The sequence below is a fragment of the Hevea brasiliensis genome, chromosome 1 (genome assembly GCF_030052815.1).
Source record: "Hevea brasiliensis isolate MT/VB/25A 57/8 chromosome 1, ASM3005281v1, whole genome shotgun sequence".
Taxonomy (NCBI): domain Eukaryota; kingdom Viridiplantae; phylum Streptophyta; class Magnoliopsida; order Malpighiales; family Euphorbiaceae; genus Hevea; species Hevea brasiliensis.
Window position 1 is genome coordinate 120,978,385 of NC_079493.1, and position 72,040 is coordinate 121,050,424.

A 72,040-nucleotide genomic window follows, 5' to 3' on the forward strand; every position below is an offset into this window, starting at 1 on the left:
CTTTTTCCTGAGATGCTTATCATGCCAAACTTTAGTTCTTTCTTTATAAATACGAGCATTTTCATAGGCATCCACTCTCAATTCTTCAAGCTCATTAAGTTGTAATAGCCTCTTCTCACCAGCTTGCTTGAGATGAAAATTCAAGGTTTGAATGGCCCAATATGCTCTATGCTCTAGCTCCACAGGTCAATGATAAGACTTACCATACACCAACCTAAAGGGAGTAGTTCCTATAGGGATTTTGTAAGCAGTCCTATATGCCCATAAAGCATCATCTAGTTTGACAGACCAATCTTTCCAAGAATTGCTCACTATTTTCTCCAAGATATGTTTGAGTTCCCTATTAGAAATTTCAACTTGTCCTGAAGTTTGAGGATGGTATGGGTTAGCTATCTTGTGCATTACACCATACTTCCTCATTAAGCTCTCAAATTGCTTATTACAAAAATGTGAACCCCTATTACTAATTACAGCCCTGGAGCTCCAAATCTACTCAAGATAAATTTCTTCAAGAATTTCACTATCACCTTAGCATCATTAGTTGGAGTTACAACAGCTTCTACCCACTTTGACACATAGTCGATTCCAACTAGAATGTATTTATTACCATATGAAGGAGGAAATGGGCCCATAAAATCTATTCCCCATACATCGAATAATTCCACCTCAAGAATATCATTTAGGGGCATTTCGTCTTTTTTTGATAGATTTCCACTCCTTTGACATTTATCACATTTTAACACAAATTTCCTCACATCCTTGAAAGGGTTTGGCCAAAAGAAACTAGCTTGAAGAATTTTACTAGCTGTTTTAGAGATTCCAAAGTGTCCTCCATAATCAGAAGCATGGCAATGATGTATAACACTCTCTATCTTCTCATCAGAAATACATTTTCTTATTAAACCATCACAACATCTCCTAAAGAGTAAAGGATCATTCCATCTATAAAATTTTTCCTCATGCAAAAACCTTTTCTTTTGTTGCCATGTCATTCCTAGAGGTAAAACTCCACAAGATAGATAATTCACCAAGTCTGCATACCAAGGTAGTTTAGCAACAAGAGAGAAAAGTTGTTCATCCAAGAAAAACTCATTAATAGGGACTGCATCCATTTCTTCATCATCCAATTTCAACCTACTAAGATTATCAGCAACTATATTTTCAACCCCCTCCTTATCTTTAATTTCCAAATCAAACTCTTATAGCATCAAAATCCACCTAATGAGCCTAGGTTTAGCCTCCTTTTTACAGAGTAAATACCTAATAGCAGCATGATCAGAAAATACAACCACCTTTGAGTCAATAATGTAAGGTCTGAACTTTTCCAATGCAAAGACAATTGCTAAGAATTCCTTTTCAGTTGTTGCATAATTTGTTTGAGCCTCATCCAGTGTTCTACTAGCATAATAAATAGCATAAGCCCTTTTGTCTTTTCTTTGACCAAGAACAGCTCCAATTGCATAATTGCTAGCATCATACATAATTTCAAAAGGTAGACTCCAATCAGGCGGTTGCATGATTGGTGCAGTGATAAGAGCTTGCTTCAACCTACAAAAGGCATCCAAACACTTTTGGTCAAATACAAATGGTGTGTCATGACTTAACAAATTAGACAAAGGTTTAGCTATTTTAAAAAAATCCTTGATAAAGCGTCTGTAGAACCCAACATGCCCTAAAAAACTTCGAATTCCTTTGACATTGGTAGGAGGAGCCATCTTCTCTATCACTTCAACCTTAGCTTTATCAACCTTTATTCCTCTATTAGACACCAAATGTCCAAGCACTATCCCTTCCTGAACTATGAAATGACACTTTTCCGAGTTTAACACAAGGTCAGTATCTGCACATCGCTGCAAAACTTTAAAAAGGTTAACCAAGCATATGTCAAATGAAGATCCATAAACAAAAAAGTCATCCATAAAAACCTCCATTATATCTTCAATGAAATCTGAGAAGATTGTCTTCATGCACCTTTGAAAAGTGGCCGGTGCATTACACAACCCAAATGGCATCCTCCTATAAGCAAAGGTTCTATATGGACAAGTAAAAGTGGTTTTCTCTTAATCATTTGGATGGATAGAGATTTGGAAAAATCCCGAATACCCATCTAAATAGCAAAATTAAGAATGTCTAGCCACTCTTTCTAACATTTGATCAATGAAGGGAAGTGGAAAATGATCTTTTCTAGTGGCAATATTCAATTTTCTGTAATCTATGCACATTCGCCAACTAGTCACTATTCTGATGGGAATTAATTCATTATTTTCATTTTTGACCACTATCATTCCACCTTTTTTAGGGACAACATGTACTAGACTCACCCAAGTATTGTCTGAGATAGGATATGTGATCCCTGCATCAAGCAACTTCAAATTTTCATTTTTAACAACTTATTTCATATTTGGGTTCACCCTCCTCTGATGTTCAATAGATGGCTTGTAATTTTCTTCCAAAATAATCCTGTGCATGTAAAAGTGTAGACTTATTCCTTTAATGTCATCTATGGTGTATCCTAAAACTTTCCTAAATTGCCTCAATACTCTTAACAACTTATCAACCTCTAAAGTGCTCAAGTTTGCATTTACAATTACTGGATAAGTGTTATTGGGGCCAAAAAATTCATACCTGAGCTGAGAAGGAAGTTGCTTAAGTTCTACCTTTGGTGTATCTTCTTCCTAGAATGATGGTTGCTTAAATTCGACTTTTTCCTTCTATGTGAGTTGAAAAACTGGAGCAAAAATGAATGGTGGACTACTCTCTAAATGTTGAGCATATGCAGCCACATGAGGGTTGTTATTGTCTATGCTTCCTCCATGAACCAAGCAATTTTCAAGTGGATCTTTCGGATATCTCTTTCGGATATCTCTTTCTGAAGTGTTCTTCAACCAACTCATCAATGATATCAATTCTCAAACAAGTATCAGCTTCAGAATGATGCTTCTTCATGGTGTTATTAATATTGAAAATCAATTGATCTTCACCAACTCTAAGAGTCAATTTTTCTCCCTTAACATCAATCAATGCTCTTGCTGTAGCTAGAAAGGGCCTTCCCAAGATAATTGGGATATTAGAATCCTCTTCCATGTCCAATATGACAAAGTCAACAGGTATATAGAACTTCCCAACTTTCAGAGGCACATTTTCTAAAATCCCTTCAGGATATTTAATTGATCTGTCAACTAACTGAAGATAAATGTGGGTTGGATTAAGATCTCCCATATTGAGCTTCTCATAAATGGAGAGGGGTATAAGGCTAACACTAGCCCCTAGATCACATAAAGTTTTTTATAACACGACTCTCCAATATGACATGGAATTGAAAACCTTCTGGGGTCTTTGAGCTTAGGAGGAAGTTTCTTTTGGAGTATGGCACTACATTCTTCTGTCAAAGCTACAGTTTCATGGTCTTCAAGTCTCCTCTTATTTGAGAGAATTTCTTTTAAGAATTTTGCATAAGAGGGCATTTGTGAAAGAGCATCAATTAAAGACACATTTATGTATAGCTTCTTCAAAACCTCTAAGAACTTCCCAAATTGCTTATCAAGCTTAGCTTTTTGAAATCTTTGTGGAAAGGGAAGTTGTGGTTTGTAAGGCTCTGGAGGTATATACTTCTTTTCCTTCTCTTCAATTTTCTCTTTACCTTTTTCTGCACTTTCTTTCTCACTTTCTTGTTTTTTACTCTCATCAATTTCTTTCTCATTTTCTTTCTTCTCACTTTTTTTCATTTTTCTCATTGTTTTTACTCTTTTTATTGTTTACAACCTTCCCACTTCTTAAAGTAATAGCTTGACACTGCTCTCTTGGGTTTTCTAGTTGACTTGGAAGTTTTCCAAAAGATTTGGTACCTGAGGAAGATGCTTGTTGTGCAATCTGATTTTCAACATTCTGTTATGTGTTTGCATCTGTTCTAGCCTTGCTTTCATCTCTCTCATCTCTTCATCATGCTTAGTTTGGTTAGCAAGAATCTGTTGCAATAAAGCTTCTATGGTGGAACTTTGCTCTTGCTATTTTGGTGGAGGATTCATGTTTCTCTGCTGAAAATTAGGCAATGGTTGCCTATTTTGCTAATATGGAATTCCTTGTTGCTGTTGTGGTTGAAGATTCTGATTTGGGACTTGATTTTGCTGATTTCCCCATGAAAAGTTGGGATGATTCCTCCAAGCTAGATTATAAGTTTGAGAGTAAGGATTCCCCATTTGTTTGTTTCCATAATTACCAATATATGCAGCTTGCTCTCCATAGTCTATTCCACAACTGATAGTTTCTTTTGCATAAACAACTTGTTGTGAACTTCCAGATGATGATGATGAACTAATCAACATACTTAAATCTTCCATCTTCTTAGCCAAAACATTTATAAGTGCATCAAACTTTGCATTAATCATGTTGAATGGATCCAGGTCATACATTCCAGCAGCTTGCCTCTTTTGAGTTGGAGCTGGTCCTCTTAGACTACTCCAAAGATGAGTATTCTTTGCAATCTTCTCCAATAGCTCATAAGCTTCATCTTCATGCTTCATAATAAATTCTCCTCCTGTTTGAGCATCAATAATCCCTCTAATTGCAAGAGTAACATTAGTGTAAAAATTCTAATTTATCATCCATTTTGGAATGGCATGATGTGGATATTGTCTCTCTAATTCCTTCCATCTCATCCATGATTCATAGAGACTTTCATCTTCTCTTGTTCTGAAAACTGTCATTTGATTCCTCAATTCTTGAGTTTTTCCAGGTGGAAAATATTATGCAAGAAATGCATCAGTGAGTTGCTCCCAATTTGTAATGGAGTTGTGAGGTAAAGAATCAAGCCAATCCAATGCTCTATCCTTCAAAGAGAATGGGGATAGCTTCAATCTTGCTGCATCATCGGATACTCCAGGTTGTTTTTGCATATCACAAATCATAGCAAACTTCTTTAGATATGTGTGTGGATTTTTGGAAGGATGTCCACCAAATTGGGAATTTTGAATCATTTGAAGAACTCCAAAATCTATCTTGTAGCTATTTGCATCAATTATTGATCTTGCTATACTCTCTCTCAAGTCATCAAAAACAAGGAAATGCATGATCCATCATACTTCTCCTAGGCACATTAGCATTTACAACCTCTTCACCTTGGGCTGCATTTTCATTGTTTCTATCATTTCCAACATTACCACCAAAAATTCTAATTCTTTCATCAGCCATGTCTGCTTCAATTTCAGTTGCTCTCAAGGCTTCTTTCCTTTTTCTAGTTTCTTTCTTGTTGGCTTTACAAAATTTCTCAATTTCAGGATTAAACAATAAGGATGTGTCACTTGTGCTTCTTGCTCTTCTCATAAAAGATTAAGAGTACCTTAAAAGAACAAACAAACACAAAAAATGAAAAGATAACAAAAGTAAAAAACTATAAACAACTAAAATAATCAAGAATTCAATCTTAAACAAATAACTCCCCAGCAATGGCACTAAAAACTTGATGTGGCCTAACCGCAAGTGCACGGGTCGTACAAGTAATATAGAAAAGAAATCGTTCCCATGAGGAGTTGTGTTAATGATCGAATTTTTCATATAAAAATTGACTAATTTGAACTATTTTTGAAATTAAAGCAATAAATTGATAGATATTGAAGTGTAAAACCTATATGTGCAAAATTAATAATCTATTCAACAATATAATGATTTAACTAAATTTGAGTCAAATTAAAATAAACAAATTGAAATATGGCAAGATTTAAAAGGGTAAACAATTAAATTCAATTAGAAATTAACAATAATAAAAGGGTGATTCTGGAGTTTGGGAGTTCATATTCAAGCTACTTTAGGATTTTTGAATTGATTATCCAATCTTATGGAATTTACAAGTTTTAAGCAGATTAATTCTTAAATCCTTTGAATAATCTTTCGAGTGGGACAAAGAGTGCCTTAATCAATCTAATCCTACTTTCGTGGAGTTAAAATTAATCAAGACCCATTAAGTTCCTTAATTAATCTGTAAATCCTCTTAATCCTTAGTCTATTTCTAGATCTAAGTTAATTAAGTCCAATTTTTTGATTATCTATCACAAGGTTTTCTCCTTTTGGTGCTTCAATCATAGATTAAGAACAATACTTAATGGGATCCTACACTAAGCATGTCATTGAGCACACAAAAAATGAATAAAACTGCATTAAAATCACAAAATATGGATTACCCAATCAAAATTCAAAAAAATATCTCAAATATTACATCCCAACTCCAAAATCTAATGAAAACTACTCACTATCCATAATATTTACAATAAATTCTAAGTAAACATGGAAATAAATATTAAATCTAAGCTAAGAACTAAAAAAACCCAATACAAGAAAGGTAGAAAATGGGGAAGAAAAGAAGAAAACTCCAAATCTGATTTAGAAATGGAGAGGTGACGTTTTTGCTCTGTTTTCTTACTCTTCCCCTGCTGCTGCTCTTTTTGTCTCCTCCTCCCTTTTTTCTAAAATGAGATAAGGACATATTTATATCTTTTTCTGACAAGTAGCCCTAAAATGGTGTGTTTGAGGTGTAGTTTACATGAGGGAATCTTCTGCCAGCTCACTATGAAGACTCTATGAAACTGCATAAGTGGACTGCATAAGTTATATAGGCCCTTATGCAGTTTTCGACAGGTTTTGGGCCCTCTGTGTGAAGCTGCATAAGTCATGCAGTGACTTAATGCAGATTTTGGTAAGAATGAAAAAAATTGCTTCTTCTCCCTGTGCAGAACTGCACAACTTATGCGACAAGTTATGCACAATTTGGCCACTGCATACTTCAACTTTCAAACTTGTTTTTGATATCTTTGGCTGTAGAAATCACTCCTCATTAGCAAAATTTCTTTTTTAGTCCCTCAAAAACACAATTTTTCCTACAAAATAAAGTAAAATTACAAATTAATCCAAAAATTGACAATCATGAAAACTATCTAAATAACTAATAAAATTAGCTAAAAGTGACTAACAAATAAATAAAATGACCATGAAATTAAACCTAAATGACTATGCAAAATGCATGTATCAGTTATATTTTTAAATAATTATAAGTACAATTATACTAGATCATTTAATTAATAAAAAAATATCTTACAGGTTAGTTCCCCTCAATATGCTAGTGATATGGTTAACATTACCGGAATTCGGCAAAAAATTTGCAAGTGAAAAATCCGCCACCTGAATCAATTATTTATATAAATTAACTTATATCCAAATATCAACTCAACTCAACTCAACTAAGCCTTTATCCAAAAGAATTTGGGGTCGGATATATGGATTCGCTTTCTCCACTCTAAACGATTTTGGGTTAAATTCTCAGAAATGTATAATGCTTCTAGGTTATGTTGTACTACTCTCCTCCAAGTCAATTTAGGTCTACCCCATTTTTTCTTTCTATCCTCTAACCTAATGTGCTCTACTTGTCTAACTGGAGTCTCCGTATGTCTACGCTTCACATGACCAAACCACCTCAATCTCCCTTCTCTCAACTTATCTTCAATTGGCACAACTCCTACCTTTTCTCTAATACTCTCATTACGGACTTTATCTAGTCTAGTATGGCCACTCATCCACCTTAACATTCACATCTCTGCAACTCTTATCTTAGACGCATACGACTCTTTTAGTACCCAATACTCACTACCATATAACATAGCTAGTCGTATGGCTGTACGGTAAAATTTTTCTTTCAACTTATTGGGAATCTTACGATCACATAAAACTCCCGTGGCACGTCTCCACTTCAACGATTCGGTTTTAAATATCTAGGCTCAGTCCTTCAAGTAGATGGGGGATGTGAGGAACTTATATCCAAATATCAAATTAATGAAATTACAAAAGGTTTTTCAATATATTATAAAATATTTTGACATTTAAATGTTAAAATTGTATTTCTTACAAAAATATTTCACCTTTGGTTCAAAGTCATCATCAAGAAGAATATTATCTGCTTTGATATCTCGATGTATAATTTTAGTTCTACCTGAATATATATATATATATAAAGAGAAGTAAAAACTTTAATGGAAGATAAATTAATAAAACTAAAACAAAAAATAAAAATAAATCAAGCCTTAATAAAGTTGATGTAGATATAACAACCTTTTTGCAGAGTGTATGGCGATTTTCATTCTTTTCGGCCATTCCAAAATTTTATTTTTTTTCTGTTAGACATAAATAAAACAAACACAATGAATATTAAAATGTATATTTTAAATTAAATTATTAATTATGATTTGATTTTGTAATTCATTAATTTAGGATTTATACTATTTTCTTCTATAAAATGCATTTAAAGAACTGCTCAGATAAATGTGCATGAACGCCTCAGTGTAAACTATTAAAGATAAAAGAAAAGGAGAGAAGAATGACTGAGTGTGTTAGGAAAAAAGAACTCACCATGTAAATGATCTGTCAAGGTATTATTGGGGACAAACTCTAAAACAAGTAATCTATCGGCTCCTTAAGTGCAGTGCCCAATCATCTTAACAATATTTGGGTGATTCACACAGCTAAGGTACTCACCCTCCTCCAATTTATCTTCCAACTTTATTTTTTAAAGTTTCTTGATAGCAACATCTTCACCATCTAAGGTTGCCTTGAAGACTTGACCAAAACCACCCTCACCAAGTAGGCAGTTTTTGGAGAAATAATCAGTTGCCTCTGCTAGTTCTTTAAAGCCATATTCCTTCTTCTTCTGTCTTTCAATATTCTCAGAGGCTGGTGCATGACTTTCATTCTCCTCCTCATCAGAAGATAAGCTAGATTTAATTAGATCTACGACCGGTGACTGGTGAGATAGCTGTGCAGGTGCATCAATTTGATTCTCCTCATCAGAAGATAACCTAGATTCAATCGGATCTATTGACTGGTGTGGTAGTGGTGCATGTGAGTTACATCTATCATCTGACCAAATTACAACAGGCCACAATCGGTTAGGGGAGAAAGAAAACTCAAAAGCCTCTACATTTAAACACCTTCTAATAAGAAATGGAATAATGATTCCTTCGTGGAAGATAAATAAAAGTGTAACTCAAAAGCCTCTACGGCTTTATTACTTTAGACTCATCATAAAGTGTCAGCTAAAACAAATACCTTTAGCGTCAGTGCTGGTCTTGCTCGAGAAGCAACCCATCAAAAGTGGCAGAGTCGCTCGCTGCAGTTTTGCTAACATGACCACTACAACAAAAGTCGGTAATAATATGGTGGCCGGCGGCTGGAGCCTGAAGAGGTTTCTTGTATATCCTATTACATATTCTAGTGGAGTGGGATACAAGGGAGGGAGGGAAGAGGGTGAGTGCGAACTGCAAAGGTATATATATATTTTCCAAAAGGTTGTAAGCAATATAATAATAATTATTATTTTTCTTTTACGGCAAAGCTTACTTTTTCTCTGAATTTTGGTGTATGTCGAAATAACCTCAGATACTTATCCAATTAAGTTTGTTTTTTTTTTTCCTTCAAGAGAATGCAAATGAGAAATTCTTTTTTTTTTTTTTTAAGGGACAACACTTGCTTAGTAATTAATATTTTTTAGGTTGGGGTCCCGGTGAGAGTCTTGGTCAACTCGTGGAAAATTATTCCGGGCTATGAAATGCTAATTTTATTATGACTCTAATCCATTAGAATATTCAAGGATTTCGATACTTATTTTTGTTTTAATGACAATATTTAGTGTTTTCTCTATTCAATAATGCAACTCTTCGGAAAAAAAAATCCCTTTAAACTTTTGATAATTACTCTGATAATCAAATAAGTTTAGTTAACTTAGTTGATCCTTTTAAATTCATATAATTATTTTTAAAGTTAAATAAGTAATTTTTAATTTAATTTATTCTTTTAAATTTTTTATAATTATTTATAAAGTTAAATAAATTTTTATTAATTTAATTAATTCATTTAAACCCCCCATAAATCAAAAATCACTTTTATAAGTCCCCACTTAATGTATTGTGCGTTTTGTTAAATATAAGTCCAACATGTCCAGTGTTATTGAATTATGTAGGACCTAAAACTTTTCTTGTGCATCCAACACGAGCATGCTAAAAAACACTAAATTTAGTACTAGACATGTTAAATGTTAATAACAGTGAATAACACCCATATTTTCGATCATTTATTTCTATTGATAGAATTGAGTTGTAGAAAGAAAGAATGAGAGAGCAGTAAAGAGTTTGGCTCTTAAGCTATATAATAAAAAGAGACATCAACTAAATGTCTATTCATCACATATAAGTCATAAGATAGAGATTAAACTTTTTTGATCTAAAACATTTTGACTCCAAAAGTAGCTATCAGGAGCTTAAATAGATTAATTAAATTGATAAAAATTTATTTGACTCTAAAAGTAATTTTTAAAGGGTTTAAACGAGTCAACTAAATTAACAAATAGTTTATTAAACTTTAATAATAATTGTCACGTACTTAAAAGGTATTTTTGCCAAAAAAAAAAAATTAGGCTCTTCAACTGCAGCTTTTATTAGCTTTTTCTACTCAAGAATCGTGGAGTTACTCATATCTACAGAAAGGTCAATTTTTGTGCAGATTAATTAGCTTTTTCTACTCAAAATTATCTGTTGGTGTTCATGGGTTAGAGAGCCTCCACCCTCTAATTTGGTCATATTTAAAACTGCTAATTACTAAAATCCCTTTAAACTCTTGATAATTGCTCTGATAATCAAATAAGTTTAGTTAATTTAGTTGATTCTTTTAAATTCAAATAATTATTTTTAAAGTTAAATAAGTAATTTTTAATTTAATTTAATCTTTTAAATTTTTTATAATTATTTATAAAGTTAAATAAATTTTTATTAATTTAATTAATCCATTTAAATCCCTATAAATCAAAAATCACTTTTATAAGTCCCCACTTGATGTAACATGTGCAATGTCATTAGGTTATGTAGGGCCTAAAACTTATCTTCTGCATCCAATACGGAGCATGCTAAAAAGCATTAAATTATGTTAAATGTCGATAACAGTGGTAACACGTATATTTTGAATCATTTGTTTCTATTGATGGAATTGAATTGTAGAAAGAAAGAATAAGAGAGTAGTAAAAAGTTTCGCTCTTATGCTATACAATAAAAAGAGACGTCAACTAAATATCTATCCATCACATATAAGTCATACGGCAGAGATTAAACTTTTTGGATCTAAAACATTTTTAACTCCAAAAGTAACTATCAAGAGTTTAAATAGATAAATTAAATTGATAAAAATTTATTTGACATCAACTAAATTAAGAAATAATTTATTAAACTTCAATAATAATGGTCACGTACTTAAAAGGTATTTTTACCAAAAAAAAAAATTAAGGCTCTTCATCTTTTCTACTCAAGAATCGTGGAGGTTACTCGTATCTATAGAAAGGTCAATTTTTGTGCAGATTAATTAGCTTTTTCTACTCAAAATTATCTGTTGGCGTTCATGGGTTAGAGAGCGTCCACCCTCTAATTTGGTTATATTTAAAACTGCTATAGGGAGGAGAAGAGAAAAGCTTTGAGGGGAGCCAAAAAGAAGACAGCAAGGGAGAGTGGCACTAAAGAAGTTCCACAATAAAGAAAATTTGTGGTGATTAATTTTGTTAGACTGTAATTGAAAGGAGTTCACCTTCATCTGATCCCCAGAAAATTTTGTCTGCCGTCTCTAACGTGGTTACCATAAATAGAATAGATGGGTCTCAGTGCCAATTCTTTTCTTTTTTATCCAGATTTTTAATTTGCAAGTACTAGTGATTGAAACGATCATTAACAAAACAAAATCATCGGATTTATCACATTTGTATTTCTGCTGTATCTTCATCAGCATCATCGTTCTTAATTTCTTAATTTCTGATGTAAAGAGGGGTGAGCGTCGGCGGGGCTTTCTCTCTTACCAAAACAAGCCGACTCCACAGCCAAACAATCCAAAACCACAGCCAAGCCACATTGTAAACAGAAAATCAAACCATATAGGCAGAGCTACGAAGAATAGACTCAAAATTCGTTAACACAAAAAAAAATAATAATAAAATAAAAAAACACACGGACACACAAATCGGAGGGTAAGAGAGTTCTAAGCATAACTCAGATCTACAAAATCACAAACCATACCTATAAAAACCAGTTTGAATCAAAGGAGGCTATGAAGGGCAATTTGAACCAAAGGAGGGATGACTATGTCAATGTATGAAAAGGGAATGGAGTAGAGAGTTGCATAAATTAATTGCAGCTGAGGCTTCTCTTAGTCCAGACCTTGTGTATCGTTGTATTGGTTATATTTCTAAATCTATGATTCCCATGGCTAATGTAGTTAACACTCATCCTTAAGGAAAGTGTTGTCACTGCTTAGCCATATACTTTCCGATGCCAAATTTCCTTGTAAGACTTCAACAATCTGCATCAAATATTAATGCTTAAATGTATCAGTATTAATTAATTAATAATAATTAACTTGTAAATAATTTTTTTTACTTCATGAATATGCTTAAACATACCTGACTCATTTTTGGCCGATATTTTGCAGGTTTATATATACAGGCTGCGGCACAATAAATCATTCGAATCATTTCTATTTTGCTATAATTATTCTTTAATTTGACATCAACAATATTACTATAATTGTCTGTGTCCAAAGCTTCTTTGAGTTGAACTGCTACCTGAAATTTGGAAAACAGAAATTTTAGTTGACTATATCATCATAACTCCCCCATTCATTGGATGATAGTTGATTTTTTTTTTATTTTAGTTTAAGATGTTGACTTATTATGTCTTTTAGTAAAGAAATATAAAGATAAAATAAATGGAAATTCAATCTCTACGACTGTATAACTTTCTCAATTATGAAAGTAACTTACTAAGAAAAGTCAGTAAGTTGAGAATGGATTAGCAATTAAATTGGACTTCCTTAATAGAAGTAAATCAAAAAGAAATTATCAAGATCTACAATGCTACCGCATTTGTGACACTAGCTTTTATCGATAAACAAAGGTGAATAAAATATTAAAAAATCAAAGTTCATGACAAGTAACTTTCTAATAAGCATTTATTTGCAGGGAAATTACTTTAATAAAAGAAATTAAAAATAAAAAAGCAAAGCATGTTTAAACCAAATGAAACCTGATTAAGTGAAGGATATAATGATGCATAGATTTGTAAGAATAGAAAATTTTTATCTAGATCCAATTTATAATGGACTCAAGACATAAATATATGAAATTCAAGTATTTAATAGGTGAATCCTATCATACATTTTATATTTTAGGTTTATAATAGACCAAATTTAAATAAAAAAATCCAGTGTTGACTGTTATGGAGTAATACAATATGGAAGAAAAAAAAATTACACACACACACATGTGCGTACCCAAGAAGTCAAGGCTTGAAAATTGCCTTCCCTTGAAATAGGCTTTTTACCAGTGATTAACTCTAAAAGCACCACACCAAAGGAATATACATCAGTCTTATCACTGATCTGTTGGGTTCTGAAATATTCAGGGCAAAGATAACTGCAAATGGAGAAAATGTGCGTGAGAAGAACCTATTCTATAAATTTTCCTAAATAATGAAAATCTAGGTAGATGTAAACATGCTTAGCTAACAAATACAGAACATATATATCTTACCCAAAGGTTCCCTTTACCACAGTGGACATATGGGTAACAGAATTTGAAAATTGCTTGGCAAGTCCAAAATCTGAAATCTGAAAAGAAAGAATTGATATGGGTACATCTATTCTGTTAAATAGCAAAAAAATCAATGACAACCGAAATTAATTTAAACAATTTTATATTTCAAACTGAAATTAATGAAAAAATTCAGTATTATTAATCCAATTAATAAGAATGTAAGTTTCCTCATCTTAATAACTAGGGTTTAATTCTTGATAGCATGTGAAAATTTTACTTATTTTTTTCAATGTGGTATTCCCAACCCCTTAAGTAAAACTACAAAGTTGTCGCTCGACAATATTATAGTATGTTAAATTCGCATCAAAATGACTTAAATTTGAAGAAAATATTGGTTAAAATTTCAATATATAAATGATTACATTGCTTTACGCATCAAAATGACTAGCCAATTTAATATTATGACTCAACCACTTATATATTGCTCTTTTACTTTATATTCTTTTAATACAGGATTCCCAACTCAATGGTCATAATACAACCGTTGTACAAACAGCCCCTCAACTTAGACTCAAAACGTTTGTTTCTCTGATCCCGGCAAATTATATTGAACACATATTCTCTATCTAGAGTCAGGTATAAGTTTGGTGAAGAAAAAGATGTCTGATCCTAAGCTTTCACTTAATGCGGTTTCAATTCGAATTTTGCAGCTAAAAAAAAAAAATTGGGTTTCAAATCGGCCCAGTTCAGTTCATTCAATTATGAAATAGTCTCCAATGATGACTACCTTAATCCCTTTCCTATTTTGTGACTCTAGTTCGAACTTTCAAGGCAAATCATTAAAATTCTCGGAAAAAAATTGTGCAAAATGTAGATAGGAAGATTAGCAAAAATTGTGGGAGCATGCATAAAGCTTTATCTCACATAAATCTTACCTTTGGTTCAAAGTTTTGATCAAGAAGGATATTGCTAGCAGTGATATTCCTGTGTATGATCTTTGGATTACCTAAACATATATATATCATAAAAATAAAGTGTAATTAGATGACCATGCCAATACCTTAAACATGAAAAAAGAATCTGGCTTATTAGCTAAATACTCACAGATTTCATGCAAATATGCCAATCCTTTTGCAGAACCTATGGCAATTTTTATTCTGGCTAGCCAATTGATGACCACTCTGTTGTCCTGTTCTGCAATTATAGAAACTTTGTACATGATTTTCATTTTCCATTTGGATACATAAAAAGGGAAGAAGGTGTGGGATTTTTTTTTTAATTTTTTTTTTATGAACTAGGCATGGAGAATGTTTTGACCTTCCTCCATATGATTATCTATCAATTTATGTCATACATTTTTTGTTGCAGACTAGGCGAAGGTAAGGACTCACCATGTAAATGATCTCGCAAGGAATTGTTGGGAATAAACTCATAAATAAGCAATCTATTGGCTTTCTCACTGCAGTATCCGATCAGATTCACGAGATTTCGGTGATGGATGCAGTTAAGCGTCCCAATCTCTGCCATAAATTCATTTTCCCCTTGTCTAGACATATGTTTAAGCTTCTTAATTGCAACAACCATACCATTTGGAAGCGTTCCCTTAAAAACCTGACCAAAACCACCCTCGCCAAGGAGATTGAAATTGGAAAAGCCACCAGTTGTTTTTGCTAATTCTTGATAAGTAAATACTCTTAATGTAGTAATTTGTATCCTCTCAACGCTAAGTACAGATTCTAGATTAGTAGTAGGCCTTCCTGTAATTGAAGGAGAAGTGATACATAAAATACAATTTACAGAAAATTCAGTAACCAAACATAATTCATGTACAAAGAAAATAAATAAAAATGGCATTGCATAGTTGTGATAAGAAAAAGAATATACCTTGAAGAGTTTCGATGTCTTTCCAATTCATTATCTTCACATGAGGTATAGTTCCTTCAAGAACTCTAATTATCTACACGACATAACAATCTTAAAACATTATATATATATATATATATATATATATACATATACATATCATTTTATACGTTTGAATCCATTAATGAGAATGTTGCAGTTCTTTTTAGTTCCTCTTTTATCCTGCAAATATTTATTTTCACTTTATTTTATTTTTGAAGAAACATGATTTTTTTTTAATTTAATTAGTTTAACATCTTCTCTAACTCAAAAACCTTTTTCATCAATACAACTCTATAGTTTTCTCTCATAATCTCGTTACAGTCCATCATTAAAAAAAAAGAAAAAAAATTAAACAACACTACTCATGCAGCCATATGATTGCTTAATCATAATGTAAATGAAAAAATAAATCTTAATCGACGTCCAAATCAACTTATAAATAAATTAATTGTAAAATCATAGTTTTTTGGTATTTTTTTTAATTTGTAAGATTGATTTTAGAAATGTAAATCGCAAAAACAAAATCACTATGCTCATAAACAAAAAATAAAATAAATACTTGCGGAGATTTAATCTACTTTTAAGATATAGGAACTCAAATTTTTTGGCATAGAACAATATGAAAAAGTAATTTATCGAATATAACTTAACAAAATAAACTAAAATATGAGTTTAGTTTTAACATTAACATTATATATATATATATATATATATATATATATATATATATATATATATATATATATACACTAAATTTTTATCAAAATATGAATTTATAAATTTAAAAATAATTTTAATAATATTAATTAAAAATTCATTATTATTATTATTATTATTATTATTATTATTATTACACTAAGGAATTAATCACAAATAAAATTAGAGCTAAAAGGTAAAATAATGTCGTAAATACATATTCACCTGTTTCATTATTGGTCGAGAGCGAGAAGGTTTATATACTGAAGCTGCAGCGCAACAAATCATTCTTATCATTTCCTCCTCATTGTACTCTTGTAATCTAGAATCAACAAGATCAGTATATTCATTATTTTCCAATGCTTGTCCAATCCGATCCTTAGCCTGAATGTTGATAAAGTGAAGTATTTGTTAATATTTTTTTTTTCAAAATAAAACTTTAATTTTTCACCATAATTACAATTATTTCTTTTCCTGCATATGCTAGTTTAATGGTATAGGCTATGTATGATTTAAGAGATCTAAACCCATAAATTACGTATAATATATAAAAATATAAATAAAGGAAATATATTAAATTAATAATAAAATAATATCAGGGTCGGCACTTGGAATGTTGGATCACTTACAGGAAAATTAATGGAGCTTGTAGATACCTTAGAAAGGAGAACGGTAAATATTGCTTGCATTCAGGAGACTAAATGGGTAGGAGAGAAAAGTGATGAAGTGGGTAATTCAAGATACAAACTGTAGTTTACCGGAAAGGAGAGAAACAAAAACGGAGTGGGCATAATCATAGACAGGATATTGAAAGATGCAGTAATAGCTGTGAAAAGAGTAGGAGATAGAATTATACTAGTAAAGCTAGTACTAGAAGGAGAAACAATAAATATAGTTATTGCTTATGCCCCACAAATAGGACTAGACAGTGAAAGTAACAAAAGTTTTGGCAAGATATGGATGATTTAATGCAAAGTATACCGAATGAAGAGAATGTTTTCATTAGTGGAGATTTGAATGGACATGTAGAAAGTGATAGACAAGGTTATAAGAATGTTCATGGAGGTTTTGGTTTTGGCAGTCAAAATAAGGAAGAAAAAAGCATCCTGGATTTTGCTATGACATATGACCTAATACTAGCAAATACCTACTTTATAAAAAGAGAGTCACATTTAGTGACTTTCAAAAGTGAGCAACATAGAAGCCAAATCGACTTCCTCTTAACCAGGAAGACAAATAGAGCTCTACGCAAGGATTGCAAGGTCATTCCAGGAGAGGCTTTAACAAGTCAACATCGGTTGGTGGTCTTGGATTTTAAGTTTAGGAACAATTCAAGTAAGGTCAGAAGAAATAGTGTAGCTCGAACAAAGTGGTAGGAGTTCAAACGAGTAATGCAAGTGAAGTTCAAAAATGAGTTTCTCGAGTCCGAAGTATGGAAGCTGGGTATGGAGGTCAGTGATATGTGAATACAGATGGCATCAAAAATTAGAGAAGTAGCTAGAAAAGTACTTGAAGAGTCTAAAGAACATGGACCATGAGTTTCTCGAGTCCGAAGTATGGAAGCTGGGTATGGAGGTCAGTGATATGTGAATACAGATGGCATCAAAAATTAGAGAAGTAGCTAGAAAAGTACTTGAAGAGTCTAAAGAACATGGACCATGAGTTTCTCGAGTCCGAAGTATGGAAGCTGGGTATGGAGGTCAGTGATATGTGAATACAGATGGCATCAAAAATTAGAGAAGTAGCTAGAAAAGTACTTGAAGAGTCTAAAGAACATGGACCACCCTCAAAAGAGAGATGGTGGTGAAATGAGGAAGTACAAAAGACAGTGAAGAGAAAAAGGGAATGGTATAAGAAATTACCTAAATGTAATAATAATGAGGCATATGAACAGTACAAGATAGCAAAGAAAGAGGCAAAAAAAGCAGTTAGTCAAGCAAGAGCACAGGCCTTTGAAAAGTTATATGAGAAACTTGAAACTAAAAAATGGGAGAAAGATATTTATAGATTAGCAAGGAGGAGAGAAAGGAAATGTCAAGATCTTAATCAAGTTATATGCATTAAGGATAAAAAAGGAAAAGTGTTGGTGAAAGATGAGAACATTAAATAAAGATGGAGAAATTATTTTAATAATCTCTTTAATAATAGTCAAAATGGTAATAGCGTAAATATAAACTATAGAACAATAGAAAAGAATGTGAATTATACTAGAAGGATTAAATCTTTAGAAGTAAAGGAAGCACTTAAGAGAATGAAAGTGAGTAAAGCCTGTGGACCCGATGAAATACGAATTGAAGTGTGAAAGTGTTTGGGAGATATGGGAGTAGCATGGTTAACTAAATTATTTAATAAGATTCTAAACTCAAAGAAAATTCCTGATAAATGGAGGAGGAGTATTTTAGTACCTATTTTTAAAAATAAGGGAGACATACAGAGTTGCTCAAACTATAGAGGAATTAAACTCATAAGTCATACAATGAAGTTGTGGAAGAGAGTTGTGGAGCATCAACTACGTCATGATACTTCTATCTCTCTCAATCAATTTGGTTTCAACTGTGGAAGCGATCTTTCTCATTAGAAGCTTAATGGAGAATTATAGAGATGTGAAGAAAGATCTACACATGGTTTTTATTGATTTGGAGAAGACTTATGATAGTATTCCAAGAGATGTCTTATGGAATGTGTTAGAACAAAAGAGGATATCTATTAGGTACATACAAGTGTTGAAAGATATGTATGAAGGAGCAACTACTATTGTGCGTATAGTGGGAGGGGACACGAGATTTTCCGATCTCAATTGGATTACACCAAGGATCAGCCATAAGCCCTTATCTTTTTACATTAGTTTTAGATGAATTGACGAAATATATACAAGAGAGTATTCCTTGGTGCATGATGTTTGCGGATGATATTGTTCTGATAGATGAGACACGAGAAGGAGTCAATAGAAAGCTAGAGCTTTGGAGAATTACTCTAGAGTCAAAGAGTTTTAAGTTAAGCAGAACGAACACGGAATACATGCATTGCAAGTTCAGTGAAGGCCAAACGGATGATAGGGAAGTAGTTTGAATGGAGTTGTACTGTCCCAAAGTAATCACTTTAAATATCTAGGCTCAGTCCTTCAAGTAGATGAGGGATGTAACGAGGATTTTAGTCATAGGATTAAAACCGGATGGTTGAAGTGGAGACGTGCCACGGGAGTTCTATGTGATCGTAAGATTCCCAATAAGTTGAAAGGAAAATTTTACCGTACAGCCATACGACCGGCTATGTTATATGGTAGTGAGTGTTGGACACTGAAAGAGTCGTATGCGTCTAAGATAAGAGTTGCAGAGATGATAATGTTAAGGTGGATGAATGGCCATACTAGACTAGATAAAGTCCGTAATGAGAGTATTAGAGAAAAGGTAGGAGTGGTGCCAATTGAAGATAAGTTGAGAAAAGGAAGATTGAGGTGGTTTGGTCATGTGAAGCGTAGACATACGGAGGCTCCAGTTAGACAAGTAGAGCACATTAGGTTAGAGGATAGAAAGAAAAAAAGGGATAGACCTAAATTGACTTGGAGGAGAGTAGTACAACATAACCTAGAAGCATTACATATTTCTGAGGATTTAATCCAAAATCGTTAGAGTGGAGAAAGCGAATCCATATAGACGACCCCAAATTTTTGGGATGAAGGCTTAGTTGAGTTGAGTATAGCATTTTTTTATAAATGATTAAATATTAAAAATTTCTATTTAAATAAAATTATATATATATATATATATATATATATATATATATATATATATATATATATATATATATAAGTTAGTGTCTTACCCAATTAATAATAGTGTCCCCTCGATTATCTAAAGGTTTTCTTCCAGTAATTAATTCTAAAAGTACAACACCAAAAGAATATACATCTGATTTCTCAGACACTCTTTGAATATCACCATATTCTGGATCTGCATAACTGCAATGAAAAGCTGAATTAAGATATTTTTAACTAGAAAATGAAAATCTTCAGTAATATGGGATCTTAAAATTAGTATTTTCTCTGTTATATTTTATTTCGCATTTTAAATAATTATAAAATATTTGATTATTCAAATAATAAGGGAAAAAAAATCTTACACATTTGTTCCCCTCAATATACTGGTGATGTGATTAACATTACGGTATTTGTAGAAAATTATAGCGAAAAATCTGCAACCTGAATCAATGATTTAAGTAAATTAATAGATTTTTTTACCATAAAATTTAATATAAAAATAATCAAACATAACAAAAATTAACTTATATCCTAAAAAAATTTATCTTATCAAATATAACAAAATTAACTTATCAAATTAATGAAATTACAAAATTTTTTTTTTCAATATCTTCTAAAAAATTTAGGCATTTTACTGTAGATTTAAATGCTGAAAATATCTTACCTTTGGTTCAAAGTCATTATCAAGAAGAATATTATCTGCTTTAATATCTCGATGAATAATTTTAGGTCTACCTGAAAATATATAAAAGAAACCTTAATGGAAAATAAATTAAAAACGCTAAAAAAGTAAAAATACATTAAGCCTCACAATAATTAACTATAGCCTAGAAAGAGTAGAATTACTCACAACCTTGATGTAGATATAATAACCCTTTTGCAGAGTGTATGGCGATTCTCATTCTTTTCGGCCATTCCAAAATCCCATTTTCTCCTATTAAAAATATAAAAACCAAACTCAATTAAGATTAAAATGTAGATTTTAAATTAATTTTTTATTATGATTTGATTTTATAGCTAATTAACTTAGGATTTATATATATTATAATCTTCTTGGTTCAGGATTTTTTGTGTGCCTATGTGTAAAGTTAGGGAAATGGTATAAGTTGTACAGAAGTGTAACGAAATGCCTAGATATCATATGTATATGAATACCTCAGTGCAGGCAAAAGGACTCACCATGTAAATGATCTGTCAAGGTATTATTGGGAACAAACTCTAAAACAAGTAATCTGTCGGCCCCCTGAGTGCAGTGCCCAATCATCTTAACAATATTTGGGTGTTTCACACAGCTAAGGTACTCACCCTCCTCCAATTTATCTTCCAACTTTATTTTTTTAAGTTTCTTGATAGCAACCACTTCACCATCTAAGATTGCCTTAAAGACTTGACCAAAACCACCCTCACCCAGTAGGCAGTTGTTGGAGAAATAATCAGTTGCCTCTGCCAGTTCTTTAAAACCATATTCCTTCATCTTATGTATTTCAGCATTCTCATAGGCTGGTGCATGACTTTGATTCTCCTCCTCATCAGAAGATGAGCTAGATTCAATTGGATCTATAACCAAGGACTGTGCAGGTGCATGAATTTGATTCTCCTCATAAGAAGATAAGCTAGATTCAATCGGATCTAGAAACGGTGAGTGGTGAGATAGATGTGCAGGTGCATGACTTCGATTCTCCTTATCAGAAGATGAGCTAGATTCAATCGGATCTATCGACTGGTGAGGTAGCGGTGCATGTAAGTAAGATCTATCATCTGACCAAATTATAACAGGCCACAATTGGTTAGGGAAGAAAGAAAACTCAAAAGTCCAATAATAATAAAAATAAAAATAAAAACCTCAAAAGTACAACTAAAAAAAAAAAAAAAGAAAAACTCTAAAGCCTCTACATTTAATCACTTTTTTGTTATAACCAGAATGGGCAGATGTCATTGATGGAAGCAAATTACATGGTCCTAATACGAGTCCAGCAAACTCTAAAAACCCAATCGTCAAAAAAAAAAAAAAAAAAGAAAAAACCCAACTCTCACTTGGAACCCTAGCCAACTTGGGCAGACAGACCCCAACTAAACCAGGCAAAAACAGAGAAGGATCGCCGCTGCACTAGGATCATCAGACGTCGCAGAACGTCATCCACAACACAAAGAGGAAACTCCACCAAACACAAGGGGGATGGAGGTGTTTAACCGACATGCGGGCTAAACAACCCCATCCCTGATTGAAGTAGAGATCTCCAACACAAATCAACTTAGGCAGCTAGAAAAATCAGTCTCATAAACGAACCCGATGAACTAGGACCATAGATGCCGACGAACCAGGAGAGGCTTGGCAGTGCTCAGGCCTTTCATCTCATATAGCCCTTAGGGTCAAAGATCAGTACTCGAATGGCACTAGATCTATCCTTGAGATGCCAACCCGTCAGCAGGGATAGCCCCTGGAAACCAACCTTAATTTACACCAAAAAGCCCCTCAACCGACTGCATTACTTAGATACCCGGTATGCAGATCAGCAATAGAGACACAACCAAAACCCCATCCAAGATGGTTACCAATAACTCCAAACTGGAGACTAAGGAAACTAGGAAAGCAAGAGGGAAAATTAATAAAACTAAAGGAAAAGCTAACTGAGGTAGGGAGAGGGTCGACGGCCAACGGCCGGACCTCCCCTGGGTTAATCTGCGTTGACGACTTCAGAAAAAGAGAGGAGAGAAAGCAAAAACACCTTCTGATAAGAAATGAAATCATTCCTTTATGGAAGATAAATAGAAGTATAACTCAAAAGCCTCTACGGCTTTATTACCAAAGACTCATCATGAAGTGTCGGCCAAAGCAAATACCTCTAGCGTCAGTACTGGTCTTGCTCAAGAAGCAACCCATCAAAGTCGCAGAGTCCCCGCTACAGTTTTGCTAACATGACCACTACAACAAAAGTCGGTAATAATATGGTGGCCGGTGACTGGAGCCTGCGGAGTGAGATACAAGGGAGGGGGGGTGGGTGCGAACTGCGAAGGTATAGACTTTTTTTTTTTTTTTTTAATAATGTAAGCAACAGAATTATTGTTGTTATTACTTTACTACTGTCAATTTAAAGAGTGAGTGACAGGAAGGTTTTTTTTTTTTTTTTTTAAGGAAAGATTTATTTTAATTAATTTCCACCTATGTGTTTAAGTTTAAATAGTTCTAATTTTATCTAAAAAATTAAAATAATAATTATTTAAATTTTTAATTATAAAAATATTAATTTTTTTTATTAAAAGTAGTATTATTAATATAAAATTATAAAACTAATCAAAAAAACTTTTGTTTTATTTTTTATAAAAATTTAAACTCAAACAAAAATTTATTATAAAAATAATAATTGTTCTAATTTTTAAATAGATTTAAACTAAATTAAGTTTTTTTTTATTTTTCCTTCGAAAGAATGCGAATGTGAAAGTTTTTTTTTTTTAAGGGACAATATTAACTCAGTAATTAATATATTTTAAGTGGGACAACTTTATTAGGACTCTAATCCATTAGAATATTCAAGGATTTCGATAATTATTTGTCTATTCAATAATGCAACTCTTCTATTCAATAATGCAACTCCCCGAAAAATAATTGAGGCTCTCCTGTGGCAGCTGGCTGGCGCAATAAAAAAGGACAAAAAAGTGTCAAGTGGCAGCTGGTGTGCGCAGAAGCTGTCTGGATAGCGTCCGCGACGCGCAGGCCATCTGGGTGTCTGCTACGCGTTAGTCACCTGTCTAGACTTTCTGAAATTATGTTTCGGCGCATTGCCTCTTTGTTTTATTACGTGTGTACACACTATTCACGAATTTAGAAAAAAAATTTTAGAGTTAACACATAAAAAATAAATTATAAAAATAATTTTACAAATATAAAAAATATTATATTAATATTTTATAATTAAATTAATCCTAAAAAATATTAAAATTTATAATATTATTAAATATATCTCTCTTTATATGTGATTGAACAGTCTTTTGACAAATAATTACACGTATAATTATTATAATTTTATTTAGATAAAATATTATTATACTTTTATTTAATTTTAAATTTTATAAAAAAAATTAATAATAAAATAAAATAATATATGTAAGAATTTTTAGTGAAATGAAAGGTGAGTTGACTCCTCATTTGATCATTTTGTTAGATGCATCCACCACTAATTTTTCTAATGTAGTAAAGTATAATTTAATAGTAATAAAATTTATGCAAAAAAATTTTCATAAATTTAAATAAATAATTAATTTAAATATATTTAATAAATACATGAACATGGTAAGATATAGCATTGTAGATATTTTATATATATATTCAATATCAACTCACAAACTTAATAATTCAAAAACTCACTTGTTTAATTAATGAATAAAAATATCTATAAAAAAATTTAATAATGACATAAAAAAAAACTAATAAAGAATATAAAATCAAAAGAATGCCCTTAAGATACAAAGGAATTCAGTTGAGTTTTCCCAAAATTAAGACTTTACCTTTAAAAAGAAATGCAATTTAGCACAAATAAAGCACATAAGGCCTATAACATATAAAATCCAACATTCTTCCAATAGTCTATCTGGTACTCCTTATTTACTTCAAATGAACCATTTTTTGCAAATTACACCTTAAAATAATAAATATCAGCATATTTAACATTAAATTTTGAAGATTAAAATTATTTTTTTAAATAAAAATATTATTTTAAATATTATTAAAAAAATAATTTATATTTATAATTAAAATTAATTAAATTTAATTTTTAATTATTTTTTATATTTTTTAATTAATATATTTAAAAAAATAATTTTCACAATTACAATTTTAACAGTAATGCGAAACTCAATTTGAAGTTAAACTATTTCAATTAAATATTGATTTAAAAATTAAATAAATAATTTTTTTTTTTAAGCAAAGTTTGTTTATATAGTGACCCAATAAATAAAACGAATCAAACTCGCAATAACTCAATTTAAACACATTTGAAAAAAAAAATTTGAAATTCAAGATAACCCACAATTTAGAATAACTCATATTATCATAACCCATCCACCCCTACCCATTTTCTACATCTGCTCAAACACTCAATTTCTTTATTTATCAAAGAAAGTAACGAACAAAGCAACCATATTCACAGTTCAAGTCTTAATTAAAATAACAACAAAAGCTTTTATAGGATTTACTTAAAAAAGGTAGCCTCAAAAATGGATTGTGAAAAGACTTGACCCCTAAAGAGCTGATCCAACAAGTAAGGTCGTTTCGGCAGTTGAGGAGTTTCCAAAGCTGTTGAACAAAAACGAACTATCACTCAATTTCTTTAACCCGAAGTTGGCATTGTATCGGGTAGAGTAGTTGAGTTAGAATCTGGGTAATACGGAGCTCCATCGTATATTAATTTAACGTCCTCGCTCACCCACATACGCTCCACTGCCATATTTCCTTGTAGGACTTCAACTATCAGTAACAAAATGTTTACATTTTAACACCCATTTTATTATACTTGAAAACAAAAAACCATTAATCTAGTTAGACGCCCTAATGATATCTTTTTCTTGAATGATTTGCCCCAAAATCATATTATAGAGGAAATGAATGAGATCTGTAAAAGAAAGAAGTCAAAAATAGAGCATAGTATATATCTAGCTCCTGTGGACATACCCGGCTCATTTTTTTGCGTTATTTTTCAGGTTTATAGACACAAGCTATGGCACAATAAATCATGCTGAGTAATTTCATTTTTGTCATAGTCTTGCAATTTGGAATCAACAAGAGGCATATAATTGTCTATGTTCAAAACTTATTTGAGTATATTGAAAGATTCAGATTAATATAGTGATTGAGAAATTGAATTGCACGCATAGAGGTTACATAGAAATTTTATTAGGCTAAAAAAATGATTTCTATTTTATTTTCCAAATGTTGACAATAAATTTTTTCTTTTTCTAAACAAATTCATATTTTTATTTATCAATTCACTAAAAACTGAAGTGAAAAATGGCTGGCCAATTTAGACGGTTATATGAGTTTTATGAAGGAGCAGTAGCCTGAGCTTGAGGGGTTTGCTGAGGCCGGACACTTAAACAGGCAATGAAAATGAATTTAGCTGATCTATATGGTCTAGATCAATTATAACACATATTAAAAAAAAAAAAAAAACAGATAAAATTCCATGGAGGTCTATATCGATTCATTTTCTAATATACCTTTAGTAGGGCGGCGATCATCTTTCGCCTTCCCATTGAACAAGCCACACAGCCCCATAGCCGCCGGCGAGGTTAATTTCTTGGTGATGTGCTGTTACACCTCGCAGTTAGACAGAGAGAGAAAGTCAAGGCGTTCAGCAACCTTAGTAGATGGTGTGGGATGGAAGAAGGGACAAAGGCGTTACAGATGGTATTTTTGACCCTGTAATGCTCATTAGCAAATTAAAAAAAAAAAAAAAAAAGGCATTACCGGTCAGATTTATATTTGTTTTTGTATATATCTTTTTTTAAGAGAAAGTACACAGCAATCGATAAGAAGATGCTGATTAGAGTAGCACGGCCGGGCCGGAAATTTTTTGCATAGCTATCAATAAGGGGCTGGCTGTATATACCCAATTGGCTGAGTATATAGGTCTAACTATAGACAATAATTACTCTAATTAGGTCTAATAAATATATTTTATTAAAATTCTTCTATTAATAAAATTTATAAATAAATGAATCTTAAATGCTCGATGATCGAAAAATTGTGTTAATCAGAACTGTGAATCCAGCTCACATTAGATCATTATACAAAAAAAGTGAGGGACAGCTTTTCTTTGTCTTTTTATTTTATTTTATTTTATTATTTTTAAAGAATTATTAAGACACGAAACTCAAATGAAGTACACCAATCAAAACCCAAAAAAAAGTCAATCAAAAACAAAGTCAACGAAAATATTATTATCAGAAAAAAGTTTAATTTGATTAATATTCAATTACATAAAAATAAAAAATTTTAATTAATTTAATTTTATAATTGATGTATTGAATAAATTTACATAAATTTCAAATATATAAAGCATGCTTCAATAGAGGGATTAAAAAGGAATTTGATATTTTATAATTTATTTCTCAAACTGTATAAAAAGTTTTAATTTTATCATTCCCTCTAAATTCTTTATCTCATCTATTTCTCTTAAAAATCTAATTATATATTTTAATATTTGTTTTAAATTCAAAATGCAAAGGTATGTCTAATTCATCTAAACTTGTAAAATTAAACTTTTAAATATAGTGCTCCATTCATTTTTATTATAACTCGACTTAAAATTTTTGTATGATTTAGGAAATAATTCTTTTTAATTTGAGTAAAAAAAATATTCATCAATTAAATGAAAATTTATTTATTATGTAGTTTAAAACTTTTTATTTAGTATTTTTCTTAATTAAAAGAGATCGTTAATATAATTAGCATTAAATGGATTAAACCTATAAATAATAACATTGCAGGGGAGATTACTCAACTTTAACCTACATTTAAAAAAAAAGACATAAAGTACAAGATGAAGAATGGTTGTGCATGGCAGTCTATGAATGGAGAAAGGGTTGTTGTCCGTAGAGAAAGAAAACCTATTAGTTATGCCTATGGGAAATTAAAAAGGATAAATCATCTCTTGGTAATAATGGGATTAATGGGCAGCCGAGATGAATGATAACATGTTAACGAATAACATGTTCTGTAGTCGTAAATAAATTTGGCAAATCATAGGGTACATCCGGTATATTAAAAAGTAGTATACTCGTTACTTATAAAGAAATAATTGCTCGTTAAATTTAGAAGTGCAAGACCCATTATTTTATGAATAAGAATACACATACATTAAGAATATTCATAAATTTACTAATAAATGTAGTCATATGAATTTCTTAATTGATTAAGTAGAAAACATGTAATATTTTGCTATATATAATTTATATGCTGCAGAAAACAGAGTGAACGAACAGAACTTTAAAAAACAGAATATGAAAAAAAAAAATTGTAAGAAATCAATTTAAGTTTTTGCAATAGTCTCTCACAAATTTATTGGTTTCTCTTTTTCAAAGCCTAACAAATTCCAACAATGGAAACCTCTTAAAACAAAATCAAATGTAGATGAATTTTTGCAAAGTTCTCAGCATGCAGGGGAGAACTAGACATATGCTAAATTCATAATGCTAAAACTCCCAGATGCCATTCGCTTGTTCATCCACTTAATAACTATATTGAAAACAATCTTAAGTCAAAAAGATTAAGGGACATGATAAGTTGTTTGGCAAGAAAAGATGTTCGGTTCGTGAACTTAAGACCGCTCATCTAGTAGACGGAGTTCCTAAAAAGTTGATGCAGAAACTGTTAATTTAAAATTTCACACTTTATCTTCAAAAACCTCCTCCTAAACATTGTGTTAACAAAAATAAGAAATGAAAATTTAAATTGTGCAGGAAATTGTTATCATTACCAGCCTCATCCTTTGGAGGATTATATCCTTCAAGAGTTCGAACTATCTGCATGGCATATACTTACACATCAACTGTGGTGTCTCTCAATTTTTGAATGCCTTTGGCATAAAAATAATATAGTTTCATTTGAATAGGCATAGGTGTGTATTTTAAATTATTGAGAATTTAGATTTATAAATTATTGATTTTCAACACAATATTAAATTTAAATATTTTATCATTTGAAATATACATAGAACCAAATGAAATTATAGAAAAAAAAAGTTTATAAAATGTGCTAATTTCATTTGCGGGTGATACTCAAAAGGATTATAAACACAATTACAGCACAAGAAATCATCCATTCCATTCCATTTCACTTTTATCATAGCTTTGCAAATTTGAATCAACAAAGTCTGTATATTGTCCATTCAAAGCTTGTGTAATTCGAGTTTTGCCTAAATATTGATAAAAAAAAATTCCATCAAAACTAAGGTACAATTTTCTACCATATTTGCAAATGCATGCTAATCTTAAGAATTTTGTTTAGCACGTAGGATTTTTTTTTTTTTTTTGACAATGACTAAAATGTGCAACTTTCAATATTTATGCATAAGTGTGTTAGTATTATTATAATTTTTTATTATTCTGTATGATAAATAAAAAATTCAATTATAAATAAATATCATTTAAAAAGTTGGAACGATCAAAATATATAAATAATTTGTAATTTTAACATTTTAATATCTAATTTTTTCTATTTTCCATTTAAATAACTACATAAAACTCATACAATTATGATTTTCATTCTATTTTAACTTTAAACCCAAAAAATAAAATACATGACTATTAGTGACAGATTGCAGTAGTCGCTAACAACTCGTCGTGAAAACTCTTTAGTGACGAATGCATTATAAGCCCGTCGCTAATCTATGTTATTAGCTATGAAACTATTTGTTCGTCGCAAAAGCTTTTGGTTTCTTACTGTAATTATTACATGCTGTTATTACATTTTTAGTAAAAAACAGAAGTTTGAATTTAACCCCTCAATAAAATGATTCTAAATTCGTTTCTAAAGAAAATATATATTACCTTATAAATCAAATTTAATATGGAATGAGGTAAAAAAAAAAAAAAAACACATGTATCGATGAAACTTCAAAGAACTTTAAAATTTAATATGCTTTGGCTCTGCCTCTAAATACAAGACCAAAATCTAAAAATATAAAAGCTTATTTGCCAAATAAATCCAAATATTTACGTTAGTTGCTGATTATATCTAAATGAGAGAGAGAGAGAGATATGAATCAAATAAAAAAAGTTAGAAAGAATATAAAAAATATTCAATTATGGTTTGGCTTGTGCACAAGAATATAAATTTAATATTACTTTAATATTATATAGAGGATAGACTGTTATCATATATGTCAATGTCTTGATATTTTCTAGTGATAAGTTCTAGAAGCACCACGCTAAAAGAATAAATATCTGACTTGTTAGATACCCTTCTGGAATGCTCTGAATCTATAGAACTACAAGTAAAAGATTTGGGTTGAGAAATGTTTCAAGAAAATGAAAACCCTTGCTTAGAGAAGCTTGAATTAATGAGTTTTTCTTGGTTATAATTGTATTTTATTTTATTTTTTTTATACTACCAGAAAAATAAAAATTAAAGATGAAAAGAAAATGTCCTATAATGCCACATATAGATCATAATGACAACTAATTTCTTCTCTAATATGGACGGAAAAATATAATCATTTTATCTCTAATTTCTAATTTTCTTATAGTGTTATTTGTTGCACTCATTTCATATAGGCATTTTAGGGTAGTTTTGCATCCATTTTGCCCTTATATTTTAATATATTTTATATTTTTAGCTTTATTTTAGCTTATTTATTAACTTTAGTTACTTTATATTTGATTTTTGTAATTTTATTATTTTTAATAGGTTTTTGTGGCAAATTGAGGGTCAATGAGTGCATTAGAAAGTGATTTGAAGAAATTTGGAGCTCCTTGAGCATGGAGGAAAATTAAAAAAATCAAGCATTGAAAGATCAAGTTAGCAGAAATTTGCTTGAGACTTTACTTATGATGTTGCTTAGAGTATATCATATTGCTTAACCTTAAGCCTAGTCAAGCCGCAAGTCAAGCATAACTTAAATCCTACACATTCAAGCTTTCATCCCAAAACCTGCTGAGAATTGCTTAAGATCCTGCTTAGGATAAGCAGCAGTGCTTAAGGTGCATCACAGGTCAAGCTAGAAGTCAAGCATGAGCAGAAAAATCCATTTTATTTCAAGCCTGCCAAGATTTGCTGAGGGTCTGCTTAACCTTAAGCAGATAGTGCAACAAGAGGCTGAAATTTGCTGAAGAAGCTACTTAGGGTTAAGCAGTACCTTAAGCAGACTGCCCAGAACGTGAATAATGCTGCAGACTTGGATAATTTTACACCTCATTTCCCACTCCTTGGCTCTTATCTATTTTTAGGGCAACCTTTGAGACCATATAAAAGTATCATTTTCTAGCTTTTGCCACAAGAGGAAACGGGAAAAAACAAAGAAAAGAAAAAATTATAAATAGAGAGAGGAGGAGGATGCCATTTTTCTGAGGGAGGAGCTACTACAACCATCTTTGGGAGCTCCAGAAATCAGAGTTTTAGATTCTTCTACCTGGGTTTTTCTATTTTTAGTCCTCTTATCATGTTTTTCTTTACTTTTCCATCAAATCTTTCTTGTAAATACCAACATGAGTGAGTAAACTCTTTGGATTTCAGAGTTGAAAAATATGTTTTAGATTAATTTATGGATTTGGACTGAGTATTTCCATATTCTATAAAAATATAAGTTTTGATTCCTTCCTTGTGTGCTTGTTTTACTTGCCTAATGTTGGTACCCATTGGGTATTGTGTTAATCTTTGATTGAAGGACCGAAAGGTGAAAGTCATTGATAGATAATCAAGGATTAGAACTTAAAATTACTTAAATTTAGAAATAAACTAGGGTTTTAAGAGGAATTAATGATTAATTACAAAACTTAATGGGTTTTAAATTAATCAAATATCGCACGAAAGTAGGTTTGATTATTTTAGAACACACTTTAGTTTGCTTGAAAAAGTTATCAAAGGAATTTAGAATCAATCACCTTCAAACTCTATTTTTTCTTAAAATTTGAATACCCAAGACAAATCCCAATTAATTTATGCATAAACTTCCAACTCTGGAATCACTTTAAATATAATTAGACTTTGATTTAAATTACCCATTATTAATTTAGTTCAATTGCATCTAGATTTAGAATTTATTTGCTTGCTCTTTACCAATTCCAATTAGATTAATCAATTTATTTTGCTCATTTACATTTACCATTTATTTATTAATTATTAGCCCAAATAATCGTTTCATTCATCGTTTGGTACTCAAACGACAAATCCTCGTGGGAATGATACTTGATTCATCACTCTATTATTTGAGACGATCCATATACTTGTGGATACGCCCATTAAGTTTTTAGCGCCGTTGCCGGGGATTTGATTTTGTTTGATATTGAACGATTGTTTGTTTGGTTAATTTGGGCATTTTATTTTATTTTCTTTTACCATTTTACTTTGAGAATTTATTTATATTGTTTTTCAGGTACTTTATTTTTTGAGAAGGACAAAAAGTGAAGAAATCAATTTATTCTTTGATCCAGAAATAGAAAAGACAGCAAGAGCTTTAAGAGCAGAATCTAAGAGGATAAAAGTTGAATATAAAGCTCAACAACAACAAGAAAGAGCACAAGAACAAGAGCAATTACAAGAAGAAATGGCCAACAACAATAACAACCGCTCCGTGAAGGATCACGCATATCCTAACATTGGGAATTTCATGCCAAGTATCACAAGACTAAGAGTAAAAGCTAGTAATTTTGAACTAAAGCCTGCACTCTGTCAGATGGTACAACAATCACAATTTGGGGGAAGTCCAAGTGAAAGTCCATATGTGCATCTAGCACTCTTTCTTGAGATCAGTGATATGTTGAAGATAAATGGAGTTTCTGATGATGCAATTCGACTCAGATTATTTCCTTTTTGTTTGAAGGACTGAGCTAGAGAGTGGTTACATTCTTTGCCACCGGGTTCTATTGTAACAACCCTAATTATATAGCCTGGTATATTTCACTATTCCGGTGACCGGTGTCGGTCCTGATAATTAATGAGATTAGACCACACTTAAGACAACTAGATAAGTCTTGAATACAAATAATTAGTAATTGTCAATTAGTTAAATATAAATAAGAAAAACAGAACATAAGAAGTTAAATGAGCCGAGAGTCACAGCGATGGGTGACCTTCTCGGGAAGAATTGCGAGGTCGATTTAAACTCAAATTTCGAACCATAAAATGTGACGCCGCGGTCCTTAGGACTATTGCGAACATAGTGGAAAAGAGAAAATCACGAAAAAGAAATGTTAAGCCAGTCAAATAATTAGGTCAGGGGTCCGGAAGAAATATTGAATTATTTGTAAACCGGGTCGAACCGACGAGGGGCAATTTGGTCAATTGACCCCGAGACTTGACTCCTGACTCAACTGTCAACTAAAATCAGAGAAAAAAAATTTCGGAATCAAGAATTAAATTAAAGAACTAAAGAAAAATAAATAAAAAAAAAGAGAAAAGAAAAGAAACATATTATTACATAATGGATGACATCAATTATGACGTCAAAATCCAATTAATTTTTCCAACATTTTTTGACCAAGTCACTAACACATAATAAGACATAAAATCATAAAAAAAAATTGAAAAAAAATCATTTACCCTTTTCCTCACCTAAATCGGTAGCCCTTCTTCCCATAACTCACCATTGATAAACCTCCATTCTTGAATTACTTGATTTTGTTCCATAAGTGGCAACCCTAAACCCTCAAAAACTCCTAATTCACCATTAACAAGAAGGTTTAAGAAAGAAATAAAGGGACACAAGGGAAGAAATTAGAGAATTCAAATTCAAGTAGAGGTAAATAATCTAATTTGAAAATTTTAGTTTATTAATTGTGTTTGTAGCTTAAAGTAACTTACAAATTAAAGAAATGAAATAAAAACAATTGTGAGGGACCAAATCTTAATTTTGGCCAGCTAGTGTTTTGATGTGTATATGCATGAATTTGATTGAATTCAAAGTGTAGGTAAGTTGGTATGAGTATGAAAGTGATGTTGTTATGCATTGTAGTAGTTGAATTCAAAATTATTATTATTTTTATAATAATTTTTTTTTTGAGTTTAAATTTTTATAAAAAATAAAATAAAATTTTTTTGATTAGTTTTATAATTTTATATTAATAATACTACTTTTAATAAAAAAATATTAATATTTTTATTATTTTAATTTTTTAGCTAAAATTAGAACTATTTAAACTTAAACACATAAGTGGAAATTAATTAAAATAAATCTTTCCTTTTAAAAAAAAAAAAAAAAACCTTCCTGTCATTCACCCTTTAAATTGGCAGCAGTAAAGCAATAACAACAATAATTCTGTTGCTTACAATATTATAAAAAAAAAAAAAAAAAAAGTCTAAACCTTCGCAGTTCGCACCCACCCACCCGCCTCCCTTGTATCTCACTCCGCAGGCTCCAGTCGCCGGCCTCCATATTATTACTGACTTTTGTTGTAGTGGTCATGTTAGCAAAACTGTAGCGGGCGACTCTGCGACTTTGATGGGTTGCTTCTTGAGCAAGACCAGTACTGAAGCTAGAGGTATTTGCTTTGGCCGACACTTTATGATGAGTCTTTGGTAATAAAGCCGTAGAGGCTTTTGAGTTATACTTCTATTTATCTTCCATAAAGGAATCATTTCATTTCTTATCAGAAGGTGTTTTTGCTTTCTCTCCTCTCTTTTTCTGAAGTCGTCAACGCAGATTAACCCAGGGGAGGTCCGGCCGTTGGCCGTCGACCCTCTCCCTACCTCAGTTAGCTTTTCCTTTAGTTTTACTAATTTTCCCTCTTGCTTTCCTAGTTTCCTTAGTCTCCAGTTTGGAGTTATTGGTAACCATCTTGGATGGGGTTTTGGTTGTGTCTCTATTGCTGATCTGCATACTGGGTATCTGAGTAATGCAGTCGGTTGAGGGGCTTTTGGTGTAAATTAAGGTTGGTTTCCAGGGGCTATCCCTGCTGACGGGTTGGCATCTCAAGGATAGATCTAGTGCCATTCGAGTGCTGATCTTTGACCCTAAGGGCTATATGAGATTGAAAGGCCTGAGCACTGCCAAGCCTCTCCTGGTTCGTCGGCATCCATGGTCCTAGTTCATCGGGTTCGTTTATGAGACTGATTTTTCTAGCTGCCTAAGTTGATTTGTGTTGGAGATCTCTGCTTCAATCGGGCATGGGGGTGTTTAGCCCGCTTGTCCGTTAAACACCCCCATCCCCGTTGTGTTTGGTGGAGTTTCCTCTTTGTGTTGTGGCTGACGTTCTGCGACGTCTTATGATCCTAGTGCAGCGGCGATCCTTCTTTGTTTTTGCCGGGTTTAGTTGGGGTCTGTCTGCCCAAGTTGGCTAGGGTTCCAAGTGAGAGCTGGGTGTTTTTTTTTTTTTTTTTTTAACGATTGGGTTTTAGAGTTTGCTGGACTCGTATTAAGACCATGTAATTTGCTTCCATCAATGACATCTGCCCATTCTGGTTATAAAAAAAAAGTGTTTAAATGTAGAGGCTTTAGAGTTTTTTTTTTTTTTTTTAGTTGTACTTTTGAGGTTTTTTTTTTTTTTTTAATTGGACTTTTGAGTTTTCTTTCTTCCCTAACCAATTGTGGCCTGTTATAATTTGGTCAGATGATACATCTTACTTACATGCACCGCTACCTCAACAGTCGATAGATCCGATTGAATCTAGCTCATCTTCTGATAAGAAGAATCGAAGTCATGCACCTGCACATCTACCTCACTACTCACCGTTTCTAGATCCGATTGAATCTAGCTTATCTTCTGATGAGGACGATCAAATTCATGCACCTGCACAATCCTTGGTTATAGATCCAATTGAATCTAGCTCATCTTCTGATGAGGAGGAGAATCAAAGTCATGCACCAGCCTCTGAGAATGCTGAAATACATAAGATGAAGGAATATGGTTTTAAAGAACTGGCAGAGGCAACTGATTATTTCTCCAACAACTGCCTACTTGGTGAGGGTGGTTTTGGTCAAGTCTTTAAGGCAATCTTAGATGGTGAAGTGGTTGCTATCAAGAAACTTAAAAAAATAAAGTTGGAAGATAAATTGGAGGAGGGTGAGTACCTTAGCTGTGTGAATCACCCAAATATTGTTAAGATGATTGGGCACTGCACTCAGGGAGCCGATAGATTACTTGTTTTAGAGTTTGTTCCCAATAATACCTTGACAGATCATTTACATGGTGAGTCTTTTTGCCTGCACTGAGGTATTCATATACATATGATATCTAGGCATTTCGTTACATTTCTGTACAACTTATACCATTTCCCTAACTTTACACATAGGCACACAAAAAATCCTGAACCAAGAAGATTATAATATATATAAATCCTAAGTTAATTAGCTATAAAATCAAATCATAATAAAAAATTAATTTAAAATGTACATTTTAATCTTAATTGAGTTTGGTTTTTATATTTTTAACAGAAAAAGATGAGATTTTGGAATGGCCGAAAAGAATGAGAATCGCCTTACACTCTGCAAAAGGGTTATTATATCTACATCAAGGTTGTGAGTAATTCTACTCTTTCTAGGCTATAGTTAACTTAATGTATTTTTACTTTTTTAGCGTTATTAATTTATTCTCCATTAAGGTTTCTTTTATATATTTTCAGGTAGACCTAAAATTAATCATCGAGATATTAAAGCAGGTAATATTCTTCTTGATAATGACTTTGAACCAAAGGTAAGATATTTTCAGCATTTAAATCCACAGTAAAATGCCTAAATTTTTTAGAAGATATTGAAAAAAAAAAATTTTGTAATTTCATTAATTTGATAAGTTAATTTTGTTATATTTGATAAGATAAATTTTTTTAGGATATAAGTTAATTTTTGTTATGTTTGATTTTTTTTTATATATATTAAATTTTATGGTAAAAAAATCTATTAATTTACATAAATCATTGATTCAGGTTGCAGATTTTTCGCTTGCGAATTTTCTGCCAAATACTGGTAATGTTAATCACATCACCAGTATATTGAGGGGAACAAATGTGTAAGTTTTTTTTCCCTTATTATTTGAATAATCAAATATTTTATAATTATTTAAAATGCGAAATAAAATATAACAGAGAAAATACTAATTTTAAGATCCCATATTAGTGAAGATTTTCATTTTCTAGTAAAAAATTATCTTAATTCAGCTTTTCATTGCAGTTATGCAGATCCAGAATATGGTGATATTCAAATAGTGTCGGAGAAATCATATGTATATTCTTTTGGTGTTATACTTTTAGAATTAATTACCGGAAGAAAACCTTTAAATAATCGAGGGGACACTATTATTAATTGGGTAAGACACTAACTTATATATATATATATATATATATATATATATATATATATATATATATATATATATATATATATATATAAAATTTTATTTAAATAGAAATTTTTAATATTTAATCATTTATAAAAAAATAATAAAGAAAAATGCTCTATTTCAATAAAAAATATTTAACTTAATTAATTAAAATAAATTAAAATATATATTAAATTTTAATTTATTATTTTATTATTAATTTAACATATTTCCTTTATTTATATTTTTATATATTATACGTAATTTATGGGTTTAGATCTCTTAAATCATACATAGCCTATACCATTAAACTAGCATATGCAGGAAAAGAAATAATTGTAATTATGGTGAAAAATTAAAGTTTTATTTTGACAAAAAAAAATATTGACAAATACTTTCACTTTATCAATATTCAGGCAAAGGATCGGATTGGACAAGCATTGGAAAATAATGAATATATTGATCTTGTTGATTCTAGATTACAAGAGTACAATGTTGAGGAAATGATAAGAATGATTTGTTGTGCTGCAGTTTCAGTATATAAACCTTCTCGCTCTCGACCAATAATGAAACAGGTGAATATGTATTTACGACATTATTTTACCTTTTAGCTCTAATTTTATTTGTGATTAATGCTTTAGTGTTATAATAATAATAATAATAATAATAATAATAATAATAATAATAATGAATGAATTTTTAATTAATATTATTAATATAAATTCATATTTTAATAAAAATTTAGTTTATATATATATATATAATGTTAAAACTAAGCTCATATTTTAGTTAATTTTATTAAGTTATATTCGATAAATTACTTTTTCATATTGTTCTATGCCAAAAAATTTGACTCCCTATATCTTAAAAGTAGATTATATCTCCGCAAGTATTTATTTTATTTTTTGTTTATGAGCATAGTGATTTCGTTTTTGCAATTTACATTTCTAAAATCAATCTTACAAATTAAAAAAAAAAATACCAAAAAACTATGATTTTACAATTAATTTATTTATAAGTTGATTTGGACATCGATTAAGATTTATTTTTTCATTCACGTTATGATTAAGCAATCATATGGCTGTATGAGTAGTGTTGTTTAATTTTTTTCTTTTCTTTAATGATGGACTGTAACGAGATTATGAGAGAAAACTATAGAGTTGTATTGATGAAAAAGGTTTTTGAGTTAGAGAAGATGTTAAACTAATTAAATTAAAAAAAATCATGTTTCATCAAAAATAAAATAAAGTGAAAATAAATATTTGCAGGATAAAAGAGGAACTAAAAAGAAGTGCAACATTCTCATTAATGGACTCAAACGTACAAAATGATATGTGTGTGTATATATATATATATATATATATATATATATAATGTTTTAAGATTGTTATGTCATGTAGATAATTAGAGTTCTTGAAGGAACTATACCTCATGTGAAGATAATGAATTGGAAAGACATCGAAACTCTTCAAGGTATTTTCTTTTTCTTATCACAACTATGCAATGCCATTTTTATTTATTTTCTTTGTACATGAATTATGTTTGGTTACTGAATTTTCTGCAAATTTTATTTTATTTATCACTTCTCCTTCAAATACAGCGAGGCCTACTACTAATCTAGAATCTGTACTTAGCGTTGAGAGGATACAAATTACTACATTAAGAGTATTTACTTATCAAGAATTAGCAAAAACTACTGGTGGCTTTTCCAATTTCAATCTCCTTGGCGAGGGTGGTTTTGGTCAGGTTTTTAAGGGAATGCTTCCAAATGGTATGGTTGTTGCAATTAAGAAGCTTAAACATATGTCCGGACAAGGGGAAAATGAATTTATGGCAGAGATTGGGACGCTTAACCGCATCCATCACCGACATCTCGTGAATCTGATCGGATACTGCAGTGAGAAAGCCAATAGATTGCTTATTGATGAGTTTATTCCCAACAATTCCTTGCGATATCATTTGCATGGTGAGTCCTTACCTTCGCCTAATCTGCAACAAAAAATGTATGACATAAATTGATAGATAATCATATGGAGGAAGGTCAAAACATTCTCCATGCCTAGTTCATAAAAAAAAAATTAAAAAAAAAATCCCACACCCTCTTCCCTTTTTATGTATCCAAATGGAAAATGAAAATCATGTACAAAGTTTCTATAATTGCAGAACAGGACAACAGAGTGGTTATCAATTGGCCAACCAGAATGAAAATTGCTATAGGTTCTGCAAAAGGATTGGCATATTTGCATGAAATCTGTGAGTATTTAGCTAATAAGCCAGATTCTTTTTTCATGTTTAAGGTATTGGCATGGTCATCTAATTACACTTTATTTTTATGATATATATGTTTAGGTAATCCAAAGATCATACACAGGAATATCACTGCAGGAAATATCCTTCTTGATCAAAACTTTGAACCAAAGGTAAGATTTATGTGAGATAAAGCTTTATGCATGCTCCCACAATTTTTGCTAATTTCCCTATCTACATTTTGCACAATTTTTTTCCAAGAATTTAAATGATTTTCCTTGAAAGTTCGAACTAGAGTCACGAAATAGGAAAGGGATTAAGGTAGTCATCATTGGAGACTGTTTCATAATTGAATGAACTGAACTGGGCTGATTTGAAACCCAATTTTTTTTTTTTTTTAGCTGCAAAATTCGAATTGAAACCGCATTAAGTGAAAGCTTAGGATCAGACATCTTTTTCTTCACCAAACTTATACCTGACTCTAGATAGAGAATATGTGTTCAATATAATTTGCCCGGATCAGAGAAACAAATGTTTTGAGTCTAAGTTGAGGGGCTGTTTGTACAATGGTTGTATTATGACCATTGAGTTGGGAATCCTGTATTAAAAGAATATGAAGTAAAAAAGCAATATATAAGTGGTTGAGTCATAATATTAAATTGGCTAGTCATTTTGATGCGTAAAACAATGTAACTATTTATGTATTGAAATTTTAACCAACATTTTCTTCAAATTTAAGTCATTTTGATGCGAATTTAACATACTATAAGATTGTCAAGTTACAACTTTGTAGTTGTACTTAAGGGGTTGGGAATACCACATTGAAAAAAAATGAAGTAAAATTTTCACATGCTATCTAGAATTAAACCCTAGTTATTAAGATAAGGAAACTTACATTCTTATTAGTTGGATTAATAATACTGAATTTTTTAAAATAATGCTCAAGTATAAATTCATTAATTTCAGTTTGAAATGTAAAATTGTTTAAAGTAGTTTCGTTTGTCTTTGATTTTTATGCTATTTAACAGAATAGATGTACTCATATCAATTCTTTCTTTTCAGATTTCAGATATTGGACTTGCCAAGGAATTTTCAAATTCTGTTAGCCATATATCTACTATAAGAAGGGGAACCATTGGGTAAGATATATATATATGCACATGTTTTGTATTTGTTAGCTAAGCATGATTACATCTACCTAGATTTTCATTATTTAGGAAAATTAAAGAATAGGTTCTTCTCACGCACATTTTCTCCATTTGCAGTTATCTTTGCCCTGAATATTTCAGAACCCAACAGATCAGTGATAAGACTGATGTATATTCCTTTGGTGTGGTGCTTTTAGAGTTAATCACTGGTAAAAGGCCTATTTCAAGGGAAGGCAATTTTCAAGCCTTGACTTCTTGGGTACGCGCATGTGTGTTTGTGTAATTTTTTTTCTTTCATATTGTATTACTCCATAACAGTCAACACTGGATTTTTTTGTCTAAATTTGATCTATCATAAACTTAAAATATAAAATGTATGATAGAATTTACCTCTTAAATACTTGAATTTCATATATTTACGTCTTGAGTCCATTATAAATCGGATTTAGATAAAAATTGTCTATTCTTACAAATCTATGCATCATTATATCCTTCACTTAATCAGGTTTCATTTGGTTTAAACATGCTTTGCTTTTTTATTTTTAATTTCTTTTATTAAAGTAATTTCCCTGCAAATAAATGCTTATTAGCAAGTTACTTGTCATGAACTTTGATTTTTTAATTTTTTATTCACCTTTGTTTATCGATAAAGGCTAGTGCCACAAATGCGGTAGCATTATAGATCTTGATAATTTCTTTTTGATTTACTTCTATTAAGGAAGTCCAATTTAATTGCTAATCCATTCTCAACTTACTGACTTTTCTCAGTAAGTTACTTTCATAATTGAGAAAGTTATATAGTCGTAGAGAAATTGAATTTCCATTTATTTTATCTTTATATTTCTTTACTAAAAGACATAATAAGTCAACATCTTAAACTAAAATAATAAAAAAAAAACTATCATTCAATGAATGGGGGAGTTATGATGATATAATTAACTAAAATTTCTGTTTTTCAAATTTCAGGTAGCAGTTCAATTCAAAGAAGCTTTGGATACAGACAATTATAGTAATATTGTTGATGTCAAATTAAAGAATAATTATAGAAAAATAGAAGTGATTCGAATGATTTATTGTGCCGCAGCCTGTATATATAAACCTGCAAAATATCGACCAAAAATGAGTCAGGTATGTTTAAGCATATTCATGAAGTAAAAAAATTTATTTGCAAGTTAATTATTATTAATTAATTAATACTGATGCATTTAAGCATTAATATTTGATGCAGATTGTTGAAGTCTTACAAGGAAATTTGGCATCGGAAAGTATATGGCTAAGCAGTGACAACACTTTCCTTAAAGATGAGTATTAACTATATTAGCCATGGGAATCATAGATTTAGAAATATAACCAATACAATGATACACAAGGTCTGGACTAAGAGAAGCCTCAGCTGCAATGAATTTATGCAACTCTCTACTCCATGACATAGTCATCCCTCCTTTGGTTCAAATTGCCCTTTATAGCCTCCTTTGATTCAAATTGGTTTTTATAGGTATGGTTTGTGATTTTGTAGATCTAAGTTATGCTGAGAACTCTCTTTCCCTCCGATTTGTGTGTGTGTGTGTGTGTGTGTTTTTTTTTTTTTTTTTGTGCTATGAATTTTGAGTTTACAATGTGGCTTGGCTATGGTTTTGAATTGTTTGGCTGTGGAGTCGGCTTGTTTTGGTTAGAGAGAAAGCCCCGCCGATGCCCACCCCTCTTTACATCAGAAATTAAGAAATTAAGAACGATGATGCTGATGAAGATACAGCAGAAATACAAATGTGACAAATCCGATGATTGTGTTTTGTTAACGATCGTTTCAATCACTAGTACATGCAAATTAAAAATCTGGATAAAAAAGAAAAGAATTGGCACTGAGACCCATCTATTCTATTTATACTAACAAACGTTAGAGATGACAGACAAAATTTTCTGTGGACCAGATGAAGGTCAACTCCCTTCAATAACAGTCTAACAAAATTAATCACCGCAAATTTTTTTTATTGTGGAACTTCTTTAGTGCCGCTCTCACTTGCTGTCTTCTTTTTGGCTCCCCTCAAAGCTTTTCTCTTCTCCTACTTATAGCAGTTTTAAATATGACCAAATTAGAGGGTGGACGCTCTCTAACCCATGAACACCAACTGATAATTTTGAGTAGAAAAAGCTAATTAATCTGCACAAAAATTGACCTTTCTGTAGATATGAGTAACCTCCACGTTTCTTGAGTAGAAAAAGCTAATAAAAGCTGCAGTCGAAGAGCCTAAATTTTTTCTTTTTGGCAAAAATACCTTTTAAGAACGTGAAAATTATTATTAAAGTTTAATAAACTATTTGTCAATTTAGTTAGCTCGTTTAAACCCTTTAAAAATTACTTTTAGAGTCAAATAAATTTTTATTAATTTAGTTGATCTATTTAAGTTTCTTACAGTTACTTTTGGAGTCAAAATGTTTTAGATCAAAAAAGTTTAATCTCTATCTTATGACTTATATGTGATAGATAGACATTTAGTTGACGTCTCTTTTTATTATATAGCTTAAGATCCAAACTCTTTACTGCTCTCTTATTTTTTCTTTCTATAACTCAATTTCATCAAGAGAAATAAATGATTGAAAATATAGGTGTTATTCACTGTTATTAATATTTAACATGTTTAGTATTGAATTTAGTGCTTTTTAGCATGCTTGTATTGGATGCAGAAGAAATGTTTTAGACCTTACATAATTCAATAGCACTGGACATGTTGAACTTATATTTAACAAAATGCACATTACATTAAGTGGGACTTGTAAAAGTGATTTTTGATTTATAGGGGTTTAAATGAATTAATTAAATTAATAAAATTTTATTTAACTTTATAAATAATTATCAAAAATTTAAAAGAATAAATTAAAATAAAAATTATTTATTTAACTTTAAAAATAATTATCTGAATTTAAAATGATCAACTAAATTAACTAAACTTATTTGATTATCAGAGTAATTATCAAGAGTTTAAAGGGTTTTTTTTTTTTTTTCGAAGAGTTGCATTATTGAATAGAGAAAACACTAAATATTGTCATTAAAAAAAATAAGTGTCGAAATCCTTGAATATTCTGATGGATTAGAGTCATAATAAAATTAGCATTTCCTAGCCCGGAATAATTTTCCACGAGTTGACCAAGACTCTCACCGGGACCCCAACCTAAAAATATTAATTACTAAGCAAGTATTGTCCCTTAAAAACAAAAAAAATTTCTCATTTGCATTCTCTTGAAGGAAAAAAACAAACTTAATTGGACAAGTATCTGAGGTTATTTCGACATACACCAAAATTCAGAGAAGAAGTAAGCTTTTACTAGGATTAGTATATGAGGCTTGGTTGAGCGGACACCACACAAAATTGATAGCAGTAAAAAAAAAAAAAATTATTATTATTATATTGCTTACAACCTTTTGAAAAAAAGAAAAAAAAAAATCTATACCTTTGTAGTTCGCACTCACCCTCCTCCCTCGCTCCCTCCCTTGTATCCCACTCCACTAGAATATGTAACAGGATATACAAGAAACCTCTTCAGGCTCCAGCCGCCGGCCACCATATTATTACCGACTTTTGTTGTAGTGGTCATGTTAGCAAAACTGTAGCGAGCGACTCTGCCACTTTTGATTGGTTGCTTCTCGAGCAAGACCACTACTGACGCTAAAGGTATTTGTTTTAGCTGACACTTTATGATGACTCTAAAGTAATAGAGCCGTAGAGGCTTTTGAGTTATACTTTTATTTATCTTCCACGAAGGAATCATTATTCCATTTCTTATTAGAAGGTGTTTAAATGTAGAGGCTTTTGAGTTTTCTTTCTTCCCTAACCGATTGTGGCCTGTTATAATTTGGTCAGATGATAGATCTAACTTACATGCACCACTACCACGCCAGTCAATAGATCCGATTGTATCTAGCTAATCTTCCGATAAGGAGAATAGAAGTCATGCACCTGCACCACTCTCTCACCAGTCACCGTTTCTAGATCCGATTGAATCTAGCTTATCTTCTGATGAGGAGAATCAAATTGATGCACCTGCACAGCTATCTCACCAGTCACCGGTCGTAGATCTAATTGAATCTAGCTCATCTTCTGATGAGGAGGAGAATCAAAGTCATGCACCAGCCTCTGAGAATACTGAAAGACAGAAGATGAAGGAATATGGCTTTAAAGAACTAGCAGAGGCAACTGATTATTTCTCCAACAACTGCCTACTTGGTGAGGGTGGTTTTGGTCAAGTCTTCAAGGCAACCTTAGATGGTGAAGATGTTGCTATCAAGAAACTTAAAAAAATAAAGTTGGAAGATAAATTGGAGGAGGGTGAGTACCTTAGCTGTGTGAATCACCCAAATATTGTTAAGATGATTGGGCACTGCACTTAAGGAGCCGATAGATTACTTGTTTTAGAGTTTGTCCCCAATAATACCTTGACAGATCATTTACATGGTGAGTTCTTTTTTCCTAACACACTCAGTCATTCTTCTCTCCTTTTCTTTTATCTTTTATAGTTTACACTGAGGCGTTCATGCACATTTATCTGAGCAGTTCTTTAAATGTATTTTATCGAAGAAAATAGTATAAATCCTAAATTAATGAATTACAAAATCAAATCATAATTAATAATTTAATTTAAAATATACATTTTAATATTCATTGTGTTTGTTTTATATATGTCTAACAGAAAAAAAAAAAATTTTGGAATGGCCGAAAAGAATGAAAATCGACATGCACTCTGCAAATGGGTTGTTATATCTGCATCAACTTTATTAAGGCTTGATTTATTTTTATTTTTTGTTTTAATTTTATTAATTTATCTTCCATTAAAGTTTTTACTTCTCTTTTTATATATATATATATATATATATATATATATTCAGATAGGCCTAAAATTATACTTCGAGATATAAAAGCAGATAATGTTCTTATTGATAATGACTTTGAACTAAAGATAAAATATTTTTGGTAAGAAATACAATTTTAACATTTAAATGTCAAAATATTTTATAATATATTAAAAAACTTTTTGTAATTTCATTAATTTGATATTTGGATATAAGTTAATTTATATAAATAATTGATTCAGGTGGCGGATTTTTCACTTGCAAATTTTTTGCCGAATTCCGGTAATGTTAACCATATCACCAGCATATTGAGAGGAACTAACCTGTAAGATATTTTTTTTATTAATTAAATGATCCAGTATAATTGTACTTATAATTACTTAAAAATATAACTGAGAAAACACCACTTTTGAGGAGATATACTAGTTATTACAGTTATATAGATCCAGAATATATTGATACTCAAAAAGTATCAGAAAAATCAGATACTTATTCTTTTGATATTGTACTTTTAGAATTGATTACAGGAAAAAAAACTTTTAGATAAAAAAAGTGACATAATTATTAATTGGGTATGGCACTGACTCACGTATATATTCTTTTAAAAGATATTAATTCCATAATAAATTATTAGTTTTATACCCACTGTTATAGACTTTATTTAAATAGAAATTTTAAATATTTAATTTTTTATAAAAAAATAATAATGAAAAATGCTCCATCTCAATAAAAAATACTTTAATTAATTTAAATAAATTAATTAGACATATATAAAAATATATCAATTTATTAATAATTTAACATATTTCTATAATTTTATTTATATTTTTATGTATACTATAGATAATTTATTGATTTAGATCCCTTAGAATATATATAGCCTTTACATTAATCATATGCAGGAAAAGAAATAGTTGTAATGATTGTAAATGATTAAAGTTTTATTTTGATAAAAAAATATTAACAAATACTTTTACTTATCAACATTCAAGCTAAGGATCGAATTGGACAAGCACCAGATAATAATGAATATAACGATCTTGTTGATTCCAGACTACAAGAATATAATGAGAAGGAAATGATAAAAATGTTTTATTGCGCTGCAGTTTCGGTATAAAAAGCTTCATATTTTCGACCAACAATGAAACACGTGAATATCTATATATTATATATAAACATAGGAAGAGGGATGCTTAGCTTTGTTAAAAATGATTTTCATTTTTTAAATTAATTATAATTATATTTTTATTATTAAAATTAATTTAAACATTTGAATAAATTTGAAATTTTTAATTATATTTAATTTTAATTAAATATAAAATATTATATGAAGTAATCATCTAAAATAAAAAATCAATAAATGAAAAATAAAAAATACAATTAATATATAATCTATTTATGTTTATATATAATTTATCTTTATATAATCTTCTGTAATACGTATAAATGTACAAATGAGGAGTGAATTTCTAAACTAATTAAAATACCCTTATAAATTTATATTATATACAAAAATTAATTAATAAAAATTAAAATTTTATTATAAATTTTAGTTTTAATTTTATTATAACTTGGAAGATGAATTAGTGTTATAATTAAAATTTTAACATGACTAGGCTTATATAAATATAATTTAATTAGAAACAATGAAAACTAAGGCTTCTTTTATTTAATTTAGAAAAAAATGACTAATTATCCATAAAAGGCTATGCACAAATTATGACAAGTTTTAATTATTTTATATATTAATAACTAATAGTCTAATTAGAATATTATTGCCTAACCTTTTTCTGAATTTTAAAATTGTATTAAAAATTATAAATAGTGAAATTATTAAAGTTTAAAAATATTAATAAAATTTTAGTAAAATTTCTAATCAGGAATTTAATAGGAGAGGAAAATGTAAATGCCATTTTTTTTTTATCTAATTCATAAAATTTTTATTTTATTAAGTTAAATAAAATCAATATCCAAAAAGCATCCAAATAAAAGAAGAAATCAAAATTTCATATTTTATAAGAATTTTAAATTATAATTATAAATTTTTAATTTAATACAGATTTCATTATAGATAAGAAATTATTTTAATGAAAATATAGAAACATAGAAAGAGAGACAAAAGAGGAAGAAGGAGAAAGAAATGAAGATACTGTAAGAGAATAGAGGGGTGAGAGAGACATAGAAGAGAGTGAAAGACGGAAAAAGAATAGAAAAATATGATATTTATATTATTTTTATTTTTTATTGCAATGTGAGGTCAACAAGTTAATAAAAAGTTTAACAAAAATAAGTTAAAAAATATTTTATTATACATAAAATAATGTTTAGGTATTTTTATATTAATTAAAAAAAATTAATGGACAATATTATTATAAGGGCTAAAATTGTAAGACAATAAGTAAAATTTACACAAAAAATTATAAATTCATTTAATTCCCTAATACAAGTGAAATAGCATATATTGTGAATGCATCACATTAATATATGAATTTGATTATCTCATTTTGATTATGAATTTGTTGTGATATTAATAGTATTATTTCACTTATTTTTATTATATGTCATCCATGAACATATATTTCAATAAAATTACAATAAAAATATGCTAGTTAAATTATTTATGCTAAATATATTGATATGCATGAAAGTAAAATTTAAATTAATATTCATATACTATAAAATTGTTAAAGAAAATTGAAATTATCATTTTTTTATAAATTTACTGTAGATATGAAAAATACTTCTAATAATAATAAAATAATAGATACGAAAATATTTCAAATATTTATATGTTATACTGCATTAACTAAATTTTAATATTAATTATTAAAAATTTAATATTAATTATTAAAAATTTAATATTATATATATATGTGTTTGTTTACGAACATAATGTATAAATTTTTTATAATTTTTTTAAAATTATAGATGATATTAAAAATCTTATTAAATTTGTTCACAAATATATGATTGATTAAGTGTATACAAGTATTTATTTTATTTTTTTACTAAATAACAAAAAAAAATCAAAATTTTTATATCAATTATAAATTTTAACTAAAATTTTTTAATTTTATCAATTTAATCATAAATTTTTCATATTATTTTTAATTTTAACAATAAATTTAATTAAAAATAATTAAACTCATCAATTAACAAATTATTTAAATCTTTTCATTTATATCTTACCAGTTTTAACTAATATATTTAATTTTATCAACTTGTCTAATAATTTTAATATTTTAATTAATTTTAACAAACTTCCTATTAAAAAAAAAATATAATAATTGAATAACTATTATCTTAATTTTATTTTTTTCTCTCTCTTTTTATTATACTTTTATTTCACATCTTTCTTATTATTTTATCTGGAATTTAAGGTGCAAGACATATAAAAAATTCAAATGTTTAAACATTAAATATTAATAAATAATATAACTAAAATAAATTTAATTATAACTTCCAAAACAATAATGTTTTTATTTGATTTATTTGAGAATAATTGCTAACCTAATAAAAAATTAAAATAATTGACTAATATTAATAACGTAAAAAGATATTTAAATTAGTTTTATTAATTAAATTATTTAATTAAGCTAATTACTAAAATTAAAATTGATATGAAAGTTTGGAATTAAATTAATAAAATTACAAAGTTTTACTAAAATTTGATAAACTCATTTTATATAGGTATTTTAGGGTAATTTTGCATTCATTTTGCCCTTTTTACTTTAGTAATTTTATACTTTTAGTGCTTATTTTAGTTAATTTGTTAATTTTAATTTCATTATATTTGATTTTTGAATTTTAATGTTTTTGATAGGTTTTAATAAGGTTTAAAGGCAAAAAGGTTTATATAGAAGAAATTCAAAGTTTTTGGAAGCTTAAAATAGTATGAAAAATGAAGAAAATTTACTTAAGGAAAAAGACCAGCCGAGATTTTCAATGGCTTCAACATGCCCCGTGTTGAAGGTCGTGTGAAGATAAGAGTCAGCCAGCAGGAATCCACATGAGGCATGTAGATTCAACACTGGGTCGTGTAAACAGAGATTTTGGAACAAAATACGCCGAAAATTTCAGGGACTTCAACATGCCCCGTGTAGCTAGTCGTGCAGAATCTAAAGGCTCCTTCTTCAAATTAACATGAGGCATGTTGCAAATAACTTATACCAACATGAGGCATGTGTGATGACGCTGGCAGATTTGCTGACATGGAAAAATTTTCTCTTTTCAAACATTTTACACCTTTTGTCTTTATCCCTTTAGAGACTATTTTTAGGTCAAACCTTGAGGGGATATATATAAGCATCATATTCTCATTTTTATCATAAGGACAAAGGGAGAGAAAAATCAAAGAAAGAGAGAAAGAGGGAATCATGCCATTTTCTGGAGGAAGGACACCTGCAGAGTGGCATTTCCAGCTTTTATTTTCAGAGATTTAGATTCTCTTCTTCTGGGTTCTTTTATTTTTAGTCTTATTTTCATATTTTCTTGCTCTATTTCATATATTCTACTTGTAAATACAAGCATGAGTGAGCAGATACTAAGATTTCAAAGTTGGGTGTAATGATTTAAGTTTTATTTGTGGATTTGGACTGGATTTAGACAGATTTTAATATATATAAGTCTTGATTCTTATCTTGTGTACTTATTTACATACCCATTGTTGGTACCCTTTGAGTTTTATTCTTAATCTTAGATTGAAGGACCAAGAGGTGAAAATCTATGATAGATAATCAAGATAATGAACTTAATCACTTAGTTTTAGAAATAAACTAGTGGGTTAAGAGGAATTTCAAGTTGATTAAAGTGCTTAAAGGGTTTGGTTAATTAAACATCGCATGAGAATAGGGTTTAGTTTTCTTTAAAACACTCTTTAGTTTGCTTGAAAGAGAAATTAAAGAAAATCAGAATCAACTTCCTTCAAACTTGTATTTTCCTTAATCTTGGTTTTGCCCATCCAAATCCCAATGAAATCTACTTCATGAACCTCAACTTTGGAATCAATTTTATGATTAATTAATTAAATCTTTAATTACTTGCTGAATTTTTTTTAGAAAATTAATATAGTACTTAGAAATTTAATTGCTCATTTTATTATAATTTCCTTACTTTTTCAATTAAATTTGCTGCATCGCTTACTCTACTTTTTGGCACATAATATTGATAGCCCAAATAATCGTGACTTTTATAGTTTGGTACTCAAACAATAAATTTCTGTGGGACAATATCTTTTATTTACTACTTGAACGACCCATATACTTGCGGAGTACGCATCAACTTTTTGGTGCCATTGTTGGGGATTTAATTTTGTTTTATATTAAACGATTGATTGTTTGGTTAATTTGGGCATTTTATTTTTTATTTTAATTTTTTTTCTTTATCATTTTACTTTGAGATTTTCTTGTTTGGTTTTTCAGGTACATATCTTTTATATGAGAAGAGCAAAAAGTGTAGAAATTGATTTAATTTTTTATCCTGAGATTGAAAAGACAGCTAAAGCTTTGAGAGTAGAGTCTAAAAATAGAAAAGCTGAACTCAGAATTCAAAGACAACAAGAGCAATAAGTGATAGAAGCTATGGCAAACAACAACAATAGATCAATTAAGGATTATGCTTTTCCTAGTTTTGAAGATTTTAGACCAAGTATTACAAGGCCTAGAGTGGAAGCAAACAACTTTGAGTTGAAGCCCTCACTTTGCCAAATGGTTCAACAATCACAGTTTGGGGGAGGTACTACTGAGAGTCCACATGTGCACCTTGCGCATTTTCTTGAGATTAGTGACATGCTGAAGATAAATGGAGTGTCAGATGATGCCATCCGGCTGAGATTATTTCCTTTTTCTTTGAAGGATTGTGCTAGGGAGTGGTTGCATTCATTACCTCTGGGTTCAATAACTACTTGGGATGAGTTGTCATGAGCTTTCTTGGCTCAATACTTTCCTCCTAGCAAAACTGCAAAATTGAGAAATATATTAACTTCTTTCAGACCAAGGGATGATGAGAGTCTCTATGAAGCATGGGAGAGATATAAGGATCTTCAAAGGAGAAGTCCACATCATGGAATCCCTAAATGGATGCTAGTTCAACATTTCTACAATTGTGTTTCTCCAGCAATTAGAAGTATAATTGATGCATCTTCAGGAGGTGATCTTATGGAGAAGTCAGAAGCTGAAACTTATTCAGCATTGGATAAAATTGCATACAACAATTATCAATGGAGCTGTGAAAGAAATGAAATGAAATGAAGAAGCCATCAGCTGGTGTATATGAGTTAGATGCCATGAGTATGTTTAATGCCAAATTTGATGCCTTAATGAGAAAATGGATAAGTTAAGCATGAAGGTTGATTCTTCAATTGGAGGATCTAGTCATATAGAAAATGTTGGTGCAGGAAATATGCATTGTATCAATGATTTTCCTTTCTATGGGCAAGAGTTTGGAAATGAGCAAGTTAATTTTGTTGGGAATTATAATTAGAAGTCAATTGGTAATCCTTTTTCGGCTACATATAATCCAGCATAGAAAAATCACCTTAACTTTTCTTGGGGAGGTCGACAAGGACAGCAGCAGCAAAATTATCAATAACTTCCTAATTTTCAGCAACAACAGCAAAATTTTCAGCAAAACAGAGTACCACTTGGATTTCCACCACAAAGGAATCAAAATGCACCTGTTCCATAACCACTAGTTCAGTTTTCGGACCAAGATTCAATTTTGAAATCTATGATGGAGAATTTCTTAACTGCTCAACAAAAATAAGGAGAAATGATTCAACAATTAACTTCAAGAATGGATCAGCTTGCCACTCATAACAGGATGTTGGAAAACCAAATAGCTCAACAAGCAAGTTCTTCTAGCAAAGTACAAGGAAAATTTCCAAGTCAGCCAGAGAATCCTAGAGAATATTGCAAGGCAATGATCCTAAGGAGTGGGAAAATTATGGGAGATGAAAAGAAAGATAAGGTAGAAGAGGAAAAGAAGAAAGAAAATGAAAACAAGAATGAATCTACTTCAAATCATGATGAAGTTAATGAGAAAGCAAACAAAAAGAAGGAAGTTGAAAAAGAAGAAGAGGAAAAGTATATGTCTCCACCACCATACAAGCCACAATTGTCATATCCTCAGAGGTTTCAGAAAGCAAAGCTAGATAAGCAGTTTGGGAAATTTTTGGAAGTTTTGAAGAAGTTATACATGAACATTCCATTTACAGATGCAATTTCTCAAATGCCCTCATATTCTAAGTTTTTGAAAGAAATTTTGTCAAATAAGAGGAGATTAGAAGATTATGAAACTGTGGCATTAACAGAGGAGTGTAGTGCTCTCTTATAGAATAAGCTTCTCCCAAGTTGAAGGATCTAGGAAGTTTCTCTGTTCCTTGTCACATTGGAGAGACAAGTATTGAAAAGGCATTGTGTGATCTTGGAGCTAGTGTAAGTTTGATGCCACTCTCCATTTGTGAAAAGTTGAAGGTAGGAGAATTGAAGCCCACCACCATTTCTTTGCAATTAGCTGATAGATCTATCAAATATCCAGTAGGAATTTTGGAGAATGTGCCATTGAAGGTCGGAAAATTTTTCATTCCTGTGGATTTTGTGATTCTTAAAATGGAAGAGGATATTCACATACCTATCATATTAGGAAGGCCATTTTTAGCCACAGCAGGGGCTATAATTGATGTGAAGAATGGTAGATTGATATTAAAAGTTGGAGAAGAGGAGGTGGAATTTAATTTGAATCAAACTTTGAACAAACATCATGAAGTTGACCCTTGTTTAAGAGCAGATGTTATTGATGAGATTGTGGAAGTAGAATTTAGGAAAAGATATCCTAAGGACCCTTTGGAGAATTGTTTGGTACATAGTAAATCAACAAAGGATGAAAATCCTGAAGTTGCAACTTTTGCTCAAATTTTGGAGGCTACTCAAGAAGTTGCAGGACAACAAGTTTTGCAAGTTGAAGAATTGAAACATGAAGTTGCACAACCACCCTTGCTAGATGAGAAGGAAGCACCATAGGTAGATCTCAAACCACTTCCATCTACATTAAGATATGCTTTTCTTGGATCAAATTTAACTTATCCTGTTATTATTAGTGCAAGTCTGAGTGATGTACAAGTTGAAAAATTGTTGAGAGACTTAAGAGCACATAGGAAAGTCATTGGTTACACCATTGATGATATCAAGGGTATAAGCGCTACCTTGTGTATGCATAGGATTCTTTTAGAAGATAATTTAAAGCCACTATAGAACATCAAAGAAGATTGAATCCTAATATGAAAGAAGTGGTGAAGAAAGAAGTCTAAAAATTGCTTGAAGCTGGGATCATTTATCCTATTTCTGACAATAGTTGGGTCAGCCCAGTTCATGTAGTCCCTAAGAAAGGAGGTGTGACTATTGTGAAAAATGAAAATAATGAGTTGATACCTACTAGAATTGTCACAGGAAGGAGGATGTGCATAGACTACAGGAAGCTTAATAGTGCCACTAGGAAAGAATATTTTTCCTTGCCTTTTATTGACCAAATGTTAGAAAGGTTAGCAAAACATTCATATTTTTGTTATTTGGATGGGTATTCTGGTTTTTTTCCAAATCCCAATACATCCTAGTGATCAAGAGAAAATCACATTTTCATGTCCATATGATACATTTGCATATAGAATGATGCCTTTTGACTTATGTAATGCACTAGCTATTTTCAGCGGTGTATGATGGCCATTTTCTCTGATTTTATTGAGGAAATTATGAAAGTTTTTGTGGATGATTTTTCTGTATATGGTTTTTCTTTTGATAATTATTTATCTAACCTCTCTAAAGTGCTTAAAAGATGTGAAGAAACAGATTTGGTGCTAAATTGGGAGAAATGTGATTTTATGGTGCAAGAAGACATTGTTCTTGGACATTTGGTGTCACATAGAGGAATTGAAGTGGACAAGGCCAAAGTTAAAATGATAGAGAAGATGCCTCCACCAACTTCAGTGAAGGGAATTAGAAGTTTTCTTGGGCATGCTGATTTCTATCAGTGATTTATAAAGGATTTTTCAAAAATTGCTAAACCTCTTACAAATTTGTTAAATCATGATGTTTCTTTTAATTTTGATCAAGCTTGTTTTGATTCTTTTAACAGGTTGAAGGAAGCTTTAACAACAACCCCTATTATGCAACTTTCGGATTAGTCATTGCCATTTGAGGTTATGTGTGATGCTAGTGACTTTTCTGTGGGAGCTATACTTGGTCAGAAAAAAGAGAAGAGATCTTATGCAATTTATTATGCGAGCAAAACTTTAGATGATGCTCAAGTAAATTATGCCACCACTGAGAAGGAGTTTTTAGCTATGGTATTTGTTGTGGAAAAGTTTAGGTCATATCTAGTTGGATCAAAAGTGATTGTCTATACAGACTATGCCGGCATAAGATATTTGATGAATAAAAATGAAGCAAAGCCGAGACTGATAAGATGAGTTTTATTGCTACAGGAGTTTGATTTACAAATTAAAGATAAAAAGGAAGCTGATAATGTTATAGCGGATCATCTATCAAGGATTAAGTATGAGAGTAAAGATGGAAATGAAGAGGAATTGCCAATTGATGAGTTTTTCTCAAATAAGTAGTTGCTAGTTGTTGTTGATGCATTGCCATGGTTTGCAGATTTTGTCAATTACCTGTCATGTGGAGTTTTCCCACCAGATTTGGGCAATCAACAGAGGAAGAAATTTTTGCATAATGTGAAATTTTATACATAGGAGGATCCATTGTTGTTTAAGAGATGTAATGATGGCCTAGTTAGAAGGTGCGTGCCTGAAGAGGAAATAGTGAACATTTTAGAGCATTGTCATTCTTCTGACTATGGAGGTCATTTTAGTGTGGATAAAACAATGGCTAAAGTACTTCAAGCTGGATTTTACTGGCCACACATGTTCAAAATTGTGAAAGAATTCATTTTGAGATGTGATAGATGTCAAAGAGTGGGGAATATTTCAAGGAAAAATGAAATGCTACAACAAGGAATTTTGGAGATTGAGTTATTTGATGTTTGGGGCATAAATTTCATGGAACCATTCCTATCATCTTTTGGGAATAAATACATTTTGGTAGGTGTGGATTATGTGTTAAAATGGGTTAAGGCCATTGCTTTCCCTACAAATGATGCAAGGGTAGTAGTGAAATTTTTGAAGAAGTTTATTTTCACTAGATTTGGAGCGCCAAGAACTATAATCAGTGAAGGTGGATCTCATTTCTGTAATAAACAGTTTGAACATCTTTTAAAAAAATATGGAGTTACTCATAAGGTAGCTACACCTTACCATCCTCAGACTAGTATGCAAGTTGAAGTATCTAATAGGGAATTGAAGAGAATTTTGAAAAAAATTGTTAATCATTCAAGGAAGGATTGGTCATTGAGACTAGATGATACACTATGGGCGTACAGAATAGCTTACAAGACACCATTGGAACTACACCTTTTAAGTTAGTCTATGGGAAATCATGTCATTTGCCGGTTGAGTTGGAACACAAAGCATATTGGGCAATTCGAACTTTGAATCTTGACTTAAAAAGTGCTGAAGAGAAAAGGTTGCTTCAATTAAATGAACTTGAAGAGATAAGGTTGAAAGCCTATGAGAATACTAGGATTTTTAAGGAAAGGACTAGATTTTGGCATGATAAGTATATTAAAAGGAAGGAGTTTAAAGAGGGTGACCTGGTTTTATTGTATAATTCTAGACTTAGACTCTTTCCTGGGAAGTTGAAATCAAGATGGTCTAGTCCTTTCAAGGTCGTCAAAGTTTATCCACATGGAGTTGTGGATATTTGGAGTGAAAATTCTGGGATTTTTAAAGTTAATGGTCAAAGGCTCAAGATTTATATCACAGGCCAGTCCATTGAGAAGAGAACAAGTTGTTCCTTGATGATTCACCAATTCACTAAATTAAAGAGGGTCAAGCTAATAACCTAAAATTAGCGCTCTTTGAGAGGCACCCCAAAATTTTTCCTTATACTTAATTTTTCTTCTGTTTTGTTTCATTTTATACCCCATTAAACTCAAATTTGACATTAAATTTCTTTCTGCAGGTTAATGGTGATGTTTAAGCAAATGTGTATGCTGAATTGAAGGAATAAATGTCTGGGAAGTTGATGAACCTTATATTTGTCTTCCATGATGCATATTGTTCTTAACAAAGTACTAATTTGAGCTTTATGTCTGATTGCAGCAACATGGTGGAGTGGAAGGTTGTTTTTGTTTCAAAATTTTGACAAAATTGGTGAGAAATATAGGAATTTTCATGGTAATCAATAGCAATATCTTATTGGTTTTACTTCTTGGGTAATTAATTTTGATGTATTGCACTGAGATTGACATATTTGCCATTGGATATTTTGTGAAATTTCATGATACAATTCTGCCGAAATTTAGTCATGTGAATAGTGTCTGTAGCAGAATTTTGCTCTTTGTTCATGAATTTCTAATGTTGAGTTTGGGGTTGAATTTGGGTGTTATTTCTTGTGGTGTGACTGTTAATGTGAATATTAGTTGAATAATGTTTCAGTTTGTGTTTGGTGGATTAATGGATTTTAATTGTTCTTAGTGATTGATTGGGTTTCAATTGGGTTTTGAGTGAAATTTTTGTGCAAATTGTGACTTAGGTTTGGTTTCAGTGTGTTTAGGATCACATTTTTGGGTTGTATATCAGTTCATTTAGCACTGGGTTTAACATGATGTATGTTGAGGGTAATGTCACCATCAAAACATGTTCTTATCACTTTAAATTGCTAAAAATGTAAAACTTGCCGAGAGTTTCAAGGGGTCTCACATGCCTCATGTAGCACCTCATGTACAATCACACGGGGCATGTCACTTTTCCCTTTTAGTCCAACATGCCTCATGTCATTCATCTTGCACCCAATCACATGGGGCATGTCACCCCACAACTATTTCCAACATGCCTCATGTCAGACCCTAAGTATATCACCACTTAAACCTTACCCTAGCCATTTCGTCAGCAGCCCGATTTAAAACCTTCACTGTTCCTCCCATGGTGCGCACCAAACAGCCTTCCAAACACATACCCAAGCTGCGAGCCATAAAAATGACTACTAACAGTGACTCTTCAATCCTAACACCAAATCCTACACCACCCAACACTACACCCGAAATTCCCATTTTGGCCCCAAATTCCTGATATGAACCCTAGTTCCCCACCTCACCAATCCTCTCATTCTACCCCTAACCCCGACAATGTAACCCAAGACACCACACTTCCCTCCCAAAAACACACAAAATCCGCCCCTTCCACTGTCTATGAATCATGAAAAAGGAAGAAATCAATTCCTAGCTCCTCAGCTCCACCGAAACAGCCTAGGGTGGTTTCCCCATGACCTGTTAGTGCCAGAACCCGTTCTGCTGCCCAAGGTCCTATCTCACCGCAAGTCTCTTCTGCTCCAAATAGGGTTCAATCACCTCTGCATCATTCCTCAACAGGTGTCTCAAACTGCTCCAATTGTCCCTCAATTTGGCGATAAGGTAAACTCATTTTACCCATGGACTTTTAGAGACTTTGATATGAGGAAAAATTATGAGGCACTTGCTAAAAAGAAAATTTTAGCCACCAAGTACATTGATGAACACAGTCTCAGGGAGATAGGATTATATGAATCTGTTAGTGAATATTTGGAGAATATAGGTTGGAGTGACTTTGCTAAGATTCAAGAACCTACTTTTAAGGAATTGACAATTAAGTTTTAAGCTCACTGAAATTGGATTTTCAGCCAACGAACAATAACCATAAGGACACTATTTCCTTTAGGTGTTTGGGTTAGGATAGAGAACTTGACACTGCTCAAGTGAATGCTTTATTTGGTTTTTGTGATGATGGTGCAAAAGTGATTGAGTGGCAAAGGACTATTTATGACCCCCCTTCATTTTGGAAATCAATTGCACCATATGGAAAGTATTACAACCCTAGTTCTGCTAAGGCCTCAACTATCCAAGACCCTGCTCTGAGATACTTGCAAAGGTTCATGTCTTACACTATATTAGGTAGAGGACACACTAATGGAGTTGTAGGGAAAAGTGATTTATTCTTTTTATAGTGCATGAAAGATAAGAAAAAGATAAATGATACTTATTTTCTTTGCTCTCATATGGAACATATAGTCTCTAAGCATTCAGCTGGCAGTATAGTTATTGGAGGGATAGTGACTGTGATTGCCAAATCATTTGGTTTTAACCCTGACCAATATGCTATGGTGTCTATAGTTGGCCAGTCCTTTCTGGATAGGATTATCATGACTCAAATGAAAATTTGTATGAAAAGAGGTGATGTTTATGTGCTGGTCAATGGGGACATGATGGTGAAGAGCAATAATCACAAGGTATAGGACAGCCATATGATGCTGGTCCTTCTAGCTCTCACCCACCTACTATTGGGCAATCAAATTTATTTGCTTTTCTTAAAAATTTGGAAGCCAAAATTGACAAGATGAGTGATGCACGGCAACCTGTTTCTGATGATAGTTCTGATCTTGTGGTTGTTATGAAAGCTTTAGAAGCTAAGGTTGATGCACTTGGACAGAAGTAAGCCAAGATTGAGAAAAAGATTAAAATGAAATTTTCTTCATTCAGGAAAAAGCAGAAAATTCATGATAAAGAAATGATGGACATTTATAATAAGCTGGCAGCCTCTTTCAACCAGCTATACAAATGGGGCCAAGACATTTTTGAAGAGATGAAGGCTATGGTAGAAAACCTGGATACTGCTTCTGAGAAATCCAATGAGCAAGCACTTGCAGCAGCAAATAAGCCAATGCAATCCACAAATGAAGAAGACCAACCAGCTGTCTAGTTTTAGAACTTTGTTTTTGTTAGTTTCAGTTACTTTATGAAACTTTAGTTTTTAATTGTGTAATTTGGTCAGTCTATTTATATTTGCACTGTTAATTTTCTGGTTATTGGAACTTCTACATGTTTTATCTATTTGTGAATGGTTTAAATTTTTATTTTTCTTTATTTCTGTTTGTTTCATGAATCTTAAGTTGGCTTGTTCATTGTTGCTGGCTGCATTGATTTATTTTGCTGTGATACTTGCCTTATCTTTGTAATCCAGATTTCTATTGCATTGATCATTTTCTTTAATCTCAGTCTCTATGGTCTATTGTAATAACATTATTGATATTGCTTTTTGATAGTCATATAATTGGATTATTGAAAGTTTAGCAGCTACTCTTCTGTTAGCTATGATAATTCAGCAACTAAGGTAATTTCTGGACATTCACATGCCGCATGTTCAAACTGCTTTACTTTAACGTGCCTCATACTAAGGGTGATGCTATCATGTAAACTAATTGAATTGCTTCAAATTTGCAAAATTTTTGAGACCCACCGAAATTTTCATGTAGCATGACATGCCCTATGTTGGTACCCAGTGTCAGTTGCTCAGCATTCAGCACAAGGCATGTTAATTTACTTTTACTTCAACACGCCTCATGCTTTTTTATTAACATGCCTCATACTCCAAATACTTATAATTCACATGCCTCATGTACATATTCTGATTATTCATCACTAGGCATGTCTGGTTTACATGGTAACTCTTTTCCACTCTTTCTTGGTTTATATCTCTCAAGCTATTATTTAATGATTTAATTTACATTTTTGCCACTTCGATTAAGCTAATGAGGACATTGTCTAATTTGAGTTTAGGGGAGGGCAAAATTTTTACAAAATTTTTAATCCTTTTTATTTACATTACTTAAATTGCATTTCATTTATACGTAGTTATTTAGTTCACATATACCATATACCTACACCATGTAAATATATACACTTGCATATAGCTATCATATAGATTATGTATAGTTTTTATTTTATTTTTTACTTAAGTTTTGCATTCATCTTAGGAATTTTGCATACATAAAAAAATAAATTTTTACTTAATTCTTAGAAGATTAAGAATCATTTTGAAAAGCGGTAGAGTTTGCCTCTAGATGGGTTTGATGGATTGAAAGTTCCAGATTGGTGTAAGGTTATAAGATTCTTATCTAGGTTTATGTCTTCTTAGCCAAGGGCCACCCAATTAATTACATTGGGTTTTGAGTGTTTAAAGAAAACTCTCGAGTAAGAAATAACTAATTGTGTCTCACCAATCCTAGAACAAGCCTTCTAGACCTTTCGAGGCGAAATCTTAGCATTCACTTGAAAAGAGAAATGATCAAGGCATTCTTTGGATTTTAAACCCACATTTTATTTGGATTTTAAACCCACATTTTAACCTTAACCAACTTCACTTTAAAATTTCCTTTTGAAACCAATTTGAGCCTTCATTTATACCCTTTATTTCCTTAGTATCCATAATTTACCTAGCCATAAACATAAACACTTACCTACCCTTCATGAGAATAATTTGATTAAGTGATTGATACGTTAAAAAAAAAATTATTTACCATCCAAGTATATAAAGAAATGAGTTTGGGGGTGGATCAAAAAGGAACAATTGCAATACAAAATTCAATATTATTTATGTAGTCCCTAAAAGAATTTCAAAAATTGTATGCTAGCATAGGTGATTTATTGTAAAATTGTTCCTCCCATTTGATTCTTAAAAAAATAAATAAAAAATAAAAAAAAAATAAAAAAATAAAAGTGTATCTTGATCTCTTTAAAAATTAATTATTCTCATATTTTGCTTCCCTTTTACCTTCTCTTTATTAGCCACATTATTACCCATTTGCCCCATTACAACCATTAAAAGTCCTTTTGATCTCTTAATTGTGTCTCGCTACATTAGTGGATATTGGAATAGTTGGTTTGCTTATGGGATTGGCACATTATTCCTCCATTTAAACTATTTCCATGATCATTTGAGACACTTTAGTTTATGGATTGTTTTAGAGCCTATTTTAGCATGATTTCTTTATGTAATTGATTGGTTTGGGTTTGATGGAATGAATAATTGACCCAATGTTAAGCGGTGATAGCTTTGGTAAGAATTGAATTCTTTATACCTTGAAGGTGGGTATATGGTTTGTTGGTGGCTAGAGGTAAGTTTAAAAGCTTGGATGAGTGATTTTCATGAATCTAAGAAAAAGGTACTCCAATTGCATATAATTGTTTCTAATTTGCTTGAGGACAAACAAAGGTTTGAGTTTGGGAAAATTTGATTAACTCATTTTATATAGGTATTTAGGGTAATTTTGTATTCATTTTGCCTTTTTTAGTTTAGTAATTTTATGCTTTTAGTGCTTATTTTAGGTAATTTGTTAATTTTAATTTCATTATATTTGATTTTTGGAATTTTAATGTTTTTGATAGGTTTTAATAAGGTTTAAAGGCAAAAAGAGTCATATAGAAGAAATTCAAAGTATTTGGAAGTTTAAAGTAGTGTGAAAAATGAAGAAAATTTGCCTAAGGAAAAAGATCAGTCGAGATTTTTAAGGGCTTCAACATCCCCCGTGTTGAAGGTCGTGTGAAGATAAGAGTCAGCCAGCAGGAATCCACATGAGGCATGTAGATTCAACACTGGGTCGTGTAGACAGAGATTTTGAAACAAAACACGGTGAAAGTTTCAGGGACTTCAACATGCCTCGTGTAGCTAGTCGTGCAGAATCTAAAGACTCCTCCTCCGAATCAATATGAGGCATGTTGAAAATAATTTAAATCAACATGAAGCATGTGGGATGACGCTGGCAAATTTGCTGACATGAAAAAATTTTCTCTTTTCATACCTTTTACTCATTTTGTCTTTATCCCTTTAGAGACTATTTTTAGGGCAAACCTTAAGGGGATATATAAGCATCATATTCTCATTTTTATCATAAGGAGAAAGGGGGAGAAAAATCAAGGAAAGAGGGAATCACGCCATTTTCTGGAGGAAGGACACCTGCAGAGTGACGTTTCCAGCTTCCATTTTCAAATATTTAGATTCTCTTCTTCTGGGTTCTTTTATTTTCAGTCTTATTTTCATATTTTCTTGCTCTATTTCACATCTTCTACTTATAAATACAAGCATGAGTGAGTAGATACTAAGATTTCAGAGTTGGGTGTAATGATTTAAGTTTTATTTGTGAATTTAGACTGGATTTAGCCAGATTTTAATATATATAAGTCTTGATTCTTATCTTGTGTACTTATTTACATACCCATTATTGGTACCCTTTGGGTTTTGTTCTTAATCTTAGATTGAAGGACTGAAAGGTGAAAATCTATGATAGATAATCAAGATAATGAACTTAATTACCTAGTGTTAGAAATAAACTATTGGGTTAAGAGGAATTTCAAGTTGATTAAAGTACTTAAAGGGTTTTGATTAATTAAATATCGCATGAGAATGTGGTTTAGTTTCCTTTAAAACACTCTTTATTTTGCTTGAAAGAGAAATTAAAGGAAATCAGAATCAACTTCCTTCAAACTTGTATTTCCCTTAATCTTGATTTTGCCCATCCAAATACCAATGAAATCTACTTCATGAACCTCAACTCTAGAATTAATTTTGTTATTAATTAATTAAATCTTTAATTACTTGCTGAATTTTTTTTAGAAAATTAATATAGTACTTAGAAATTTAATTACTCATTTTATTATAATTTCCTTAATTTTTCAATTAAATTTGCTGTATCTCTTACTCTACTTTTTGGCATACAATATCGATAGTCCAAATAATCGTGACTTTTATAGTTTGGCACTCAAACAACAAATCTCTGTAGGATGATATCTTTTATTTATTACTTGAACGACCCGTATACTTACGGAATACGCATTAAGTTTTTGGGAATTGAAAGAACTTTTAAATATGAACATGGTTGATTTCATTTTCACAATTTTTACTTCTAAAAACAATCTTAAAAATTATAAAAAAAAATGATTTTACAGTTACTTTTTTCAGTTTGGTACTCGATTAAGATTTTTTTTCATTCACATAATGATTAAGCAATCATATGCTAGTATGACTTGTGTTCTTTATTTTTTTTAAAATGATGGATTATAACGAGATGATAAGAGTTATGAGAGAAAAATATATCTTAAAAAAGTTTTTGATAATAAGAGTTATATTTTTTAAATATTAAGAGTTATGAAAAAAGTTTTAGAGTTAGAGAAGAGGTTAAACTAATTAAAAAAAATCATATATCTTTAAAAATAAAGTTAAAATAAATCTGCAATATTCTCATTAATGAACTTGACATATAAAATGAGAATCAATAGATATTTTGTACAAATCAAAATATATTTTATTTGATATAAACTATGGCTATATATAGCATTTTAAGATTGTCATGCAGATAATTAAAGTGCTTGAAGGAACTATGCCTCATGTGAAGATTATGAATTGGAAAGACATCGAAACTCTACAGGGTACCATATATAAAGTTCTATTTCTTATCACAACTATGAAATGCCATTTTTATTTATTTTCTTTGTGGATGAAATATGTTTTATGTATCATTTGTCCATCACGTACAGGAAGGGCTACTACTAATCCTGAATCTGTACTTGGTGTTGAGAGGATATAAATTACACCATAGAAAATCTTTGCTTATAGAGAACTAGCAATAGCAACTGGTGGTTTCTCCAACGTCAACCTCCTTGGCGAGGGTGGTTTTGGTCAAGTTTATAAAGGAACACTTTCAAATGGTGAAGTTGTTGCAGTTAAGAGGCTTAGTCCTGCGTCTCGGCAGGGGGAAAAAGAATTTCTAATGGAGGTTGAGACGCTTAACCGCGCCCATCACCAACATCTGTTGAAGTTAATTGGATATTGTGCTGACAGAGACAATAGATTGCTGATATATGAGTATGTTCCCAACAACTCCTTGCGAAGTAATTTACACGGTGAGTCCTTACCTTTTGTCAAATGTGCAACAAAAAAATATGACATAAATGGGTAGATAATCATATGGAGGAGGTTAATAAGCATCGTTCAAATCAATCCCCAACACCCTCTCCCCTTACATGTATCCAAAATGAAAAGCAAAATCATGTACAAGATTTCAAAATTACAGGACAGAGTAGAATGATTATCAATTGGCCAACCAGAATGAAAATCACTATAGGTTCTACAAAAGGATTGGCATATTTGCAAGAAATCTGTGAGTACTTAGCTAATAAGCCAGATTCTTTTTTCATGTTTGAGGTATTGGTATGGTCATTGAATTTCACTTTAATTTTATGATATATGTATGATTAGGTAATCCTAAGATCGTAAACAGGGGTATCAATGCAAGCAATGTCCTTCTTGATCACAACGTTGAACCAAAGGTAAGATTTATGCGAGATAAAATTTTATCATGCTCCCACAATTTTTGCCAATCTCTTAACTATATGTTCCTCAATTTTTTCTGAGAGTTTTAATTATATGCCTTTAAAGTATGAGCTAGCTAGAGCCCTGAAATAGAAAAGGGATTAAGGCAGTCATCATTAGAAACTACGATGATTAAAGATCCTTTTAGATAATTTTAAAGATGCATTCCAACGCATCAATCTAATGCATTTAGTATAAATACTTTTGAAGTGCTTCATGTCTAGCCTTAGCTAGAAGTTCACTATGATGATCAAGTCAGAAAATAAAAAGTTTGGTGAAATTTGTTAAAAAAAAAGTCTGGTAAAAAATGAATTCACATAGAGCTAAAATATTGATTTTATAACAGGCTCAAAACATATTTATAGTGCATGAATCATGCACTAGACAATTAATATAATTCGATTTAGACAATACTCACAGAGTGACTGTGGTTTGATTAACTTAAGATAATCTATGCCATGTTTTGTATTTGCTGATTTTATTTTGTTCTCTGTTTTTGCTTTCTTAATTAAATTTTAGCTTATTAAAAAAAAAAAAAAATCTATACGATGTCCAGGTGAGCTATTAGGGATATATAAAGTATCATTTTGCTGATAGGATTTAGAGAATATATGTTCACTATGGTATGTTGGGATCATATATAGAAACAAATATTTAGAGCCTAAGCCAAAGGATTATTTGGTATGAAGACTATTCATGAGTCCAACATTTAAAAAAAAAAAAAGGAAATTTTCACATTAAAACTTAGTTATTAAAATAAGGAAAGTTACATCCTTATTAATTGGATTAATAATATTGAATTTTTCATAATATTATTATTAAGTATAAACTCACTAATTTCAGTTTAAAGTATAAAATATTTAATGAGGCTTGATTGTCTGATTTTTATGCTATTTGATAGAATCAATTCTTTCTTTTCAGATTTTGGACTTGCCAAGGAATTTTCAAATTCATCTGTTACCCATATGTCCATCATGGTAAAGGAACCGAACCTTGGGTAAGATATATATATATATATATATATATATATATATATATATATATATATATATATATATATATATATATATACTCAATTCAACTAAACTTTTATCCCAAAAATTTATCCCAAAAATTTATTGGCGGCAGAGCCAGTCCGTTATTAATATATATACGTATATTTATGCAAGGTAGGCAGTTGAACCGACCATATGCATTCAAAATAAATTTAAAATTTTGTAAAAGAAATTGAAGAAAACTTACTTCAAAATCTTATAAATTTTGTAAGATTTGTACAAAAGTTTTGGAGATGTAATTTCGGGTAGGACTTACAAATGTTGCTTAACACATGAGCTTCCTAAGATCTATTACAAGGAAGTTACAGTGTTTGTAGGTTTGTAGGTGAGGTAGATGTAGGGCAGGATGAGAAGTGAATCGACCTTTTTGCTCCTTTCTTCACCTCGGGGTGAAACTCCTTCAAGACCTACTTCGGATTCTCTCGACTTAAGAAGCTTGAAAGGAAGAAGCTTGAAAAGGGAGAAGCTTGTATTGAAGAGGCTTGGGTTGAAGAAGCTTGGTTTTACCTTGGATAGGTGCCTTGTTATATAGAAGAGATCAGGGGCAGTTTTGTAATTTTTAAAATCTTGAATAGTATTTGCCACTTACTTTTTCACGTATCAACAATACTTGAACAGTGTCTAAACAGTTCTTCATGTCGGGTGAACAGTGCTTGAACAATTCTTCCTATTGTCTTCACATGTGAACAGTAAAAGTGAACAGTGACAGGTGAACAATGCCCTGTCAGATTTTTTGTAAGAAAGAAAAGTAAAAGTGTAAAATTACAAGAGTACAAAAATAAAAGCATAATGGAAAATAAAGAGAATGAAAAACAAAGTGGATAATTTTGCTGCCATAAATTTCTTTTACCGGTCTTAAATTTTTTCTTTTTCTTTTTCTTTTCTTTTCTTTTCTTTTCTTTTCCTTTTTCTTTCTTTCTTTTCCTTTTTTTTTTTATGGAGTGAAGTTGGGACCACTCGTGTTAGCCTTCCATCATGTTTTCTAGGTTGTGCCATGTCTCCTCATCGTCACTTGTTTCGTTATTTTACGAGATAGACGGTAAGTCGTAATAGCTTTCATATTGAACCATGTAATTTTCATACTGTGTTTCAATCTGAAAGGGTTTTGGAATTGGCAAGTGTTCATAGTGAATAAATATCCGAGAATATGTACCCGTATGAACTAGTGCATATTCTGGATATCGGTATTTTTGTCAATTATTAACGACTATCTTTGCTCGCCATTTATTGATTTGGACAAAGTAATCTTCGTGATTGCATAGCCAATCTGAAAGATGATAGAGAGGAAGTTTTGTATCTAGGTAGAAGTAATGGATCGCTTGTTGTAGCTCTCCATTTGCTAATACTTCTGGAGGTGTTGAAATGATTTATATATTGACTGATTTTTGATGTAATAATAGTCTTCTGACTTCTTGGAGGACTCTATTTCCCAAAAACCTTGTCATTTCGCAATCAGAGCTTGTGACTAGGACTCCAGCTAACATACCCCATTTGAATAGTTCTCTGGTGTCTAGATATCGAGTTCCAGATATCTGAGTTGTTTTGAAGTGGGGAATGCTGAAATCTAAGCTATGTTCACAATCTGGATAGCACAGAGGATATCGGTTAGGATGTTCCTGAGTGCAATGGAAATGGGGTTTTGAATGATATTGCCATTCCCATGACTATCCATTGTGACCTTGCTGATTGCTTTTTGTAAAATTGAGACATTTTTGGAGGACATCCAGCTGTTCTTTGGTTCTGGACTGGATGATATTTTGTAATATCTGCTAGTGGATCTCTTGAGGAAGACTGTTGAGAACTTATTGCCTAAATTTCTTCGAAAGACCACGGGTTTGAAAATGTTCTAAGAACCTATTGGCACCAAGTGAAATAAAAATGACCTCACTATGGTGATAATTTTCCACAATGACCAGTGGGGCCAATGGTAATTTTACACTAGAATCCAGTGGGGATCCTAGGCCTTCTGTCCTTCGCTTTTGTATTTTTACACTAGAATCCAGTGGGGATCCTAGGCCTTCAAATTCCTGTTTTTGTAATTTAAAGTGATGATTTTGGTTAGAAGTGGATGGATCTGATGGACTAATTCTGGATCTAATGGTTTTGTATAAAATTTGGTTTGTAAAAACTCAATGAATGATTAAGCTACCATGATATGATTCTCATGGTATTTAATTCTACTAAGGAGGTCAGCCACATATTTATTAGCTTCCTCAAACTCAATACAAAGTGCATTGAGAGCTGTTACTCCCAACCATTTGTTTTGTATTAAAGTCCAAAGATTATCTAATAAACATTGGTGCCTTTCTGTGAGAACATATGCAGTTCTGGCTACATTAATTCTGAATTTTTGAGTAGGAGTTTTGGAGAGGACTATCAGTCCAAAGTGGACTAAATCACCATTGTTGGATGATTCTGCCATCTGCAAAAACTCACAAGGGTTAGTTTGTAATAAGCAGTAATCAAAAAATTGATTTTTAAAAATAAGCTTGTTTTGTAAAGAAATTTCTTTTTGTAAATGCTGTTTTGTTTCTTTTTTCAAAACATTTATTTGATTATAAAAAATGGAATAAGCATTTATGATATTCAAATTCTTTGTTTTGGGTTTTTCAATAAAAGGAAAAACAAGATTTTGATTCTTTGTTTTAAAAGAAATACTATCATAGTTTACTCTGTATGGGGTAATTAAATTGATGAATGGTGTCCCTAGAATAGCACTATGGCTAATATCTCTAATTAAAACAAATGAAGTTTTTAAAAGAAGATTTGAATTGGCTATTGAAGCCTCTATTTTGTAATTAATCTTGATTTTGGAATTGTTTGCAGCTGAAAGTTTTTCAGTAGTTTTTTCTTGGAATTTCTCTGGAACAATGCCTTCTTTAATATAATTTAAATTTGCACCTGTATCAAATAAGGCAATTGTATCGATCTTGAAATCTTTTGAAAAAACTATCGAAATTCTAATCAAATATTTTCTAGAAGAAATCTCATTAAGAATGAAGAGAAAATCTTTTGTAGGTTTTTCAAGATTTTGAATTTTCAAATTATTTTCTTCGTCTTCTTCTTCTTCTTCTAGTTTTTCATTGATTTGTTTTGAAATTAATTTTTGAATCGTTTCTGAGTCCTATGCCTGTTTTTCTTTAAGCTCATTAAGCTCAATCTTAATAGCTTTTATTTTTTCCTGGAGGCTTTGGACTGAAACAATTGATTGTTTTGAAGTCTTCTTTCTACCCAATATGGCCGTAAGGTCATATGTGTTTTTTGCAACAGAGGGCAAAATAGAAGGTTTTTGTATTGGTTGTTCTTCAAAGGTTTTTAAAAGTTTTCCTAAAAATTCCTTTTGTAGTTGAGAATCTTCAACCTGTGTAAAGATTTCTAAGAGTAACTTCTGATCTTTTGAAAAAACATTGATTTTCAATTGAGGTTTTGTAAACAGTTCATTTTTTGTTTCAAAACCTGAACTGGATGATGAACTTGTGATTAATTCATCAATTTGTAATCCTCCTTCATTTTCTGTGGATTCAGAATTATTGGACTCACCTTCGCTTTCAACTAAAAGAGCAGTTATCTTATTAATATCTTCTTCTTCTAATTGCAACTCATGAAGTTTTTTGTTTAACTTGCAAAAATTTGCAGTGTGGCCATTGTTACCACATTTGTAGCAAGTTAAATTTTTAAACTTTGTTTTGGATTGAAGACTAGGTTTACTAATCTTTTTTGAAGGCTTTTTGTAATAGGAATCTTTTTCTGGTTTTGAAGAGGTTTTGTATTTTTTGGATGATTTTTTATAAGGTTTTCTGCTACAACTTCCTCCACAATCTGGAGTAGGATTCTTGGTTCCTATTTCAAATTATTTGCAGAAAGATCATAACTCTTGGCTAGTTTTTCTCATTTCCCATTTCAGATGTTTTTGTAATTTCAAATCCTGATAAATCTTAAGACCTTCTTTTTGAGTGAGACTGACTAGTTCACCGCAGGTTAATTTATCATATGAGATTTGATTTCCAAATGCTTCCTTAATTTTATTCCTAACTTTTTCTCCTAAAAGGGTTGGAAGTCCGGCAAGAAATTTTTTTTTCCAAAAGGGTTTATTAGAATCTTCTCTAAGCATTACCCTAGTAAGAAATGTGTTTTTGTAATACTGAAAATCACTCAGTTTTTTGCATCTAAGGTTTGAAAGGAGTCCGACATTCTTATCCTTAAGATGAGATGGGTCACCTACGAAATGTAAGGAGATTGTTATAATCAAGGTGGCTACTGCATCTGAGATTGGTTGGCCTAACTCATCAAGAATTGGCACGCCATCTTCTTGAGTTTGTATGGATTCTAGAATCTTAGATTTTTGTAGGTTCATGAAATGATAATCCCACCATCCTTTGAGCTGTCTTGAGAATCCTGCAATGAGGAGTTCAGCAATAGCTCTATTTGGGATTCCAGTTTGGGTTTTGCAAGCATTTGCTGCCATGGTCATTTACTGGAGCAAATTCAAGATGTTATATTCATATATACCATCTATGTTCCATTCATAAACAGTGGAGGCATTGAATTTAGACTGGGTCAGAATTTCATATCTATTTTCTATGCCCAAGTCTGGAGCTGTTATTGGGAGGGGTGTTGCTACCCGCGGCCAATTAAGTCTATTGATTTGTAAAGGTTTTGAAGACTGAATTTCTTCAGCTTGCATAAGCTAGTTTTCTTGGCTTTGGACCTCTAAATCTGAATCTTCATTAATTATATTGACACTTCTTTGGGAGGTTTGAGGTGTTTCAGGTGCTACTGGAGTAGAAGTCGAAACTTCTAGCCTAGTTTTCATGTCTCTCAAAGCTTGGATAAATTCATAATTATTGTTATTTTGTAAATCTTTTTAACTGTTTTTGGAAACTTGGGATGATTTGAAGATTGGGTTTTTCAATTTTGTATCTAGCTTAGTTTCAACTTGGGAAACTAATGCCTTTTGGTTTTGTTCCATTTTTTGTAATTGCTTACCCATGGTATGCAAATGGGCATTTGTGAAATTATTCTGTAGAATAATGTTTTTTATATTCACAGAATCATTTTCATTTGAAATTTTGTAAGGGGTTGCTTCTACTGTTTGTTCTGAGTGAGAAATTTTTACTTTCTTAAGAGGAGGAAGTGTAGACTGTGTTTTTTTACCATCTGAAATTTCCCATTCAGAAACTTTGTTTCTAATAGTAACAGGGTTAACAGAGAGTTTTTCTTCTGCTTTCTTTAGAAGATCTTTTATAGCTTCAATGAACTCTGATTGATTATCTTCTGACTCATGTTGTTTAGGTTTTGAAATCTGAGAAGGTTTTGAAACTGGATTTGATTTTTTGGAAGTTTTTGGAGTTTTGGAAAATAGATATGAAATGTTGTGTTTTTTGGCATACATTTCAAACTAGTCAAAAAAAAGAATATGAACTTTATGTTGGTATATAAAGTCATAATATTCCTTTTGAATTTCTTTCCTTTGATCATTAAAATTTTTGAAAAACCACATTTGCTTTTTATGATTTTTAGGAAAATAAAAATCATCATGCAAATATTGTTTGTCCACTTCAAATTATTTTTCAAGCACATTGAGTTCATGGTTTACATTTTCTGTAATGGCCAAAAAAGTAGGTGAAGTGGGTTCTGACTCTGTTTGGGTTTCAACCTGAACAGACTCATTTTGTAAATTTGTATAGACTGGATGAGGAATATTTGTAGAGTAATCTATGTTTTGTAAAGTGGATCTAGGTATTTCTAAGGTAGAAGACCTAGAAGAGCTAGGTAAATCTGAGGTAGAGTTCCTAGGCTGAAAGTTTTGTATTTCAACTGGTTTTGTAACAGGCAAACTGATAACAGAAGGTATACGGGATACTTTTCCTATATCTACCGTACTGAATGTTGAAGAATCATCTGAAAACCTAAGGCTTCTGTTAAAGCTAAGGCTGACTCTTCCATCTTCGTACTGGGTTATTTGCCTTAATTGAATGTTTGGTTCAACTATTTTTGAAGATTCTGGTTCTACTCCACCTTCTAAGATCCATTATTCTGGCATGGTTATGTCCTTCAACTGGATAGATATAGGCATTACAGTGTTGGATTTTGTAAGATCAGTTTGTAAAAGCAAAGTTGCTCCTGTTTTACTCTGAAACTTATGTTTTGTAGCAAAAGCAGAAACAATCGCTTTGTAATGAATTTTGTAAATCAGTGCGAGAGGAATAGATCCTTCAAGCTTTTTGTAATTATGAGTTTTGATTTGTAAAACAAGGGATTTTGTAATATTACTGTCGTTTAACGAAACAGTAAAATTTGGATAGCAATCAAAAGATATTGGTCCACTACACAAACCAGACTCGACTGGACTAAGCAAGGAGTCCTAAAAGTTTATGAACCTAGTATCTCTAAGAACTGCTAGAATTGAGGTGTTCAACCCTTCTTTTGTAAGCGGTTTAATTCCAACTTGAACTTGCCTATGTGGATGTATTTATATTGTTTTTCACGGTGTTTTTGTAAGGATTTTTGAGACAGAAGAGAAATCGTCTCAAAAGGTTTTGTAA

At 31.1% G+C, this 72,040-nt stretch overlaps 4 protein-coding genes, 1 long non-coding RNA gene and 2 other non-coding genes across 11 annotated transcripts; 4 read left to right on the forward strand and 3 right to left on the reverse strand.

The window, feature by feature from the left end:
* The first annotated feature begins 4,611 nt into the window (after nucleotides 1-4,611).
* On the forward strand, nucleotides 4,612-4,718 carry LOC131169674 (small nucleolar RNA R71). Its single transcript, XR_009140571.1, has one exon. It is a non-coding gene; the product is annotated as a small nucleolar RNA R71 (small nucleolar RNA).
* Nucleotides 4,719-11,976: 7,258 nt separating this feature from the next.
* LOC131169254 (proline-rich receptor-like protein kinase PERK3) lies at nucleotides 11,977-20,897 on the reverse strand. Of its 5 annotated transcripts, none has more exons than XM_058149651.1 (12): nucleotides 20,809-20,897; nucleotides 20,620-20,690; nucleotides 20,021-20,156; nucleotides 16,424-16,582; nucleotides 15,482-15,554; nucleotides 14,989-15,354; nucleotides 14,702-14,791; nucleotides 14,533-14,603; nucleotides 13,595-13,671; nucleotides 13,336-13,477; nucleotides 12,467-12,628; nucleotides 11,977-12,366 (listed from the first exon to the last, which is right to left on the reverse strand). In XM_058149651.1, the coding sequence occupies exons 2-12, from the start codon at nucleotides 20,634-20,636 to the stop codon at nucleotides 12,283-12,285; spliced, it is 1,377 nt and encodes a 458-aa protein (XP_058005634.1). In that variant the 5' UTR covers nucleotides 20,637-20,690; nucleotides 20,809-20,897; the 3' UTR covers nucleotides 11,977-12,282. The 5 variants fall into 5 exon arrangements, with proteins under 5 accessions (XP_058005634.1, XP_058005631.1, XP_058005637.1 ...); XM_058149648.1 differs by having other exon boundaries at nucleotides 14,702-14,806; XM_058149654.1 differs by lacking the exon at nucleotides 20,021-20,156 and having other exon boundaries at nucleotides 14,702-14,806; nucleotides 20,809-20,891.
* Nucleotides 20,898-21,096: 199 nt separating this feature from the next.
* Nucleotides 21,097-22,965, reverse strand: LOC131181469 (receptor-like kinase LIP2). The gene is made up of 2 exons (XM_058149659.1): nucleotides 22,797-22,965; nucleotides 21,097-21,713 (listed from the first exon to the last, which is right to left on the reverse strand). The coding sequence occupies exons 1-2, from the start codon at nucleotides 22,834-22,836 to the stop codon at nucleotides 21,112-21,114; spliced, it is 642 nt and encodes a 213-aa protein (XP_058005642.1). The 5' UTR covers nucleotides 22,837-22,965; the 3' UTR covers nucleotides 21,097-21,111.
* A 12,175-nt stretch (nucleotides 22,966-35,140) lies between these two features.
* LOC131181470 (receptor like protein kinase S.2-like) lies at nucleotides 35,141-41,860 on the forward strand. The gene is made up of 14 exons (XM_058149661.1): nucleotides 35,141-35,792; nucleotides 36,038-36,118; nucleotides 36,226-36,296; nucleotides 36,526-36,608; nucleotides 36,770-36,905; nucleotides 37,334-37,492; nucleotides 38,318-38,390; nucleotides 38,518-38,883; nucleotides 39,081-39,170; nucleotides 39,267-39,337; nucleotides 40,227-40,303; nucleotides 40,430-40,571; nucleotides 41,279-41,440; nucleotides 41,541-41,860. Exons 1-14 carry the CDS (start codon nucleotides 35,498-35,500, stop codon nucleotides 41,622-41,624), a joined length of 1,890 nt encoding a protein of 629 aa, XP_058005644.1. The 5' UTR covers nucleotides 35,141-35,497; the 3' UTR covers nucleotides 41,625-41,860.
* A 1,610-nt stretch (nucleotides 41,861-43,470) lies between these two features.
* LOC131181471 (uncharacterized) lies at nucleotides 43,471-44,781 on the forward strand. The gene is made up of 2 exons (XR_009149976.1): nucleotides 43,471-43,980; nucleotides 44,170-44,781. It is a non-coding gene; the product is annotated as an uncharacterized LOC131181471 (long non-coding RNA).
* A 6,334-nt stretch (nucleotides 44,782-51,115) lies between these two features.
* On the reverse strand, nucleotides 51,116-51,222 carry LOC131169480 (small nucleolar RNA R71). Its single transcript, XR_009140422.1, has one exon. It is a non-coding gene; the product is annotated as a small nucleolar RNA R71 (small nucleolar RNA).
* Nucleotides 51,223-51,947: 725 nt separating this feature from the next.
* Nucleotides 51,948-52,487, forward strand: LOC131183820 (uncharacterized). The gene has a single exon (XM_058154491.1). The coding sequence runs from the start codon at nucleotides 51,948-51,950 to the stop codon at nucleotides 52,485-52,487; it is 540 nt and encodes a 179-aa protein (XP_058010474.1).
* The last annotated feature ends 19,553 nt before the right edge of the window (nucleotides 52,488-72,040 follow it).

Excerpts from the sequence above, each read along its gene's own strand:
- LOC131169254 (XM_058149648.1), bottom strand. Across the intron at positions 15,355-15,481 it reads AGACATCGAAACTCTTCAAG|GAAGGCCTACTACTAATCTA; the intron begins GTATATTCTTTT and ends CTTCAATTACAG. Across the intron at positions 14,807-14,988 it reads CTTGCGAGATCATTTACATG|TTTCTATAATTGCAGAACAG; the intron begins GTGAGTCCTTAC and ends TCATGTACAAAG.
- LOC131181469 (XM_058149659.1), bottom strand. The coding sequence starts at position 22,836 with ATGGGTTGCTTCTTGAGCAAGACCAGTACTGACGCTAGAG. Across the intron at positions 21,714-22,796 it reads GACCAGTACTGACGCTAGAG|ATGATAGATCTTACTTACAT; the intron begins GTATTTGCTTTG and ends TAATTTGGTCAG.
- LOC131181470 (XM_058149661.1), top strand. The coding sequence starts at position 35,498 with ATGAAGGAATATGGTTTTAAAGAACTGGCAGAGGCAACTGATTATTTC. Across the intron at positions 39,171-39,266 it reads GGCATATTTGCATGAAATCT|GTAATCCAAAGATCATACAC; the intron begins GTGAGTATTTAG and ends ATATATGTTTAG. Across the intron at positions 39,338-40,226 it reads ATCAAAACTTTGAACCAAAG|ATTTCAGATATTGGACTTGC; the intron begins GTAAGATTTATG and ends CTTTCTTTTCAG.
- LOC131183820 (XM_058154491.1), top strand. The coding sequence starts at position 51,948 with ATGGATCAGCTTGCCACTCATAACAGGATGTTGGAAAACCAAATAGCT.